The sequence below is a fragment of the Rutidosis leptorrhynchoides genome, chromosome 2 (genome assembly GCF_046630445.1).
Source record: "Rutidosis leptorrhynchoides isolate AG116_Rl617_1_P2 chromosome 2, CSIRO_AGI_Rlap_v1, whole genome shotgun sequence".
Lineage (NCBI taxonomy): Eukaryota > Viridiplantae > Streptophyta > Magnoliopsida > Asterales > Asteraceae > Rutidosis > Rutidosis leptorrhynchoides.
The window spans coordinates 236003651-236075739 of NC_092334.1; the positions used below are offsets into that span (position 1 = coordinate 236003651).

Consider the following 72089-nt stretch of genomic DNA (forward strand, 5'->3'; position numbering starts at 1 on the left):
CAAATGCACAGCGGAAGATTTCTTTTATACCTGAGAATAAACATGCTTTAAAGTGTCAACCAAAAGGTTGGTGAGTTCATTAGTTTATCATAATCATTCATTTCCATCATTTTAATAGACCACAAGAATTTCATTTCCAGTTCTCATAAATATACGTCCCATGCATAGAGACAAAAATAATCATTCATATGGATTGAACACCTGGTAACCGACATTAACAATATGCATATAAGAATATCCCCATCATTCAGGGATTCTCCTTCGGACATGATATAAATTTCGAAGTACTAAAGCATCTGGTACTTTGGATGGGGTTTGTTAGGCCCAATAGATCTATCTTTAGGATTCGCGTCAATTAGGGTGTCTGTTCCCTAATTCTTAGATTACCAGACTTAATAAAAAGGGGCATATTCGATTTCGATAATTCAACCATAGAATGTAGTTTCACGTACTTGTGTCTATTTTGTAAATCATTTATAAAAATTGCGCATGTATTCTCAGCCCAAAAATATAAAGGGTAAAAAGGCAAATGAAACTCACCATACTGTATTTTGTAGTAAAAATACATATAACGTCATTGAACAAGTGCAAGGTTGGCCTCGGATTCACGAACCTAAATTAATTATGTATATATATGTGCTGGTCAATATTTGTCTAACAAATTAGGTCAAGTCATAGTGTACCACAATCCTAATGCTCGAGACTAATATGCAAAGATCAACAAAAGTTAATTTGACTCAAAATGATTTCCAAAATTTATACATGATTATTATATAGTTTAAATATCATCGTTTTATATTTTTAAATATTTTTAAAAGATTTAATAGAGTAAATAATATAATTCATTTATTAATAAATAAAATTTTATATAAAAATATACTTTTATATATCTTAAGTAATAAAATTTATAAAGTTAATTTAAAAAAATATTATGATAAGTTTTATTAAGGTAATTATATTATTTGTATTACATATTTATTTGATAAAATAACATTGATAATAATAATAAGTAAAAGTTGTATTATTTTGCAATAATAATTATTATTATTCTTTTAAAAATATCAATATTTATATTTACTAATAATGATATTATAATAAAACGATAATTCTAATTATGATAACTTTAATATTTATGATACTTTTTAATATTAACTTTAAAATAATAATTCAATTTAAAATGATAATAATAATGATATTTTATAATAACAATGACATTTCTATTAAAATGATATTTTTTATTAAAATGATAGTTTTAATACTAACGATACTTTTAATAATAATAATAATGATAAAAATAATAAGAATGATAATTTTATCTAGATCAATATCTTCTAATATTTTAATTTCATCATGATACTCATACTCATTATTTCCTAATCGTTTCATTTAATAGCTTTTAATCGTCTTTTATATTGTGTTTATAATACTAATAATAATAATACTAAAAAGAATTAGGTGTTACTAATATTAGTTTTAATTACAATAATACTAATAATGATAATTACTATGATATTATTAATAATACTAATAACTATTTTAATGATAATAATAATAATAATAACAATAACAATAACCATTTTTAAATAGTGATATATATAATAATAATAATAATAATAATAATAATAATAATAATAATAATAATAATAATAATAATAATAATAATAATAATAATAATAATACTAATTATAACTTTAACGATGATAACAATAGTAATAATAATAAAAATAACAATTTTTAATGATAATTCCTTTTATTAATAATGATAATAATAAGATAAAACTAGAACGACGATAATAACGACGATAATAATAATCATTTTTATAAAAATTTAATTGACTATAACTTCTAATCCGTTCATCGAACCCATTCGATATCTAAATGAAAAGTTCTCAATTTTTTGCTAGCCTTCCAAGGACATGCATATCTTATACCTTATCTCAACCGCAAGTGTAACTAATTCAGGATTCAACATAACCTATCTAAGGGCAATATCAAAAGTACAAGCATGCATAATCCTATATTCTCGAGCACTAGTCAGGGATACACTATTAATATGTAAAAATAATTTACGAGTACTCACGTATCAATATTGAGATTCAATATTGCAGGAAAGGTACGTAGACGCAACGGAGACGATAAACACTAGATTGACCTTACAAGCATATCCAAGAACCATACCCATCACCTCCATAGCTATAACCCATGTTTTCCTTAGCTCTATCCCACTCGAAAAATCCATTTTGAAATAATACGCTCATGACCTCGTCGTAGTATTTTATGTATACTAATAATATCTTGAAATAATACTGAGTAAATATATATATGTAAGTCGATTGAGAGAGTTTAGAGAAATATATTTCAAGTTTCTATGAAATAATGAAACCTATTAAATTCTATTTATAATATATTTTTGAATTATTAAAGTGAATTATTAAAGTATGAATTATTAAAGTGAATTATTAAAGTATGAATTATTAAAGTGAATTATTAAAGTATGAATTATTAAAGTGAATTTATTAAAGTATGAATTATTAAAGTGAATTATTAAAGTATGAATTATTAAAGTGAATTATTAAAGTTAAAGTAAAGTAAAAGTAAAGTAAAGGTAAAGTTAAAGTATAGTAAAAGTATAAAACTATGTACGTATAATACGCGTATAAATATATATAAAATTAATTTAAATCATTATTTATATTTAATAAAATAAAATATAAATATCGTTATCTTTAACATACTGGTTAAGTAATGAGTTGTCAAAAGTGGTTCTAGATATTTATAAAAGTTATATACGTTTTAATAATAAAGTTCTTTTTAAACTAAAAACGTTTTTGTACGTTTGAAAATAAATCAAATAAATATGATAATTTTGTTTTTCAAAACTAAATATATTTAAGAATCATTTTGTTAAAAGGTTAAAATAATGGAAATCGTTATATCATAAAACGTTTTAGAAAAGTAGAATCATATATATTCATAATAGGTTTCAAGTTTTTAAATTACGGTCTGTTGGTGAAGCATGGGATAAAGTCCAAAGGTTAAATAAACGTATGAAAAATGTCGATTTACTTAACTTGTCGATATCCAACATCTAAGTTATTTACACTCCACGTTCTTACTTATAAATCACTTTACCATTTTCCGAATGTTGTCAAAAAGAATAGATTTCTTAAATCACAGTGGACCTCATAACATAGACCCGTAATCATATCACAATGTATCTGATAAATCAATCATTTGATATTATCTTCTAATTCCATCGATAAACATATTGAAACAAATGCGTTCGTGTAAAGTAATATACGTTTAATACTTTATTAATATTCTCAAGTTATAATACATATATATATATATATATATATATATATATATATATATATACATATCTATTTATATATAACGGTTCATGAATCGTCGGAATTTGGTCGAGGTTATAATGAATGTATGAACACAGTTTAAAATTCTTGAGATTTAACTTAACAAACTTTGCTTATCGTGTCGGAATAATATAAAGATAAAGTTTAAATTTGATTGGAAATTTCCGGGTTGTCACAGTATAATGGATGATTTGCTGAATCAGATTCGAAGAATATAACATATTAATTGTGAATTTATATGTCTCTCGGGTATTACCTACCCGTTAAAAAAAATTTCACAATTAATATTCTGTACAAAGAATTTTTATTACGGTCTTTATGAAAATTTGTATGTGTATATTTCCTTCAGGTGTAACATAGATTTAATGAGTTTAAATTAAACTCATTTGATTTATGGTTGGAACTGGAATTGAATAATCTCTAAAACTTTAGAGATTATATAATTTTTATGGAGTATTTCTTCAATGTCATTGAAATTATGAATCAATACTTCGTTATTTGTTGATGCATGATGTGGGTGTTCATGGAATTCTTGTAAAATTCGCAAGGTATGAATGATGTTATCTACTAAGTTTCGAGTACATCGATGATGAAAGTGCAAAATCAAACATATATTTGAATAATACACTTGATTTACTATGAAATGGAGTTCATTGAGTTAAGACAGAGTTTGTAGTTAACGGTGGTTAAGTGGCTGTTAAAGGATGTACATCAAAGCATATTAGTAATATGAATTAACCGAGTAGTTAAGATTCACACGTAATAACTTAGTACGAAAAAATTTATTTTGGTCTCAAAATTTATATATATATATATATATATATATATATATATATATATATATATATATATATAATATACAAATAAATTCTTTAGAGGGATTGAGTTAATACTTCATAACTCATTGATAACATACGCGTTGTTGATTCGTAATATGTCCACGGTGATTTCTTGAACTGACGGAATTTATGATTTTATAGGTGCTGTTGACTCTGACGATGCTGATGGCACTGACTGTGCTGATGATGCTTTGGTACTGTCGATGTTGTTGGTAAAACAAGTCTAGCTTATAAATCACACATCATTCTTGTCAGTGTTTCTACTCTTCCTTCTATCACTTTGGTTTACACAAGATTTACGGTTAGGGCTAGAATAGATAATCTCTAAGACTTTAGAGATTACATAATTGCCACAGAATGTTTCTCCAATGAAGTTATGAATCAACACTTCATCGTTTGTTGTTGTTGGTATTCCTTGATGTTTACAGAGTGTATGACGTTGATGCTTGAGGTACAGATTGTGATATCGAGGCTTGTGATGCGGATGTGATTGTTGGTGGTGGTAATGATACTGTTGGTGTTGATGATGGTGGTACCGTTGATGCCGGTGATGCTGCTGGTGCTTATGGTATAGGGGCTTGCGATGTGGATGTTACTGGTGGTACTGGTTATGATGCTGGTGCTGCTGATGGTGTTTGTAATCCTTGCACCATGTGTTCCAAAGCCACTACTCGAGCGCGAAGTTCGTTAACTTCTGCTAGTACACTGGGATGATTGTCGGTTTGGACGAGCGGATAAATAAAATCTAAAATTTGATGTAGTATATAATCGTGACGAGATACTCTGGAAATGAGAGAGAAAATGGTGTTTCGGACAGGTTCACCGGTAAGTGCTTCAGGTTCTTCTCCAAGAGGGCAATGTGGTGGATGGAAAGGATCGCCTTCCTCTTGTCTCCAATGATTGAGGAGGCTAAGAACCCATCCCTAATTCATCCAGAATAGGTGATGACTGATTGGTTGATCCATTCCGGTCACACTGCTTTCGGAGCTTGAGTGGGATTCCATTTCGGAATCCGAGGAACTTGAACTAATGACGAATTCCATTTCGTACGATTGAATAAAGGATTTTTCGATATGAAATGATTTTCGAATATTGAATGGTATTCTAATTACATAGAATATCCATATATATAGAACAGAAGATTTCGTAAATCAGGAGGAATTTACGGAGTACGTCAGGCAAAGTATACAGTAACAGATACGCTAAGATACGAATTTTGTCTATACACTATTCATGCAATCAATGCAGTAAGACGTGTCTAGACTAAGAATGATAAGCAGATAATTTCCTAGGGATGATTTTCGACACAAAATGATAAGCAAAACTTTTGACATGCAGACACGGTCGAAGTCCAGACTCACTAATGCATCCTAACGACTTATCAGTTAGACACACTAATGTAGACTTGGTTCACTAAGACCACCGCTTTGATACCAACTGAAGCGCCCGCTCTTAATCCATCAGGACGAAGTCCATATCGATTACAAATGATTCACAATAGTTGATTACATTGCGAGGTATTTGACCTCTATATGATACATTTTACAAACGTTGCATTTGTTTTTAAAGATAAACTTTCTTTACATTGAAAATCGACATTCATGCATACTATTTCTTAATATCCATTATCCAACGTTAATTGACTTAATAATAATCTCGATGAAATCAATGACTCGAATGCAACGTCTTTCGAAATATGCCATGAATGACTCCAAGTAGTATCTTTAAAATGAGCTATTGCACAGCGGAAGATTTCTTTAACACCTGAGAATAAACATGCTTTAAAGTGTCAACCAAAAGGTTGGTGAGTTCATTAGTTTAACATAAATAATCATTTCATAATTTTTAATAGACCACAAGATTTCATATTTCCATTTCTCATAAACATATGTCCCATGCATAGAGACAAAAATATCATTCATATGGATTGAACACCTGGTAATCGACATTCACAATATGCATATAAGAATATCCCCATCATTCCAGGATCCTCCTTCGGACATGATATAAATTTCGAAGTACTAAAGCATCCGGTACTTTGGATGGGGCTTGTTGGGCCCGATAGATCTATCTTTAGAGTTCGCGTCAATTAGGGTGTCTGTTCCCTAATTCTTAGATTACCAGATTTAATAAAAAGGGGCATATTCGATTAGATAATCCAACCATAGAATGTAGTTTCGATCACTTGTGTCCATTTCGTAAAACATTTATAAAAGCAGCGCATGTATTCTCAGTCCCAAAAATATATATTGCAAAAGCACTTAAAAATGGATTAATGAAACTCACCATACTGTATTTTGTAGTAAAAATACATATAACATCATTGAACAAGTGTAAGGTTGGCCTCGGATTCACGAACCTATATTAATTATATATATTTATATGTTGGTCAATATTTGTCTAATAATTTAAGTAAGGTCATAGTGTACCACAATCCTAATGCTCAAATCCGACATATAATATAATAACTTATAATATTAATCATGCTCATTTAAAATTTAAGTAAAAGGTGACATGTGAAACAAAATAACATTAATGGTTTCATATGTAATTGATGTCGTACGAGGTGTATATAAAATAGTTTATATTTTACTAGGAAAAACTATTAAATACGATACAATTTTACACAAGATATTTATTTATTTATAGAATGGATATACTTAAACCTTGCTACAACACTTATAGGCAGTGTACCTAATCGTACAGTAGTGTAGTTTAAAGTAAGTCCGGTTCGTTCCACAGGGAAATCTTTAAACAAAGCTCAACGCTATATTAGTTTACTTTTATTAAAAATACAAATATATATATAAGTAATATTATTATTATAAAGGGGGGTTTTTACCGTTTAATGACCGGTTTGTCGATTTTAAGACTTTAGTCGGAGTTAAAACCTAATGTAAAATATAAAATAAATACAAGACTTAAATTAAAGCGTAAAGTAAATAACGATAATGAAATTGCGAATAATAAAAGTGCGATAAAATAAACTTACGATAATTAAAAAGTACGATAATTAAAAGTGCGATTAAATAACAATAAATAAAGGAAATTAAATACGAAATAAAAGAATTATGCTTATTTAAACTTCCGTAATCATGATGTTTGACGTGTTGATTTTAGTTTTATGCCCATGGGTTAATTGTCCTTTGTCCTGGATTATTTAATATGTCCGTCTGGTTTTTGTCCATAACAGTCCATCAGTCATAAATATAAATTGCGAGTGTCCTCATCAAATTATTCTTATACCCGAAGTTAAATATTCCAACTAATTGGGGATTCGAATTGTAACAAGGTTTTAATACTTTGTTTAATGAATACACCAGGTTATCGACTGCGTGTAAACCAAGGTTTTACTACTTTGTTAACAATTACACCAATTACCCTTGAATGTAATTTCACCCCTGTTTTAATTATTCTAGTGGCTATTAATCCATTCCCGTGTCCGGTTAAATGAACGATTATTCGTACATATAAATACCCCGCCCATCGTGTCCGATCGAGTGTATATGGTAATTTATAGGGACGCCCAATTGTAAATCTTTATATTAACATTAACAAACTTTCATTTAGTTAAACAAATATAAAGCCCATTAATAGCCCATAGTCTAATTTCCACAAGTGTCGTTCTTTTGTCCAAACCCCAATTATGGTACAAAGCCCAATTACCCAATTTTAGTAATTAGCCCAACATCATGATTACTTCGTTTTAAATAAGCATAATAATAACTTAGCTACGAGACATTAATGTAAAAAGGTTGAACATAACTTACAATGATTAAAAATAGCGTAGCGTTACACGGACAGAATTTCGACTTACACCCTTACAACATTCGCTAACATACCCTTATTATTAGAATTATAATTAAAATTAAAATTAAAATATAAATTATATATATATATATATATATCGTATAGATAGAGAGATGAGAGAAAAATAGATATGAAAAATGATCAGAATTCGGTTTGCTTTATAGCCAGAGTTGAAATTTGGGGCTCCGCGACTCGCGGCAAAATCCTCTTCAAACTCCGCGAGTCGCGGAGAATGTATTTACAGCTCACACCCTTGGAGTTTCTCTGCCGACGATTTTATAATATATATATAATATATATATATAATTAATATAATTAATTATATATTATATTATATTTATATACATAGTTAACTTGTAATTTTTAGTCCGTTGCGTCGAGCGTTAAGAGTTGACTCTGGTCCCAGTTCCGGATTTTCGAACGTCCTCGCGTACAATTTAATATCTTGTACTTTGTGTTTTGAATCTTGTACTTTTGTAATTTCGAGACGTTTCTTATCAATAATTGGAACCTTTTTTATTGTCTTTTGTACTTTTGAGCTTTTTGGTCGTTTGCGTCTTCAATTCGTCGAATCTGTCTTTTGTCTTCACCTTTTATTATTTAAACGATTATCACTTGTAAATAGAACAATTGCAACTAAAAGCTTGTCTTTCTTGAGGAATAATGCTATGAAATATATGTTCGTTTTTAGCATTATCAAATATTCCCACACTTGAGCGTTGCTTGTCCTCAAGCAATATTGTCTTGAAATACTAGAATCACTTCTTTATTCTTCACACTTTGTACATCAGTGATTTCTATACGGCGGTATAAACAATGGTAGTAACGATATGGTTTACAGTCCCACATGACTATAAAAATTTAGATCCATTAAGGAAATTGGATCTTTATGAAAACATTTGATCTTTTGAAAATTAAATCTAGTTTTTACCCTAGATAAGTTTTCCGGGATAACCCTTTACCGGTGTTTGCAAAATATTTTTGTGGGTTTGGTGGGTTTCAGATTTGAAAATTTTAGCTCAAAACTTGCTGTTTTGTGTCACCCACTTGCTAACCTTGTATTAGGAAAGCAACGCGTCCAGTTTACTTGTTCCGTATATTACCTTTCGGTAAACTACCGTCCGGTCGTAAAGGAAAGCGTTGAACAAGCAACTGTTAAGGCAATGTCCCGTGACATGCTTTTGATTATGGTCTATAACGTGTCGGACGCAATTACTATCCTTGGTAGGAGCAGTAGTAAAGCTCACCCTTATAATTTTTTCGGTCTGGCACAAGGTCCTGTCTTTGACCACTATGCAACCACCGTTCTTACGGTTGACACCCGATTTGGTTCAGGTGACCTAATGAATTCCAGGTGAATTCCTAGGATTTTACGTTCAATGGTAATGAACGCATTGAAAATAGGGTTTTCAGAAAACAAATCGGTTTATAATTTTGATCAAAATATTTTCTCGTTTAAGCTCGAGTTTAGATATCATCGAATTCCATGAGTTTGTAATTCTCAATCTTTAAGGTCAATCTCTAGGATTGAGTAATATCAGTCTTAAAAGCTGATTTTTAATCTTTAAGGAGATTATCCTTTCTGGGGATCTGATTCATTAGTCTTATCCAGCTAATTTGCATGGTGCCCCCCCATTGTACGAGATAAATCCTTCTCATGGTTAGGATAAATCTGACCACTTGGCGACCCTGTTTAATGCTGAGGTCAGTGGATTTCCTGCTGATTTTAGTGATGACTTTTCTAGATTTTTCGTCAACCTACAGCTGGTCTGGACGACAACTTCATGACCTAAATCAAGAAGCGCGTTTCTTTTTCGGAAGACTTTACTTCCTTTTAATGATGGAATTGATTCATCATGTAGATCCATCTCTTCTTTTCTTTCATCGGGTAAAACAGTTTAGTTTAGTCCAAAGCAAAAGTATTTTCAGTTATTTGTTACAGATATATGTGACATATGTTTAAGATAACTTGGTAAATTTTCCCACACTTGGCTTTTATTTTCCTTTTTATCGTCCTCTATTCCATTTTAAATGAATTTTAACATTTTAGTTTGTTTCTTAATTTATGTCCTTTCCGAGGTAACAATAATTTCGGTGTTAAAACCTAGTTTTATCGTTCATAAATATGTATAAACATGATTTTGAATTCATTTAATTGAAAATTTTGAAAAATTTTACTAGAATTGGGTAGTCAGTATATAAGACTAGGGCTGTTCTTTCTTATCAGAGAGCACTAGATTCTAATACAACTACTGCTTTACTAGTATTTTTAATGGTAACCAAGTGTTTAAGATAAAAATTTTAAAATCCGAAAGAATTTAACCCCTTCCCACACTTAAGATCTTGCAATGCCCTCATTTGCAAGAAATCAGTAACAATTTAAATTATTGAGGGTGATTTGTGTGAAAATGATTAAATTTTACCAAAGTTTCCAAATATATTGGCGTTTGTTTGCTGAATGATAAATGGTGCACATCATTTGTTCATTCCGTCTTGTTGTTATTTCACATATATTTTGCATCTTGTCGTCAAAATTAGTTGCTTTTGCTGAACTTAATGCCAGTCTTTGAAAATGCGTTGTTTTACCCTGTTGTGTACATAAGATAAACTGCAAACATATATACATATTTTTGAAGTTTGGTATATTACCCCACATTCAAAAATTATTAAAATCTAAGAATAAAAGTTAGATAATTATAAAAATGATTACAATATTAACAAAAATATTAAATGTATCAATAATTACAAATTACAAAATAAAAAAAAAATATTAATAAGTAAACTAAGGATGATATTGGTACCAATAGGGGTTCCAGGCATAACCATAAGTGCTATAGAATGCTTCGGCAGGGTCATACGTAGGATATGGTGGCTGCATCTCTATAGACCAAGGAAGGAATATGGGTTTCGGTGTAGGAATATAGTTTCTACCTATATGTTGGCAATGAGCTATGATCTGGTTCTGATGAACTTGCCAATCTTTAAATGCTCTCTGTCTAGCATTTTCGTATTCCTGAGAAGCTATAAACCTATGCATTTCTTGCATCTCATTCCCCCCTCCTACATTACCTTGCTGCTGGTTTCTCTCCACCTGTGGATGTCTACCATGGTATCGTACTGCGGCGTTATTTCGCCTCTTCAAAACTTTCGCACCATGGTATACATTTAAACCTATAGTATCGCGGGGTTCTGGTTCTTCTACTAATAATCCCCCCCGACTTATATCCACACCGAGATATTCACCAATCAAAGTAATAAAAATACCACCTCCTATTATGCTATGTGGTCGCATCCCCCGAACCATAGCTGATAAATAATAACTCACACAATATGGTATACTTACAGCGCTTTGTGGGTCTCGAATACACATATGGTAAAACAAATCCTGTTCATTTACTTTTTCTTTGTTCTTACCCCTTTGTGTAATCGAATTAGCTAAAAACCTATGTATCACTCTTAATTCGGCTCTATCTATATCCAAATAAGAGTAATTTCCCCCTTTGAAACGGTGATGGCTTGTCATTTGACTCCACACACCGTGTGTATCAAAATTTTCATCTATCTTTCTACCGTTTAGTATCAATCCTCTACAATCGGCAGACGCTAACTCCTCAGGCGTATATATACGTAAAGCCTGAGCCATGTCCAGTAAAGACATGTGGCGCATCGAACCGCCTAACAAAAATCTAATAAAAGAACGATCGGTTAAACTAGCTACCCGATCATTCAACTCTATACTACATAACAATTCTTCACACCATACTTTATATACAGTTCTACATATGGTGAATAAACATATCCAGTCATTAAAAGAAGAATTACCATACCTCTATACAAGTAATTCCCTAATTGGCCCGGCCAATTCTACAGCTTCTAAGGGTCCCCATTCTATGACCCTCGGTACCTCAACAACCTTAGAGTGAAGAGTATGCAAACCCCGTTGATATTTTGGATAATCTATCCAAAGTCTGTCAAATCTCAGGTTCGGGTGCAACTCTTCTAAGTGCATATCGGAAAAGGTCATGACTGGATGAGGTACATCCTGCTTGTAGTAGTTATCCACCTCCTGTTGTTCCAAATTCTCAGCAGGAGCATTGCGGGCTTGGGATGAAGATTCACCCCTTTCATTCTGCAAAACACATCAAACACAAATTTTGTGCATCCAAATATGCATTAGTGTCAGCAAAATCATCAATCAAAATAATTACAATGACATTATCAATTTATATCAAACTTAAGATCATTTTCATATTTTCATCAAATCTACACTTTTTCAAATAAGCATATACCAAAATGTTCGCCAAGTTCATAAACATTCAACTCAAATAACATGTCAAAATAATCATTACTAGCAATTAAACAAGTCTCAAATGGCATTATCTTTCAAAAATCAAGTTCATGAATTTTAGACTTGAAAAAGTCCACTTTAATTCTCAAAATCATGTTTAGGCTCAAAGTTTGGATCATTTAACTACCTAAACATGTTACACTACTTAATTTAGCAACAATTCATGACAAAAATCGGCCATAACCTGTTTATATCAAAAAGCCCCAAATTTGCTCAAGAACACAAACCCTAGATTACTCAAAATTTGAAGTTTAAGGCTTCTAATCATGTTAAACAGCATCAATCTAGGTTATACAAGCATAATACATAAACAATTTAAGCCTAATTACACTAAAAAGCATCAAAATCAAATTGGGGAAAAAAATAGCTCAAGAACACCAAATTTCGGATTAAATGGTGTTTAGGTGTAGAAATTTACCGTTTTTCTTGAGTAATTCTTAGATAGCATCCTTCTCAACATGATTTTAGCAAAAAATTTGGTGATTAACGGTTAAAAATTGGGATTTTTGGGGGTGTTTTTCGGGTTTTTCGGGTTTATTTTCGAGCTGTATTTTTGTTGTTTTGGGTTGGAGACTGATCTGTTCTGCAGCTATATTTTTTCCCGGTTTTTAGTCTCTCCGCGACTCGCGGAGATTTAAGCTCCAAACTCCGCGAGTCGCGGAGTTTTTTTTTTTTTTTTTTTTTTTTTTTTGTTTTTTTTTTTTTTTTATAATCATTAACTTATTAAAACAATTAAGTAATTAATTTTAAAATTTTGTTTCCCTTGTTATTTAGGATGAGGTCGTTTCGGATCGATGTCCTAGTCCGTCCTTCGACAAAATTTTAAAATTTGTCTTTTTGTAGCGATTGTTTTAAAAGCTTAGATTTTTTTTTTTTTTTTTAATTTTTTTGGCATACTTTAATTCAATAAGATTAAAAATAATGATAATAAAAGTTCTCGTCCCTCCCTCGGGTAAAGCAATTTCGGTTCAAAGACCTAGTCTTCAACTTACGACGAATTTTAAAAATCATATTCTTAACTTAATGAGATAAAGTAAATTTTTGTTTTTAAATTCACACAACTTAAATATAAAATTCAAAATTAATATTAAAAATTCACACCAAACTTAATTTAAAAATTTATAAATTCATATCAAACTTATATTAATTTTTCAAATATTTACAATTTTAAATATATTGTTTTTACAAAGTTTACAATATTAATTTAAGATTTAAATATTAATTTTAAAAACATGGTAAAAATAAATTTAAAAATCTTTTTGTCTTTTTATCCCACTTTAATCAATCAAATATTATCAAAAATATGCGCCCCTCTTTTCGGTAAAGTAATTTCGGTTCCAAGACCTAATTTGACTCATGACGAATTTTTGAAATATTTTGGGTTGATTGATTAAAGATATTTATACCTTAAGAATAAACGTTAAATTTCGCAGTGATGTAATAAATTTTTGAATGATATCAATAATTTCGGTCGCCAAACCTAATTTTATTCAATACCAATTTAATACTTTTTAGCGAACAAATTAGCGTTTATTATCAAAAGGTTAAAAATAAAAAAAAAATAAAAACTGTACAGACATACCTGTGGAATAGATTTCTTAGTTATAGGATCTATCCCATTCATAAGATAGTCGGTTTAATTGATTTTCCATGGCTACATAGGCGTAACCTCGAGCATTCAGTGTCTTTTCTTCTAAACATATGAACGGTCCGTCTCTGCATAAAGTAACAAATTCGGTATTTGAATAGGTTTGATTATTTGAACATTTACCTCCATGTGACCATTTTCCGCATTTGTGACATCGTTCTAGGTGTCGTGCTCTTCTTTTCGCTGCGGATTTTGATTTTCCTTTACCAAATTGTAACTTATTATCTTCGCATCTGGATTCTTTTCTAACTCCGTCCATTCTTTCTCTGATTACTGATACTAATTCGCTCGGTAGTATGTCATTATTTCTTTTAGTGATCAAAGCGTGTAGCATTAGACCATGGTTTAGTTCACAGGCAGTCTTCATTTCGTAAAAACCTAAAAAAAATAAAAATTCAGAATGGGGGGAGAAGACTAGTTCTTTAGGGTCTGCTAGGGAAAGACCATTCGGGTTCCATTTTCGAGAACTACACGAAAACATACAATCTAACTCTAACAGAAATACATATTATCCTTTAAAGACTTGATTCTCCCCACACTTAGTTAGCTGTGGTGTCGAAATTGTGATTAACTTCGTTGTCGACTTCCATCGGACCATGTATGTAATGTTTAACTCTGTGACCATTAACTTTAAATTCCATCCCATTTGAATTTATTAATTCTATCGTTCTGTATGGGAAAACTCTTTTGACTATGAATGGTCCAGACCATCTTGATTTCAATTTTCCAGGAAATAGCTTGAATCGTGAATTGAAAAGAAGAACTCTGTCTCCTTCTTTAAATTCTTTTGAACTTCTGATTCTTTTATCATGCCATTTCTTCGTTCTTTCCTTATAGATTAATGAATTTTCGTATGCTTCATGTCTTAATTCTTCTAATTCATTTAGTTCACTTAATCGTAGACGTCCGGCTTCATGTAAATCAAGATTACATGTCTTCAAAGCCCAAAATGCTTTGTGTTCAATTTCTACTGGAAGATGACATGCTTTTCCATAAACAAGTCTAAAAGGTGTGGTTCCAATTGGAGTTTTGTAGGCTGTTCTAAAAGCCCAGAGTGCATCCTCCAATTTAATGGACCATTCCTTCGGATTTGATCCTACGGTTTTCTCTAGAATACGTTTTAAAGCTCAGTTGGTATTTTCAACTTGTCCACTTGTTTGTGGATGATATGCGGTGGAGATTTTATGAGTTACTCCATATCTTTTAAGAACTTTCTCAAGTTGATTATTACAGAAATGAGTACCCCGATCACTTATTAAAGCTTTCGGTGTTCCAAACCTTGCAAAAAGACGTTTTAAAAAGTTGACTACAACTCGTGCATCGTTAGTTGGGAGAGCTTGTGCTTCCGCCCATTTAGATACATAATCAATGGCTACGAGTATATATAGATTATTATGAGATTTTGGAAATGGACCCATAAAGTCAATACCCCAAATGTCAAATACTTCACATACTTGGATGACATTTTGTGGCATTTCATCACGTTGACTTATTTTTTCGGCCCTTTGACATGCATCACAGGATTTGCAAAGAAGGTGTGCGTCTTTGTAAATTGTAGGCCAATAGAATCCAGCTTCATAAACTTTTCTTGCTGTTAGTTGAGGCCCATAATGCCCTCCTGTTGGTCCTGTGTGACAATGGTTTAAAATTTTACTAGCTTCATCTCCAAATACACATCGGCGTATTATTCCATCGGGACAACTTTTAAACAGATGTGGATCTTCCCAGAAATAGTGTTTTATATCACTGAAGAATTTCTTTCGTCTTTGGTACGATAATCCTTTTTCAAGGAATCCACAAACTAAGTAGTTTGCATAGTCTGCAAACCATGGGATTTCTTTATAATCTATCTTCAATAGATATTCATCAAGAAAGTTGTCTTGTATGGCCGATTCATTTAGAACTTCTAATTCGGGATTTTCAAGACGAGAAAGATGATCAGCGGCGAGATTTTCTGCTCCTCTTTTATCTCGGATTTCAATATCAAACTCTTGTAAGAGTAAGATCCAACGGATTAATCTTGGTTTAGCATCTTGTTTTGAAAATAGGTATCTAAGAGCAGAATGGTCGGTATAGACCACCGTTTTTGCTAGAACGAGATATGATCGAAATTTGTCAAAAGCAAAGACAATAGCAAGGAGTTCTTTTTCAGTAGTTGTATAGTTCGTTTGTGCTCCTTGTAACGTCTTACTAGCATAATATATAGGTTGAAATCGTTTTTCAATCCTTTGTCCTAAAACGGCTCCCATTGCAAAATCACTTGCATCGCACATTAGTTCAAATGGTAGATTCCAATTTGGTGTTATCATGATCGGTGCATTAGTGAGTTTCTCTTTAAGAATATTAAAAGATTTGATACACTCATCTGAAAAGATGAATGGCGCATCCTTTTCTAGGAGTTTATTCATAGGAGTGGCAATTTTAGAAAAATCTTTTATAAAACGTCGGTAAAAACCGGCATGCCCTAGAAAACTCCTAACTCCTCTAACATTGGTGGGATGTGGAAGTTTAGCAATTACATCTACTTTAGCTCTATCCACTTCAATTCCTTCTTTTGAAATTTTATGTCCAAGAACGATGCCTTCTTTAACCATGAAATGGCATTTCTCCCAATTAAGTACTAGATTTGATTTTTCGCATCTAATTAGCATTCGTTCCAGATTAACTAGACATGATTTAAATGTATCACCGAAGACTGAAAAGTCATCCATGAAAACTTCCATGCATTCTTCTATCATGTCGTGAAAAATCGCCATCATGCACCTTTGAAAGGTTGCAGGGGCGTTGCAAAGTCCAAATGGCATGCGTTTGTAAGCAAAAGTACCATAAGGGCACGTGAATGTGGTTTTCTCTTGGTCCTCGGGTGCTATTGGAATTTGAAAATATTCGGAAAATCCATCTAGAAAACAATAGTAACTATTTCCGGCTAATCTTTCCAACATTTGATCTATGAAAGGTAAGGGAAAGTGATCTTTTCTGGTGGCGTCATTTAATTTTCTATAATCAATACATACACGCCATCCTGTTACAGTCCTAGTAGGAATAAGCTCATTTTTCTCATTTGTAATGACAGTCATGCCACCCTTCTTAGGCACGCATTGAACTGGGCTTACCCGTGGACTATCAGAGATTGGATAAATTAAACCTGCATCTAGCAGTTTAATAATCTCTTTCTTAACTACATCTTGCATATTAGGATTTAGTCTTCGTTGGCGTTGCACATACGTTTTATGACCTTCTTCCATAAGGATTTTATGTGTGCAATACGAAGGACTTATTCCTTTAATATCATGAATCTTCCATGCAATTGCTGGTTTATGAGCTTTCAACACAGAAATGAGTTGTGATTTCTCATTTTCAGTAAGAGAAGACGATATTATTACAGGTAATTCAGATTCACCATGTAAATAAGCGTATTCCAAATGGTTTGGAAGTGGCTTTAACTCTAATTTCGGAGGTTCTTCTATCGATGATTTATATCGATATCTGTCTTCTTCTTTTAGCATTTGAATTTCTTCTGTTGTTGGTTCATATCCATTAGCTATAAGTGTAGCTAACATTTCAGCTTCATCAATTGGTTCATTACCTTCTCCTAAAGAACATTCTCCTGTTCCTTGTAATTCTGGAAATTCTTCTAATAATTCTGCATGTGCATCTATAGTTTGAATATAATAACATGTATCATCTGCAGATTGTGGTTGTTGCATTGCTCTATCAACTGAAAAGGTAACACTCTCATCCTCTATAGTTAGGGTCAGTTTCTTACCGAACACGTCTATCATTGCTTTAGCCGTGTTTAAGAATGGTCTTCCTAATATGAGAGGAACTTGAGAATCTTCTTCCATGTCCAAAACAACAAAATCTACTGGAAATACTAAAGTACCAACTTTAACTAGCATGTTCTCCATTATCCCTCTAGGATATTTTATTGATCTATCGGCTAGTTGTATGCTTATTCTGGTTGGTTTCAATTCTCCAAGGTCTAGTTTAGCGTATAGTGAATACGGCATTAGATTTATACTAGCACCTAAGTCTGCCAATGCTTCTATTAAACTAAGACTACCCAGAAAACATGGAATTGTGAAACTTCCTGGATCAGATAATTTTTCTGGTATCTTATTCAACAGCACTGCTGAACAATTTGCATTCATAGTGACAGCCGAGAGTTCTTCCATTTTCTTTCTATTCGTGATTAGATCTTTCAAGAATTTAGCATATCTTGGCATTCCTGAAATCACATCAATGAAAGGAAGATTTACATTTATCTGTTTAAACATATCCAAGAATTTGGATTGCTCGGCTTCAAGTTTTTCTTTCTTCATTTTACTCGGGTAAGGAAGTGGTGGTTGGTATGGTTTAACATAAGGTTTATCCTTAACTGTGTTATCTTCATTAACCTTTTCAACTACCGGTTCTTTTTCCTTATCTTGATCAGGTTGTGGTTCTTGTGGAGTAGGAATAGTTTCATCAGAAGTTACAGGTATTTCAGGTGGTTTAAGTGTTATACCACTTCTTGTGGTAATAGCTTTAGCTGTTTCATTCCGGGGGTTAGCATTTGTATCACTAGGTAGACTTCCCGGTTTTCTTTCACCTATTAACCTTGCTAGGTTACTTACTTCTTGTTCCAGATTTTGAATAGAAGCTTGTTGATTTCTAAATGCTTGAGCATTTTGTTCATTAGTTTGTTTCTGAGATGTGAAAAACTGTGTTTGAGTTTCAACTAGCTTCGTCATCATATCTTCTAAATTCGGCTTTTTATCATCGGTTTGTTGTGGTGGTTTGTTTTGAAAATTAGGTCTTTGCTGATTGTAAGTATTATTTGATACTTGTTGATTGCTGGGACCTTGTTGGTTGTTGTATGGAATATTTCGGTTATAATTCTGGTTTTGATTGTAAATCGGTCTTGGCGGTTGATAATTATTCTGATAATTATTTCCAGGCCTTTGGTTTATGTATGAAATATTCTCTCTTTGTTCCATTGTTAATTCAATACTGAGACAATCTTTTGTCAAATGTGGTCCTCCACACTGCTCACAACTAATTCGTATTGAGTGAATATCCTTAGTCATCTTTTCCATTCGTCTCTCCACAGCATCTATCTTTGGGGAAATGGAATCTAAGTCATGACTAGAATCGGCTCTAGCTGCTTTAGATGATCTAACGATATCTTTTTCTTGGTGCCACTCATGTGAGTGGGAAGCAGTGTTATCAATAATTTTGTAAGCATCAGTTTCGGTTTTCTTCATAATAGAACCACCAGCTGCTATATCTATGTCTTTCCTTGTAGTGATGTCGCATCCTTGGTAGAATATTTGTACTATTTGACAGGTGTCTAAACCATGTTGCGGACATCCTCTTAATAACTTTCCATATCTTGTCCACGCCTCATATAGAGTTTCATTTGGATTCTGTGTGAACGTAACAATTTCTGCTTGAAGTCTTACGGCTTTAGATGCAGGAAAGAATTGTTTAAGAAATTTGTCAACTAAAACGTCCCATGTATCGATCGCCCCTTCAGGTAACGATTCCAACCAATCTTTGGCTTCTCCCTTTAAAGTCCAGGGAAATAACATGAGATATATCTGTTCATCCTCCACTTCTCGGATTTTAAATAGTGTGCAGATCCTATTAAAGGTACGTAGATGTTCATTTGGATCTTCCTTCGGCGCACCACTAAATTGGCATTGATTAGTCACCATATGTAAAATTTGTCCTTTGATTTCATAATCTGGCGCATTAATGTCTGGATGAGTAATTGCGTGACCTTGGCCAGTGCGTTTAGCTCTCATTCGGTCTTCCATACTTAAAGGTTCCAGATTCTCCATAATTGAATTTGTTGAATCGGTATCACTAGATGATTCTGATTTAATGGTTCGTTCCTCAACAATCTCTGTTTGAATGATTGGTGGCTCCGGAGGAAAGTTTAATGGTTCAGGATCTATGAACCGTTCCTGAATATTCTCCGGATTCTCAATTGTGAGGTCGGGTTCAAAAAATGGATTATCGGAAATTTGAACTGAAGTACTTGGTCTACTGGATGACGATTCTAAAGAAAAATCAACGGCGGTTATATTTGTTAAACGATGTCTTGATCGAGTTACAGGTGGTGAACGTACAAAAGGTGATGAACTTCTTGCTCGGTGCATTCACTGAATATCCTATTAGTTTTTAAAAAGGAAAGAAAAATTATAATAAGTTATCCAATCAATAGACTTTTCTGATTTTGCCCACGTTTCGAATAGCCAAAAGATGCAGCAGAGGGGCAGGATTCGTTTGGTCTCAATATAATTGAGGACTGTTTGGCTCCAATAACCCGGTCCACGTACAAATCCAACTATTACTACGAACCAGAAAATTTTTATGTCTATTAATTTAACCACTTAAAATAAATTTTCGTAATTTTAAGAAATTTAGAGAAGAAGTAGAAAAAAATCTAAGTCCTAAAACTAGAATAGCGAGAAATAAGAGAGAAAAAGAGTTCGTCGAAAAAGGTCGAAAAAGAAAAAAAATGGTTGAAAAAAAAATAAAAGGTGACGGAAAAATAAAGAAACTTATAAAAACTTAAAAATACTTGACTAACCTAACCTTATTACTACAACTAACTTAAAATTATAATCGCAAATTGAAATTACTAATTGGAATGATAATTGATACATAGTAAAAGGTGTCTAAAAATATTAAAGCTTACAGGAAAAACTAAATCCCAAATGGAAATAACTTAAAAAGAAACTAAAACTTCAAAAGGCGTCGCAAAATTCTAAAGCACCTAAATTTTAGTCTAAAGAAAAAGCACTTAAGGAATTCTACGGCAAAGCCTAAAAATCTAGGAGTAAAAATAACTATAGCAAAAACTAAGTTTAAAATTAAAAATGAGCTAAAAATACAAATATTACGCTGCAACGATTAAAAAGGGACAAAATATAAAAATATACAAAAAGTTGTAAAAAGTACAATTTTTATAAAAATATTATTTTTATATTATTTATTTAATAAAACTACTAATTTTACAATTTTAATAAACTAATTAATACTAAATAAAACAAATTAAATAAAAAGTAAATCTTAAAATAAAACTAATAATAATAATAATAATAATTAGGTTTAAATAATAATAATAATTAATTAAAACCCGTAATTAATGCAGGATTAGGGCTTCCTGTCGCCTGTCAGATACCCTCCGCGAGTTGCGGTAATTAATGAAGAAAACCCTGCGAGTCGCGGGGTTCTAGAATTCAGCTGACAGGTTTGAATTTTTACGCGTTTTTCTTTATTTATTTTTTTTTTTATTTTCTGTTTTCTGTTTTTAAATAAATAAAAGATTTTAAAATAAAACTTATATTTTTATAAACTAAAATAAAAATAAAGAAACTTATAAAACTTAAATATTTAACAAAATCTTAAAAATACATATATTTTTGTTTTTCTTTTTATATTTTTGAATAATTAAAACGTATTTTTACAAAAACGAATTTTTAATAAAAGTAACTAAAAATCTTTTTTTTTTATATTAGCGTTGCGCTTCCGGCTTTTAAGATAAGTTTCCCCGGCAGCGGCGCCAAAAATACTTGATGTTTTTGCGAGGTGTATATAAAATAGTTTATATTTTACTAGGAAAAACTATTAAATACGATACAATTTTACACAAGATATTTATTTATTTATAGAATGGATATACTTAAACCTTGCTACAACACTTATAGGCAGTGTACCTAATCGTACAGTAGTGTAGTTTTTAGTAAGTCCGGTTCGTTCCACAGGGAAATCTTTAAACAAAGCTCAACGCTATATTAGTTTACTTTTATTAAAAATACAAATATATATATAAGTAATATTATTATTATAAAGGGCGGTTTTTACCGTTTAATGACCGGTTTGTCGATTTTAAGACTTTAGTCGCAGTTAAAACCTAATGTAAAATATAAAATAAATACAAGACTTAAATTAAAGCGTAAAGTAAATAACGATAATGAAATTGCGAATAATAAAAGTGCGATAAAATAAACTTACGATAATTAAAAAGTACGATAATTAAAAGTGCGATTAAATAACAATAAATAAAGGAAATTAAATATGAAATAAAAGAATTATGCTTATTTAAACTTCCGTAATCATGATGTTTGACGTGTTGATTTTAGTTTTATGCCCATGGGTTAATTGTCCTTTGTCCTGGATTATTTAATATGTCCGTCTGGTTTTTGTCCATAACAGTCCATCAGTCATAAATATAAAGTGCGAGTGTCCTCATCAAATTATTCTTATACCCGAAGTTAAATATTCCAACTAATTGGGGATTCGAATTGTAACAAGGTTTTAATACTTTGTTTAATGAATACACCAGGTTATCGACTGCGTGTAAACCAAGGTTTTACTACTTTGTTAACAATTACACCAATTACCCTTGAATGTAATTTCACCCCTGTTTTAATTATTCTAGTGGCTATTAATCCATTCCCGTGTCCGGTTAAATGAACGATTATTCGTACATATAAATACCCCGCCCATCGTGTCCGATCGAGTGTATATGGTAATTTATAGGGACGCCCAATTGTAAATCTTTATATTAACATTAACAAACTTTCATTTAGTTAAACAAATATAAAGCCCATTAATAGCCCATAGTCTAATTTCCACAAGTGTCGTTCTTTTGTCCAAACCCCAATTATGGTACAAAGCCCAATTACCCAATTTTAGTAATTAGCCCAACATCATGATTACTTCGTTTTAAATAAGCATAATAATAACTTAGCTACGAGACATTAATGTAAAAAGGTTGAACATAACTTACAATGATTAAAAATAGCGTAGCGTTACACGGACAGAATTTCGACTTACACCCTTACAACATTCGCTAACATACCCTTATTATTAGAATTATAATTAAAATTAAAATTAAAATTAAAATATAAATTATATATATATATATATCGTATAGATAGAGAGATGAGAGAAAAATAGATATGAAAAATGATCAGAATTCGGTTTGCTTTATAGCCAGAGTTGAAATTTGGGGCTCCGCGACTCGCGGCAAAATCCTCTTCAAACTCCGCGAGTCGCGGAGAATGTATTTACAGCTCACACCCTTGGAGTTTCTCTGCCAACGGTTTTATAATATATATATAATATATATATATATAATTAATATAATTAATTATATATTATATTATATTTATATACATAGTTAACTTGTAATTTTTAGTCCGTTGCGTCGAGCGTTAAGAGTTGACTCTGGTCCCGGTTCCGGATTTTCGAACGTCCTCGCGTACAATTTAATATCTTGTACTTTGTGTTTTGAATCTTGTACTTTTGTAATTTCGAGACGTTTCTTATCAATAATTGGAACCTTTTTGATTGTCTTTTGTACTTTTGAGCTTTTTGGTCGTTTGCGTCTTCAATTCGTCGAATCTGTCTTTTGTCTTCACCTTTTATTATTTAAACGATTATCACTTGTAAATAGAACAATTGCAACTAAAAGCTTGTCTTTCTTGAGGAATAATGCTATGAAATATATGTTCGTTTTTAGCATTATCAGTAATTGCACATTATAATCATTTGTTGGCAGTAGGATTATAGTGCACTAAGTTTAATCATGCATGATTGCATTTTATTTGATCCATATCTCCTAGTACAACACAAATTATTGATCGAATTAAAATTTAATAATAATGGTGCGAACTAATGTTAATCAGCGAATATTAAATCTTATATATGTTTGAAAAGTAGGCCGTCGCAAGAAATCTGTACATTGAGGTGATGGTGAATAAAATAACAAGAGGGCCACATACTAGTCACGTTCACTAAAACTGACCACAATTATTTTTGGACCAACTCATTATATTTAATACATTACATAAATTTAAAAGAAATAAATAGTTATTAAAAGAGTAGTAATTTTTAAATTTAAAATTTTAGAATGAAAATCAAACAAATAAGAAAAAAAAAAAATAATAAATAAAATAATAATAATAAAACGAGACATGCAGTTTTCTTAAAAATGGAACAAATTTAATTGAATTTTTTTTTTAAATACAAGTAAACAAGTTTTACTCTGTAGTGTCTATTTATATTGGACCCGTCACAAATTTTCAATATAAATCCTAAGGCTGTCGTTAGAAATTTCCTATAACAACAAAAAAAAAAAATATTTAACCAAAAACTAACCCGCTTAAAGGTCAAATAAAGGTAAATATAATACATTATACCTATATAGTGTTCGATCATAATAATTACACTAAATAACAACCGTAACTATTAAGGATAAAAAGAAGTATAATAATAACAATAACAATAGCAATTTAGCAATAAGTAATTACAACATATTTAAAATTTAGTATTAACGATTTCAGGATCTATAAGTTATTTACTTTGTGTTTATGTTGTATTATAAGTCACATATTTACATGTGATGATTACGTAAAAAAAAATCACAATAAGCTACCATCAATTGAAATCGGTATATAGATAGATACAAACATTTCATAAGCATGAAAATAACAAGTTCGTTTTTGTAGCATACATATAAAATTTGGGATTCAACAACAAAACCTTAAACGGACAAATTAGAGATTAAAACCAAGCATACACATAAAGACTCGAGCACTAGACATGGATACACTATTGATATGTAAAAAATAATTTACGAGTACTCACGTATCAATATTGAGATTCAATATTGCAGGAAAGTATGTAGACGCAACGGAGATGATAAACAATAGTTTGACCTCACAAGCATACCCATGAACCATACCCATCACTTCTATAGCTATAACCCATAATTTTCTTATCCCTATCCTACTCGCAACCCAGTTTTGAAATCACTCGCTCATGACCTTGTCGTAGTATTTTATGTATAATAAAATAATAATACTACTAACTATAATATTAATCTTAATATTAATAATAATAATAATAATAATAATATGTAGTAATATGTTGATTTTGGTGTGTGTGTGACACTCGATTAAACTAACACATATATATATAAATATATATATATATATATATATATATATATATATATATATATATATATATATATATATATATATATATATATATATAACAATACCATTTAACACTCATCTCAATTCTTATCATTTAGACCCCACAATTGCAAGTTGGATGTCAAAAATCAATATATATATAAGAAAAATTTCACGTACAAAAAGCAAATCAACAAGTTGGCCATGTCTTGACAAATCTCTTTTTTTTTTTTTTTTTTTTTTTGATGTGCCGACACCAAGTTTCAAACAAAAGTCACAAATTAGTGTAAAGACAAATAAATCGTAGATAATTACTACAAGTTCACATGAGTATACAGGATGAGTACACATTTTCTTGTTTCGTATTATTTACCAAATTTAATTTAATAAAAAGCTATTATTTCGCACTCCGTTGTTTACCCAGTGGCGAATAAAAGTGTCCAGAAAAATTCCATATTTTTAAATTAGCTATTTTTTTATTTATTTTGTTCATTAGGGTAAAAAATTCGATCATTAATTTATTAAATAAAAATTACATCAACTGTCCCTCTCATTTATGGGTAAAATATAAAAAATGTTAAAATTAAATAACTAGATCCTAAATACATTTTTAGTAAGCCTAAAATTTATAGAACTCATTTTTGGATCACCGTTTATTTTAAAATCATATAAGTTCGAATTAAACTTCTCTAAATAATAATCGGAACGTCCAACAAGTATTACAATTATTAAATAGTTATTTTAATATACTTTATTTATATATATAGATATATTTTAAATAATAATTATTATAATATCTTATTTTTTATTTATTTACATAATTAAATTTTAATAGCAATAACATATAATATTTCAAATTATATTTTCAATTACCATTTTTATATATATACACACTTATCTATTTACAATTAATTGTTCGTGAATCGTCGAGAGCAGTCGAAGGTCAATTGAATATATGAAACAGTTCAAACTTTTTGAGACACGATATTATAGACTTTGCTTATCGTGTCGATATTATATAAAGATTTAAGTTTAAATTTGGTCGGAAATTCCCGGGTCATCACAATTTTGTCCCGAAATTTAGTTGGAAGTAGTAGTCGATGTCCCTTCCTCGAGACCTTGCGTTGTCAAATCTACGAATAAGTGAAGGTACGTCCTTGGGCATTACCACGAACTTTGACAGTCGGGATTTTACGTTGTCTTAAGGTTTGGTTTTACGATCCATAATTTCAACCGGTTCTCCTATGAAGTAGAGTTTGTGGTCAATGGTAAGCTCATCTAAAAGAATAACAAGTTCCTGTTCCGCAGGACACTTCTCAAAGTTTGATACCTGGAATTTAGGATAAACGGGAATTTAATTGAGTTGGATGATCTAAACGATATGCGGCGGGTCCAATACGCTCCAAGATTTCAAAGGATCAATATCGCGGATTTTACTTTCCCAGATCCCGAAATGAATTACACCTTTCCAAGGTGCGACTTTTCAATATTACATGGTCACTCACTTGGAGTTCGAGAGGTTTACGTCTAACGTTGGCATAGTCCTTTTGGCGACTACGGGTCGTCTTGAGCCCTTCTCGGACTTGAACGATCTTAACGGTTATTTCGTGAATAAGTTCGGGTCCGGTGATTTGCTTGTCACCTACTTCGGCCTAACAAAAAGGGGAATGACATTTGCAGCCATATAAAGTTTCAAAAAGGTGCGGCGCTAATACTAGAATGATAATTATCATTGTAAAAGGGATCGGCTAAAGGCAACAATACAAGTTTGTAACATGTCCTTCCAAAGTTTGAATTGTATGTTTGATTGGTCCGTCGGGTTGTGGATGGTACTCGGTACTCATGTCTAAACGTGTTCCCAAGGCTTCTTGTGAAACTAGAAGTGAAACGAGTATTTCAATCCAAGATAATTGACAATGGTACACCGTGTTGGAATAGAATTCTTTAAGATGTGTTTGAACAAGTTAGTTAGGGCTCGAAAAATTTTGCTGGAATAAGTTTCTTATCGGCTACTGAAAACGTTCGTCGGGGCTACTCACCCTCGTGGTGAATACTAGTAATACGTGAAGAGTCTCTCTATCCATTGAGAATTTAGATACAAGGTTTCCTTATACGGAAGTATGAGCGAAAAAGATAGGAGTGAAATGAGGATTTAGAATAGGATGAGTTTTCACCTCTATGTATCCATATCGCGCATCTTGTGGCCAAATGTTGAGACTTGGTGGGAACGAGATAGTACACGTAGTTGTATAGTTCGGAGTTGAGTAGTAGTTGGCCGTATATTAGAAGCGTAAGGATGATAAGTCAAAGAAGAAAGAGGTATCCTTGGATTTTGTGTTATCTTGGGTCCCAGTAATATCATACTGTAATAGTGGAATAACAGAGTTATGTATCGTGGTACGTGGTGATGAGAAGATTGATCGAATCCATAATTAAGTATTCAAATTCTTCGTGTAAAATAATAAATTTCAGTTTCCTTGATTTCGAGTCGAGAGAGTATGCCTTTCAGGCGTTCACGTAGAAATATTTCCATATTTGAGTTCCATCTGGTGCTACACGAATTTAGCTAGTAAGGTTGGTGTGGATAATCACGTTCGAGGTTCAGACACGGAGAGATTAAGGGACGAGCGATACGGGAAGAGTTGGAAATGAATCTTCGGTAATAACCGGCGATATCCAAGATTTTACGAATACAAGTCGGAGTCGTGAGGGTTTCCCGATTACGTATGACTTCGATCTTTGTGAGATATACTTTAATACCTTGACCACTAATAACATGGTTTAGAAAATGGACTTCGTTTAATCGAAAATCCCACTTAGAGAGTTTGGCATAGAGCTGTTCTTTTCTCAAGAGTTCGAGCGTAAGACGAAGAAGTTGTTCGTTTTTCTTCTTCACTTGAATTGAATAGGTTAGGACATCACCTATGGATATGATGACGGATTTTTCTAGATAAGTTTACATACGCGGTTTATAAGGCCCATGGATACGGACGGAGCCTTAGTTAAACTGAATGACACTAAAAGAAATTCATAACTATCGTAATGAGTTTGGAAAGTGGTTTTGGAGACATCTTCTCCCTTAACCCTCAATTGATGATAACCAGAATGGAGGTCGATTTTGGAATACACACGGAATCCTTGTAATTGATCAAGAGGTCATCGATACGGGGAAGAGGATATCGGTTCTTAACTGGAAGTTATTTAGTTCACGATAATCCGTACACATTCGTAGGGAAACAGTTTTCTTCTTAACGAATAGGTTTTGAGCTCCCTAATTCTATAGGTATCAAGTAAATTTCATATTCTTTACCCAAAAAGTTTAACGTACACCCTCTAATAAAATTTGTCGGCATGCAATAGTTTTCCGTTGGTCACTTGAATGGCATAAGTAGTATTTAAGGAAAATGGTGGAGTGTAAGGAGTAGGAGTCAAAGCCTTGGATATAAAACATTCATCGGCACCCGAATTGAATAAACAAGAAATATAAGAGTTGTTGAGAAGAAACGTACCCGTGACTAGTTCATTGTCATCCCGGGCATCCTTGGCGTTATTGTTGAAAGCTCAACGGCGTGCGTTCATTTTAGCTTTATTCTTTGGGCATGCATTTCTAAAATGACCCGGTTGGCCACATTTATAACAAACACCTATTTTCGGTACATTGGGTCCTTTTTAGCGACGGGGGAGGCACTTCTACAATCATTGGCCATATGACCACTTCCTTGGCACCGGTGGCAAATTAGCTTGCCACATTTGGCAAAGTGATGCTTGTGGCATTTGTTGCAAAAAGGTAGGTATCCGGCATATCCTTTCTTGTCGTCGGAGGTGAAGGGCTTCTTCGTGAAGTTATTGTTGTAGTTGCTCGATTGGGGGGCTTCCCACTTCCTTTTGTTGTCACCCGATTGATCCTCTGCCGTTGGTGTCGGCGCTTCAAATTCATCCACCGTTTCTATAAATTGGTGGGCCATCGTTAAAGCCTCTTGTAGGTTTGTGGGTCATGATGACATTACCCCGTGTTGAATGCTCTTCGGGAGGCCCTCTATGTAAAGTTCTACCCTTAGGGACTCGGGAGTCATGAGATTTGGACACATTAAGGCTAGTTCAGCAAACCGTTGATTATAAGCTTCGAGATCATTCCCGACCGTTTTTAAATTTCTTAGCCCCTGTTCGAGCCTTCGAGTCTCTTCGCGCGGGAAGTATTCGGTGATCATTCTTTCTCTTAATTCGGTCCAAGAGAGTGTGTGTTCTTCATCGGTACCCACCGATTGTACATGCGTGTTCCACCATGAGAGAGCAATACCAGTGAAAGTGAGGGTGGAAAACTTTACCTTATCTTGGCCCCGACAACCGCTTATGCTAAAAACGGCTTCCGTTTGTTCATACCATCGGGTGAGAGCAACCGGTTCCCCGGTTCCATCGAAAGTGGGAGGTTTGCACCTCATGAAGTCCTTGTAGGAGCACCCCTCGTTTGAATTACCGGCTCCATGATTGTTGTTGTTGTTGGAGGAGTGACCGGCCATGGCCGCATCCACGACGGTGGCTATCATTCGTTGAAGAGCTTGTTCGAGAGTTTCGGGAGGAGTGTTGTGTTGACCTCGGTGAACCATTGTTCCTTCATGACACAAGAATATCGTTGATTAGTATTTTCAATAATACTAACTGTGATATGGAATGAGGATAAAGAGAAAATTTTCCTTGACTCGCCTTAAATTCTTTATGTCATAATGTCGGAACGTTATATGAGTCACCGTAATATAATCCCGAAAATTATATTACCCTAATTCATATGTGCATTCGACATTATTTCATATAGTCAAGGTGGCGTGTCAATCAAATTAAACAACGTGAGATTAAGATGGAATATAAGTTAGATATGAATAGAAGAGTTCGAGTATAAATGCACAAGTAGTCAAGTAATTCCTACTTCAAGTCTATATGCCGGTTGTAGTCTAGACTCACTAATGTACCCTACGACTCGGGGTTGACACCAATGAACTCTAAATCCCTACAACCAACGCTCTGATACCATCTGTAGCGACCCGACAAAATCGTCATTGACGGCGCCATCTACTTAGGTCCCTTTACGTGGTCATAAGTCTTTAAAATGACGTTTGACCGAAAATATGTCGCATTCATTTCAAATGTAAAGATGTTTCAAAGTTTACATGGTAGTTCAACAACTAGTTACGTTACATGTTTTAAGTACAAATGAAACCTATGCGACACGATTTAAAGTAAAGTCAAAAGACGCTCCATGTATGCATGTATACTCGACATCCAAGCAAGTATCAAAATAGAGTGTGGAATCATGTATCACATAGCGTTCAAGGACCTGAGAAAAACATATAGAAAACTGTCACCAAAAATGTTGGTGAAATCATAGGTGTTGTAATAAACGTTGTTTTTGAACCACAAGATTTTGTATTTCCATAACGTTGATTATCTGAATCGTTTGCATTCCAAAAAATACGTTTGCGAGCACCTAATTACCAAGACTTTACTGTTTGGTACCCTGTTACGTAGTGTTAGAACATACACTGAAATCGAAAATATATTTCATCCCTGACGGTAGCGAACCGTCTGAATGAGGGCACGTCTAGCCCGCATGGATCCACACAACATAAGTTCACGCTCACACTTACACCCTGCAAGTATAACTAATGATAATTGAATTGAGGATTTTTGTTCAAACTCGCTGTGGAATATTTGTTTTTGTACTTGTGTTCAAAGCATAAAAGTAAGTTGTACAAGATGTAACAAAGTATATGTTTCTCAGCCCACGATTTAAAAGTATAAATTTTGTTGAAAAGGTGGGACTATGATCTCACCTTGAGTGCACAAATATAAATGTACTTCACAAGTAACCGTGTGCAAGAACAGATGCTAGTCTTGACCTAAACAATTCGGTTGTATCAATATCGGTAAACACGGTCGGTCAAAGTTTTCAATTAGTCCTATGGCTCGTTACGACTCGATTATATATAACATGTGAATCACGTTGTCGAGTTTCATGCAAGATATAAGTATAAAAGCATGTTAGAACGATTGCATAAGTGTTTGGTTAAGTTTGAATAAAAGTCAACTTTGTTCAAGTCAAAGTCAACGAAAAAGTCAACACGTTCGGGTCGGGTCCCGAACTATTTTTCTGAGGTTTTTAATCATATATAAGCATGTTGGCCAAGTTTCATGTTAATCGGAGGTGCGTAGCATAGTTAGAATTAAACGAAAAAGTGAAATTTTGGACAGCCGGGTTTGGAGCGCTGCTCCATGTATCTGTTCAGCAAGTCTGGCAGTTTTGAACACTTAAACGAATCCAACTTCAAACAACCATAACTTATGAATCGTAAACATTCAAAACACGTATCTTATATCGTTGGAAAGGTAATTTAACAAGGAATACAACTAAACACTTTTCATCAAATAAAAACATCATTTACAATAATCAAATTCTCGTCGATTGATCATTTAAAGCTCGTTATCAAGGTTTCAAGTTCGTAAAACATATGAGATGATTCGGGAACTTACTACACACATATAATACGCTGTTTTGTAGGTAATTACACATACAATACTACTAAACACTTACAAACAACATTGCAAGGCTTTTAATGCATCAAAAATCATATTTAAGGCTACCAAACCCTAACCAATAATCATAAAATCCTTAATCATGTTAAGGAGGCTTTTCCAAGTCAACTTACATACCAAATTGAAGCTAGTGATGCTAGTAACACATTTAATACATGCACTTTTAACATCTAACAACATTTAAGCAACCAAATCTCAAGATCAAACACACCCATTTTCAAGTTCATGTTAGTTACTCAAAATAACGAGATCGAATATATAAATCATATATTCATGTTAGACTTGAGCCATAGACACTAATTAATACTTTTATAAGTTAAAAACATCAAGAACAAAGAATCTAGTGATTTTAGAAAGTTATCCAAACTAGATGAAATCGGTATGGAATCGAAGAGGAAGTTGCAAGGATTCCAAATATGTAATTTGTTTTGAAGAACACTTGCTAGATTGAGAATAGATGATGATTCTTTGATTTGGTATTTGAGAGAAAAAGTTGAAAGTAGTAGAATTGGGGAAGATGAAATGAATGGAGGAGGGTGAAGGTTGACTAGTTGACCTAGTCAATTCTTTGCCCACTTGGCAAGATTAGTCCCTCAAGTTTTAAAGTGGGTGCGTGAATTAACCGAACGAATTATTTTGAAATACACGAGAGTAAACGGAAGATGTTATAATCCAATAACAAAAATATTAAGAACGTTAGCTAATGGAGGATACGAATCTAGATACGAACGATATTATCAAAATAAAAAGACGGGAGTTAAAATAATTTAACGGAAAAATGCGGGATGTTACAGAAAATCCCTTGTTCTATTTAAAAATAAAGAGGGGCATTTTGGTATTTTTCCCATGGTGAACGGATTTAAGGCCACAAGATCAGTTCAAAGGTGTCATTTACTCCTCTCACACCAACCTTATCCCCTCCACTTCAATTTTAGAGAGAGAACCCATTTAAGAGAGAGAAAGCTCAAATAAAGAAGGAAGAAGCTTGTTTCGAGTTAAAGTGCAAGTGTTTAAGTTATTCCCTACGTCTCTAGCTACGTTGTGATAGTGTTGGTAAGTCTTAACTCCGTGTTTTGAGTTTAATTTGATTTATGGCTAGGGTTTGTTCATTTAAGGCTTGTAAGACCCATTTGGGGGTTAAATGTGTGAATATGGGTTAAATTTGTGTATGAAAACTTAAGGTTTGTAATCTAGGGTTTGGTCTTGTGATTTGGTGTTTGTAAGTGTTAATTGTGTTGTTAAATCGCTAATACACTTGTGGGTTGGCGAAAGATTGTTAATGGGTTCAAGTTTGACCAAATTATAAGTCTTGATGTTAAAATGGGTCAAATGGGTAATAATTGACCTAGTTGGGTAAGATGGGTATGAAATACCCTAAGTTTGTGTTAGTTGGTGATATGTGACTTTAATCACTAGCCTTTAGTGATTTATGATAAGTCTTGATCTTAATTGGGCGGTTTTGGTGTAATTGGGTCATTTAATGCAAATGAGTCATTAAATGCTCAAGTGGTAAATGTTGGTGTCTAGTCCAATTAGTATGGTGTATTGAATGTGTACTTAATGTATTAGGTACTTCACTTTGAAGCTTGCGGATTTGCATAATCATCACCTAGGCGTTAAGGTGAGTGGGATATTTATGCATGTATGTATATAGTATATTTATTTGTATGCTATGGCATGATCCATGGAGCCGAAAGTGACATAGTGTGAGAGAGTATGCTATGATGTGAACCACGGAGCTGGTGGCATCATGGTACGTGTATGGTGATGTGAACCACGGAGCCGGTAACATCAAAGTGTGAACCATGGAGCCGGTAGCACTATAAAATGAGGTGTGAACCACGGAGCCGGTAACACCAAAGTGTGAACCAAGGAGCCAGTAGAACTATAAAAGAGTATGACTCAAATGCATAGTGGTGTGAACCAAGGAGCCGGTAGCGTCATAGCATTACGTATGGTGTGAACCACGGACCCGGTAGCACCATGACGCGAGTATGGTTAACCATATAGTTTGTGCATGTATTGTAGTGTATCGTATTATATTTTGAAGTATATGCTATCGTTTATGCTAGCTGCGGTAATGGAGGTTATTAGCTTTATACTTGGAGTTCGTATGCTAATATTATATTGCTAGCATGTTTGTGGTATGTGAGTAGGTGGTAGCAAATAGGTATATTATATATGCATATGTATACTTATTGCACTCACTAAGCGTTTTGCTTACCCCTCTCGTTGTTTACATTTTTAGGCTCCGGCGTGGATAAAGGCAAGGGTATTTGCTTGGACTAGTGGGCTCCTTAATGTTATGCTAGTGTATTGCTTTTGAAGTTCGACCTAGGTTTGGGTAGTTTAACCCCAAATACCATGCTCGGGTTTTTATTTGGTAATTAAACTTGTCGGTCGAAACTTATATTTGATGTGTAAGTGAGCGTATGGAGCTCGGTGGTCAAATACTCGAATTGTGGTTGTTAAAACACGTAAACTTTATTTATTTACACGGCGGAAAGTCTTGTGTTGATGTTTGTCGATTACCACGAAATATGGTGTTGTATAATTTTTAACAAGTCAGAATCAGGTCCAGGGTTGTGCCGCGCCGCGATCCCTTTGGGGCGTGCCCCAAGTTTGAGTGCATTCTGGTAACAACTTTTTGATGGTCCCTGACCTCCAACTCCCAGCGTGGGCCGTGCCGCGGCCAGATGAACCGCGCCGCGGAAATTGCCTGACAGGCTTGGCGTGTCCCTTTTTTAAAAAAAAAATTGTTTTGTGATGTATAACGGGTTGGGTCGTTACATAAATAAATCAGAAAAAAGAAAAATAAAATGTCACCTCAGCATTCCACTAAAAAGAAACACAAAAAAGAAACACCACTCAAAAAATAAACATGTCATACTCATCAAAAAAGTGCAAAAAGGCAAGAAACACGAGGAAGAAACGCCCCCACCACTACAAATGGTCTAATAGCATCCAATTAACCTTACCGCGTGATAAACACATGAAGGTTTTTTTTTTTTTTTTTTTTTTTTTTTTTTGTCATTTTGCTTACATTCTTTTTAACCCTAATTTTTTATTTTTTTTGAAAAGCAAGCTATTTTTATTGATAAGGAAATGATACAAAGAGGATTACAATACGAGTAACACTAATTTGAGTGAAATTCGAGGACCTATACTAGACATAAAGTAGGAAACTAACAAGATGAATACCCTAATTTCGGAGCATTATTTTCAAACTTAACATCAATCACCAATAACCATGCCATCTTTATCAAAGTCACCAAAACCAGCAGCAATCCATTGAGTCCTAAAATACTTGAACTCATGCGGTTGCCATTGATCGATTACTTCTTTTCCTGGAGGATTATGTTTATTCAAATAACTTTTTAGTTTCTTTTTTTCTGAATTCCGTAAGTTCCACCAGTCATCAAATTTATCATTTATAGATTCTTCAATTATAATCTCATCAGTATTACCATCAGTATTACCCTCATCATCTACTAAAACATAAAAAGGATTATTTGTTTCAATTCTATCTTTGGAATATGTCTTATTATTACCTTCACCATCAATGTCCTTCCCTTTATCTCCTTTCCTCAAAACATTATGATTTTGACTTTTCTGGGACTCCACATTCCAATCTGTTTCCTCCACCTCAATATTGTCTTTAATATCATAATTATTCTTAACTGCATTTTGCTTGATACATTTTGCTTCGGTTGAATGCCTTTGACTTTTATTATTATCAAAATTCAACTTCTGAAATACCCTTCCTTTCGTACCAACAACTTTAAAGCCGTCCTCAACACACTGATTATTTAAATCAGCTGTTTCACCATCATTGTTGATTTTCAAAGCGTCTTTTAACACTTATGCAGATACTTCATCTTCTGTTATAGGCCTAATTTTACAAGTATTAAAAGAGTGGCCAAACACTTTGCAATGAGTGCATGAAGGCGGTTTCCATTGATAGGTCACTTCAAGTTTACCCACCTTGGCTGGAAAAGAACCAATCACAGGATAGGAAAATTCGACAAAGCTAGGAAGGTCATCATTTGCATTGACTTCAGTCAAAACTCTAGCAAACCCTAGTCTTCCACTTTTACTCAAACATCTCTCTGAAGTAACTTTGTCCATCAACATAGGCCTACCAATACCACTAATAAGTTTACCTATACTTCTGCCACTCCATAGTTCAATGGGAATATTGTGAATACAAATCCAAATTGGAACTTTTTCAGGTTCAATTTTTTCAAGCCAAATCCCAGGTTCCCACTGATTCACAAAAAAAAGAACATTATTAACTAACCAAGGACCACTCTCAAGCACCTCCTTCATACCCTTTTCACTTTTAAATTTGCATAAATAAAATCATGCAGCTGTTTTGACGATTTCTTTAAGGTCATACCTCCACCACATTCTCCTTAGATGGGCATTAACAACCCTATAATCCATAGGAGTTCCAATAAAATACCCATATAATTGAAGAGAAAAAGCACTACCGCCCTTCTTAACTTCCTCAGCGGAGAAAACAACTCTCTTTTGACCATTAGACATTAAAACAGGTGGAATGAATTCCATTTTTAATTCCTCTTCATTTTTGTTTTGTTTTAAGAAGTCAGCAAAAGTGACGTTTGGATTTACCCATGCTCTTGGGGTTTTAGTATCTGTATTGCCTTGCCCATCACTAGTCTCAACTCCCTCCTTTGTTACAGATTTAATCCCAGGAACAACAATATCATTATCACCACTATTATTATCCTGCATATTCATTAATGTTACATTGCCACCCAATGTAAATTGGGAGAAATCATCAGGAACAACAATTGACTCTCTAAAACCATCATTCTTAAATAACTTAACAGCATTCTCAGCAGCAGCCACTAGGTTTACATCAACCTCATTATAACTACCATCTTTTGAACTCTTAAAGAAAACAACAGGACTAGCAGAAACAGTCAGCTTAGCAACATCAATTGTTTCACCGATAGATTTAGCAATAATATCATCATTATTAACTACAGTATCATCAATAGAATGATTAGTTACAGCAGAATTCTTACCATACCCACCTTTCTTCCTGTTACCCTTGCGTTTTTTAATTACTTCAGGGAGTATTTTTTCATTAACAGGAATAGAAGAATCACCAGCATAAGGAACAAATTGAGCACTCTTTTTTTCTTTAGAAGGACCATCCCCAACATCAATCAGCTGGTTCACTTTACCCTTTCTCTTTCTAGTACTATAGGTTTTCAGAACCATCCCCTCTGAATCATGATTATCATTTGAGCCACCAGTAGTAATTAAGTATGATCTCTGCTTGGTTGGATCCTGCATAGATCCATCACTTGTTACTTTAGTCCCAACAGCAGCCAATTTACCAGTCACGCCTTCATCCTCCTTGCTAGAAGATTTTGATGACGCGTGTATGCTCATCTGATCGTCCATATGACACGAAGAATTACCGTCTTCATGTGCAACCGTATCCACTCTAGGCGATTGATTAGATCCAGTAGATTGATCGAAGGATCTTCCTTCATGTTCATCATCTAACCCTATTTGCCTATTCCTCAAAACCCAAGGAAAAGTTTGCACCTTCTTTTTCTTCTTCCCTCCTGACGTTTTCCCCATCTGATGGAACTGTTGTAACGGAAGAAAAACCCTAAATTCGTGTGTATCAGCAGCGTATCTGATGAAATTGTTGTAATTATTTCTGCCTTTTTTGATTCGGATCTGTGATTCAACAAAGTATGTATGTGTAATTATATGTACTCCGTATGAATTTGGGAATTGGGAGTTTGATGAATTTGGGAATTAGGAGTTTGATGAAAGATAGAGAGAAAATACAGAAAAAAATTCCACCTTTTAATCTTAACTTGTTTATGTACAACCCGATAGGAAAAATTCCAAATCGATTTTTAACCCTAATTTTTTGTCCCTTTACCCATGAATTTCATCAAAGAGTGTCTTCCGCACATCGAGTTGCGGAGGCAATGAGGGAGGGGGTTCTACCGCCCATGCCTTTGGATTGGGCCGGGTTTTCTCCTAGGCAGTAGTTGAGAGCGGGTTATGAAACTGCAGTAGATGAACACGTGAGGAGTTAAATTTCTAGGTAATTCCGTACTACTGCTCAAAAGAAAAAAAAATATAGTGATAGAGATAACATAGAAAATGAAAGTAGAAAATAGGTATTGCAAAACAATGTTAAAATATATGTAGCTTAGATACGTCTTACATATAGCATTTATGTAAAGTATAAGTTATTTATATAACCTTATCTGTAATGGAAAGTATGGCGGATGATGTAACGCCAACCAAACCCACCAAACCATGAGGATCGCCTCATGGAATACCCGCGGCCTCGGTAATAAGTCTAGAGGTTCCCTGGCGAGTTCACTAGTCAATCGGTTTCAAATCCACTTTTTAAAAGCTATTCAAGAAACAATGGTAAACAACGTTGTTCAACCCATCCTCAATGGTAATAAGTCGACGGACGTATTTTGAAAAACGAGTTCCCATCTTTGTTCATCCTGTGTGAACATCATCTTCAAGTGGTCAATTTTTTTCGGTTTCCCTCTGTTTACTCACGACATCAGACAGGGTGGGATCTCCACCTTACATGACAACTTTCACTTTTCAATCTAAAGAAGGCCAAAGATCTTCACCTACTGTTGGGCCGGTTCACGTTAAATGAGGCTCAAGAAGACCAAGTTATTTGGGCCGCTGGGATGTTAACCCTTGAGCTACACAATGACGGACCAAGTTATTAGAAATGTTTGGGATGTTAACCCTTTGCTTCTTTTGTCAATAGGCTTGTATGGCTTTACTTTGTGTAGCAATGTTATGACCGATTTCGATCCGTCATTGTAATGGCTTTTCGTTATATTTTATCATTTTGATGAAGTTAACGGTTATTCTAATATATTTTCTCCTTTTTTGCCAAAAAAAAAAAAAATATAACCTTATCTGTAATTTTAATAATTATGTTTGACATAAATATTGTAAAAAAAATATAATATTCCCCAATTAATAAGTGTTATTTAAAATTTGCAAACTTACCCCACTAAATCGGAAATTGCAAAGAAAGAGAAAAGAATGGTTTGTGTTTTGAAAAAAAAATTTAAAACGTAAATAAAGAGAAATATAATAATCACACATTTTACAAAAATATGTTTTTTTGGTTGAAATGCAAACTCACACACCCACCTAATACTAACACGAGTATATACACCACTAAATGTTCTAAGCAGGACTCGAACCTCAAAGTTGTAAAGGTGACCTCGATACCGTTAAACCATTGGCTCTTTGTTTTTTACAAAAATGTTTACACACGTGAAATAAACCATAAATCACTAGTAAAAATAGAAAGAAAAAAACTTAAGTTGTGTGAACTACTCATTATTTATAAATCCAAGTGAGTATAGCATTTTTAATGCATAAATTCGTCGCATTATGATGCATGATAGGATAATATATTTAGAAGAGACATGAATTTTGCCTTATTAAACTATAAACTTCATCCATTCAGTGAGGGCACGATCAGTGGTGACGTCCTAATTTCAAAGTTAATGAGAGAGAAAAAGTGAAATCGTCAAAGTGATTTAGTGAAAGAGTGATTTGGTGTCCTGAATGAGAGTTGTGAAGAGAGAACGAGTATATTTATTAATATTAATATTTTTTAGTTATAATTTAATTTAATTTAATTAATTAAAAAACATAATAAACATAAACATTAAAAATAAAATTAAAATTGAATTAATAAAGGAAATTACGATCATTAACAATTAAAATGCATGAAAAATATAATCACTGAGTTTCACGAAGCGATCAAAAATATTCTACCAGATCAAATCGCAGTCTCTCGTGCACATATATCTATCTTGAAGTTCTTGTTTCCTTCTTTTATACGTTTCACACCTCTAAATCCATAATCTTGCATATTTTCTACCGGCACATAATACTCTTCATATTCTGCAATGTTATAACATCTGTTTTCATAAATCATTTTTTTTTATATTATGCATACATACGTGATTCTTCCTATCGGGTTTCTGCTATAGACTCTTGCCGCTTACCGTAATATATGCCAACGACCGTATAAAACCCCAAAGTCCTCTCAACGTCTTTGCAAACAACAGCTTGTTTTCTTTACAAATACGACCATTTTGGATTAACTACACTTGAAAACCCCTTAACGAATGATGCCCCATGACGAGTAAATCTTTTCAATTGAATTAACTCTGGTAATCTACACTCGCTACAGTATTCAGGGTGGGGTCTTAATTAGCTTTGCGTTGAATAAATGACTCGTGTATAAGACATTTAAATCATTGTTTGCAACCACAACCCCAAAGTACACATTTCTAATTCACATGTCATATCAGGCAACAACTTTAAGAATAATCGTTGGATAGCCTTGATCACATTGAGTGAATTGACCTCTCTATGCATTTGAGCATTTGGCTTTTCGCCCCAAAATAGTTGCTCATTAGCCTTTCATGAGCATCGACTCTATCTCGATTTATGTAACATCTTGAATGTCGATGACGTTACGAACTTTCATATTCATTATAAGATTTCTGTATAAGATCTAACATATGCTCATTGTCAGAAGAAGAAGTTATAGACATTTTTTAATATGGAGAAATATGTGGGTAGAAATATGAAGAAATATTGGAGAAAGATAATTGCCGCGTGTGCGGAAATATGTGAAACATATATGATATTTATAGGGTGGGGAAAAAAATTATTAAAATTCAATATTTCTACCATTAAATATATGATATTTATAGGGTGGAAAAAAGAAAAAAAATTATTAAAAATTCAATATTTCAACCATTGGGTTGGACTCTTTTTTACAAATAATGGTCGAAACGCATGGAACCAACATCGTCTGAGAGACGTAGTTTCGGAACATCGGACCAGAACGTGGTCCAGAGTGGTGGAATCCGACGTTCCAGAAGGGTGACAACATAAAACGCAACCACTCTTGGTTGTCGATGCTCTGACAAATAATAATGCCATATGACATTAAGGTTTTTATCATTTTATCATCTTAACAAATAATTTCAAAACTCCATACCTTTACAAACGTCAAAACTTAAATTTGTTACCATGAAAAGGATCCATGATGCGTAGGACCAACTTTTAGAGGATATATGATTACTCAAAATACTTCCTAAAATCTTAACTCTACAGGGTTTAATAAAAACATTTATTCCAGACTCCAATTTTGTTTACAAGAAATGAGATACTTTTAATGATTCTTTAATATACAAAAATAAATAAATAGATAGACAAAAAAAATACACACAACCAGTTGAAGACCAAACAATCCATCAGTTCAAACCAGCAAACAACCGACATGATCGATCGAGTCAACATCTTTCACCCACTCCTGATACATACTAAAAGATAGCAATTTATTGTTGCAAAAACTTGAATTCAGTAACACACCCAATAGTGCTTACATTTACTTCGAGATAATGACAACTTCATGTTAAAGCAAGTGATTATTCATGAGTTATTTTTTCTATTTAACGCCTGTCACCAGCAACAGATTCAGTATTGAACAGGTACTTGACACGCGAAAGAACAGAATCATGTGATGGATCATATGGATGGTCCTTTGAAGGAATCTCCAAAATAGCTGGAACTGGTTTATTGTAGCTATCCACTAAGAACCTTATCATATTTGCAACCTACATGATAAAAAAAAATATATGAACTTGCAGCAATAGAAAACTGGAAATAGATAGTACACCACTTTCCAAATTAGTACTTTTGGCTTCGTTTTTCTTTATTTGAAACAGGCATTAATGTTGCAAAAAAATGATCTCACGCATATGTCCACGGATCAAAGTTAAAAATTAATTTCACACGGATTGAGATCCTTCCAAGGTCATAAAACTACATGATAGGTCATGCTGTTCAATTAAACAATTATCCTCGATAGATTGTCGGAGTAAACAATAACAGCTTTATACTAAACTACTTTTTGTGAATTGTGACATAAGTGTACCATATGATTAAGGAACTTGTTAGGTATACAATTCTAAGTCACAAAACACTTGTGCATCGTTTGAGTACCAAACTTGAGCGTAGTTTCATGACTGCTTTACTTCTTCTGCTTAATAACTAAACTACTCATAAAATCAAGGTTGCATAAATCGGAACCCGGGGAGAACTCGGCCGGAAAATTTTTGGGAGAACTCGGGGAGAAATCAGTTGTTGACTAACCTTGACTTTTTAATATAAATATAAATTTGCTACATTAAATAGGAAAATTGATAGTGAAAAGTATTTTCTCTCTCTTAAAAGGGCGATCCGGTTTTCACTTGTTCACCATCGAATATTAAGTTTTTTCTTTTGATTTTTGCATCTCACCACCCCCACCAATCGATTCAGACATACTCGAATTGCATAACCTGAAATTTTCATTCAGATCCGACCACCACTGCCACCACACGCGCCGACTAGCTCCGGCGCCGGTAATCCACGCGCCGGCGCGTGAGCCACTGTTCCGACGCCATTCGCTGCTGTTCTTCTTCCAGTACGCCTGTATTGGATCGCCGAACAAAACCCTGGTGAGTTTTGGACTGAATTGTTGCTTTCAAATTTCAGTTATAATTTTGAGATACCTGCTATCTCTGCTATTGCTATCTGCTGTGTATCATGGTGTCCAAGAAGAAGAAAAAGTTCCAAGATTTAACGGCGACTGCTACTAGGGTTTTGCAAAACCGATCGGCTAGTCGTGGAACAGCGGATGCGGCCTTTAAAAGTGGAGAAGTGTCTTCATCTGATTCTGATGGGGATCGTTCATCTCAGATTATGGATGATGTCGTACGTTCCGACCTGATGGGAGATGAAGTTGATCAGCAAAATAAGAACGAAGGAGATGTGCCAATTGATCAACCTGGGAAGGATAGTCGTGATTCAGAGGGGATGATTCTAAAAACCTATAGTTCTAGAAAGAGGAAGGGTAAAGTGAACCTGCTGATTGATGTTGGGGATGGTCCGTCTAAAGAAAAGAGGAGTGCTCAATTTGTTCCATATGTTGGTGATTCTTCTATTCCTGCTAATGAAAAAATACTCCCTGAAGTAATTAAAAAACGCAAGGGTAACAGGAAGAAAGGTGGACATGGTAAGAATTCTGCTGAAACTGATCATTCTATTGATGATATTGTAGCTAGTAATGATGATATTATTGCTAAATCTATTGGTGAAACAATTGCTGTTGCTAAACCGAATGTTTCTGCTAGTCCTGTTGTATTCTTTAAGAGTTCAAAAGATGGTAGTTATAATGAGGTTGATGTAAACCTAGTGGCTGCTGCTGAGAATGCTGTTAAGTTATTTAAGAGTGATGGTATTAGAGAGTCAATTGTTGTTCCTGATGATTTCTCCCAATTTACACTGGGTGGCAATGTGCCTTTAATGAATACGCAGGATAATAATACCGGTGATAAAGATAATGTTGACTCTGGGATTAAATCTACAACAATGGAAGGGGTTGAGACTAGTGATGGGCAAGGCAATACAAATACTAAAACCCCAAGAGCATGGGTAAATCCAAACATCACTTTTGCTGACTTCTTAAAACAAAATAAAGATGAAGAAGAATTAAAAATGGAGTTCATTCTTCCTGTTTTAATGTCTAATGGTCAAAAGAGAGTAGTTTTCTCAGCTGAGGAGGTTAAGAAGGGCGGTAGTGCATTTTCTCTTCAATTATATGGGTATTTTATTGGAACTTCTATGGACTATAGGGTTGTTAATGCCCATCTAAGGAGAATGTGGCGGAGGTTTGACCTTAAAGAAATCGTCAAAACAGCTGCAGGATTTTATTTATGCAAATTTAATAATGAAAAGGGTATGAAGGAGGTTCTTGAGAGTGGTCCATGGTTAGTTAATAATGTTCCTTTTTTCGTGAATCAGTGGGAACCTGGGGTTTGGCTTGAAAAAATTGAACCTGAAAAAGTTCCAATTTGGATTTGCATTCACAATATACCCATTGAATTATGGAGTGGCAGAAGTATAGGTAAACTTGTTAGTGGTATTGGTAGGCCTATATTGATGGACAAAGTTACTTCGGAGAGATGTTTAAGTAAAAGTGGAAGACTAGGCTTTGCTAGAGTTTTGACTGAAGTCAATGCAGCTGATGACCTTCCTAGCTTTGTCGAATTTTCCTATCCTGTGATTGGTTCTTTTCCAGCCAAAGTGGGTAAACTTGAGGTGACTTATCAATGGAAACCGCCTTTATGCACTCATTGCAAAGTGTTTGGGCACTCTTTTAATACTTGTAAAATTAGGCCTAAAACAGAAGATGAAGTATCTGCACAAGTGTTAAAAGACGCTTTGAAAATCAACAATGATGGTGAAACAGTTGATTTAAATAACCAGTGTGTTGACGATGGCTCTAAAGTTGTTGGTAAGAATGGAAGGATATTTCATAAGCTGAATTTTGATAATAATAAAAGTCAATGGCAGTCAATAGAAGCAAAAGGTATCAAGCAAAATGCAGTTAAGAATAATTATGGTATTAAAGACAATATTGCTGTGGAGGAAACAAATTGGAATGTGGAGACCCAGAAAAATCGAAATCATAATGTTTTAAGGAAAAGAGATAAAGGGAAGGGCATTGATGGTGAAGGTAATAATAAGACACATTCCAAAGATAGAATTGAAGCAAACAATCCTTTTTATGTATTAGTAGATGATGAGGGTAATGGTGATTGATGTTAGGTTTGATAATACTGCTCCGAAATCAGGGTATTCTACATCTTGTTAGTTTCTTACTTTATATCTAGTATAGGTCCTCGAGTTTCGCTCAAATTAGTGTTTCTCATGTTGTAATCCTCGTTGTATCATTTCCTTATCAATAAAATTATCTTGCTTTTCAAAAAAAAAAAAAAAAAATATAAATATAAATTTTTGAATATATATATATATATATATATATATATATATATATATATATATATATATATATATATATAGGGGCAGGATCAATGGGGAAGTAACCAATCGGGGGGAAGCAAAATTTTTTATTTTTTTTTCCCGTTTTTTTTAAAAAAAAATTTTTCCGGCATCAAGATCACACGAAAATATGAACATTTATAAGAGACTTCGTGATGAATGTTATTATTTAGGCGGGAAAACGATCGACAAAAATAACATTCAAGATAATATTGTTCGTGAAGAATATGAACGTTTTTTTTTTCTTCATGTTTTGTGAAGTAAAATTTAGCCCGATTTAGAGTTTAGGGTTTAGGGTTTGGTGTTTTGGATTTATTCCATAAACCCAAAACACCAAACCCTAAACCCTAAACTCTAAACCCTAATATCTAAACCCTAATATCTAAACCCTAATATCTAAAACCTCAAAATACGCTCGAAAAACACGATAATTGTTATATATTACTTCTTCAAGCGTTTTCCCGCCAAAATAAAAACATTTATCACAAAGTGTCTCTACTAAATGTTCATATTTTCATCTCATCTATAATGTTCGTGAACAAAGTTTTTTCAAAAAACGAAAAAAAATAAAATAAAATTTGCTTCCCCCCGCTTCCCCCGATTGGTTACTTCCCCATTGATCCTCATATATATATATATAAGATTTAGACTTTTGAGATAGTTTTTATGATACGTAATATAATATATAGCTACAAACAAGCATTTATATAATTTATTATGATACATAATATAATATATAGCTACAAAAAGTATGTTGAACGGAAAATTGACCGAGAAATTCGATAAATCGGATATTGACAGAGAAATTGGCCGTTTACCGAGAACTCGACAACCTGATGAATCCGAGTTATCGCCGAGAACTCCCGATTTTTTCCGATTTTTGCAACCTTGCATAAAATCCAGTAACAGTATTTCATAAGTTATAAAACATTGAGTACTTACATATTGACTGATCAACACTATTGCCACATCATCTCTCGTTGTAAATTCTTTAAAAGCATCCTCAATTTGTTTGACAGTTGTCTCTGAAACAAATGGAAAATTTTCATATTTCATAACCAGTAAAAAGAAACTTAAGCATCATCGGAAAGAAAACAACACAGGGACTAGAAATGAAAAAAAAAAAAATAATAATAATAAAAAAAAATAAAAAAAAAAAATCTTGATGCTTATTAGTATTACACAATATTTTACTAGTCAACAAAACTCCAACTCTAGGTTATAGCGTATAGCTCACAATAATCTTTTATAAACAAGTAACTAGTTTGACATAGAATATGGTTGTAAAAAACATCATGTCGTGAACTAAATTAGGAGCAGTGCAAGTAATGTTATCCATCCCATCAGAATTTAACGACTTCCATTGTGGTATTTTGTAATGAAAAATTAACAAATGAAATTTAAGAGTTTACCCACTTTTAGCATTCTAAAAGTTAATGATTGGACCTATATCATTCTATTAGTTACTAGGAAGAGTATACACTTGACAAACGACCTAATACTTTCCTAAAATTATTTTCCTGGTAACATTGCAAGTTCATGATATAAAGTAATATCTTTGGCATGCTCCAATCTTTTAGACTAAAAATATTATATATCGTATAGACAAAAGCACAAAGCATCATCATGGATACATAATTTCATATATCTTTTAAAATGGTCAATATACATAGACACTACGTTAGCAAGCAATTTCAAACCAACCACCTATGGGACTAGATTTATATTAATCAATAGAGCAATGTCTAAGGAGCTTATGACTAGTATATACTTAAGGCTAGCATAAGTCTGCAAACGCCTTTTGTTACAGCCAGTTTGCCCTACTAACTTTCTTGTGTATGTTATTCATGATTTCACAATACAAAATTGGAAATAGCAATCACTGTAAATATATAGTGGTACTGTTCCAGCATGCATTTTTTGCTGCTCGCACCACTTAATACACATTCTTAATAGACCACTTAAGTTAAAAGTTCTACGGTTTTCCTATTCGGGTTACCGGGATGGCTAGTACTCCAACCCCATACTCTACTATACGCAGCCCATCAGGATTAAATTATTAATAGACCATTTAAATATTCACTAAATAAGTTACTGCTGCTAATGATGTCATTATCCCTTATATACTAACAGGGGTGTGGATCCTTGTCGTTTGGAACCCACCCCTCTCACAAAAATTGGTCAAAACTACATTGACCCAAACCTCATCCCCAAAATTGCAAAATACCCCCTCAACTACAAGCTACTTACAAAAATTACCCTGAACTACAGGGGAAAAAACGTAAATTATCCCGCTTAAAATAAAAACTGCACCCACAAACTTCGACAGCACGTATCTTTCTCCTCGCCCCGAGTTAAATTTCACCGACCACACCGTTAAACTCGAAATACTTTTATGAACAAAGCGAAACTAACTGCATTCGAAACAGACACCTTTTAAAAAACGCTAAACACAACGACATCCCGTATCTTCCCGCTTGCCGCGAGTTAAATTTTTTCGAAAACAGCGTCAGACCCGAAATAATTTTACGAACAAAACGAAAATAAGGACGTTCGAAATGGACACTTTTTAAAAAACGCAAAACACAACGACAGCCCGTATCTTCGTACTCGCCGGGAGTTAAATTTTTTCAACATCACTGTTAGACTTGAAATAATTTTATCAACAAACGAAACTAACTACGTTCGAACTGGACAATTTTTAAAAAACACGAAAGACGACGACACCTACAACGACGCTTAACACATGGGCCGTTTTCCCTTCTGAAAATACATAAAGCTAAGTTAAATATGAATATGCAGACCGAAAGCCCCCGCCGCAACGCGCGGGACGAGTTATCATGCTATAAGATGCATGATATGGAACCTTATTCACACGACTACCCAAGTATGCACAATGATAATTGTGTAACACTGTATGAAAGATGGATCAGACAATTTGATAGAAAAAATACTACTTACTTGAATCCACAATGAGGTAATTTGTCTTCCTCCTTAAGTCAACATTGCCGACTCCAGCAAGTAAAAATCCAGTTATCGTGTCCTACATCAGATATAAACAATTATGAATTAATTAAAAAGAACAGCATAGCAGTTAGATTTACCCAAAGAACATAATTACTGTAGTCAAGGCATAACTGTCAAAAGTTATCCACCATCCATTTTAAAAATAATGCACAAAATGTTGACAGCTAAAATTTGTGAAGCTGTGAGAAGACATAGATCAACTAAAATTTGAAACTTTCATTTCTCAATTCTAGGTTTTGAGCTAGATCACATAAAAATGATTTTCATGTATAAAAGTTGTCGATCAAAGTTACCAATCTAAAGCCTCAATAGCTTCTCACAACACAGAAAAACCCTTCTCATTTTATCCTTATTCGGGATTCGGGATGTTACCAGAGGCGAAACTAGGATTTTTTTCACCGGGGGCAAAAAAAAAAAATTTAAACCGTAGCAATTTTTTTGGACAAAATTTGAAGATTTTGGGGCAAAATATGTAGGTTTGGGGGGCAAAAAAAAAATCCACCGGGGGCAAAGTCGAAAAACCCAAAAATTTTACACTGAAAAAAATAAAAATTCACTGGGGCGGCCGCCCCCCTACCCCCACACACTTTCGCCCCTGGATGTTACAACCGTAGGCTCATAACATAGCCCTAGTCCATTGCATTTTTCTCAAACTATTATTGAAATAGGCTTCAAATCTATCATATATAAAGTAAGTCATAGTGGATGACACAGCAATCAACAATGGATGGACCATCACCATATGAAAACACCTTTATATCGACCCATCTCGATATCAGTAAGAAGCAGAATTATAAAACAACTCAAGTTACTATATTAATTTAATTTGATATAGTCCTATCCATCTATATTGGAGAACTTCGTTGCCACTCACGCACATAAATAAGCAAATCACAAAGTGCACACGTGTAGAATGTAAAATAGTGTATCAAAATACTGATACAGATTTTGTAAAAGCAGAATACACACACACACACACATCAATTAGAAAATAGTAAACACCTCATCGGCAATCATAGCAATAAGTGCTGAGTTGTTGCTAGGAATTTGACCTCGGTTCGCCATTTGATCCACAAGATAAAACTGCACAAAAGATATGTGTTAGCTCCACGGATGATAAACACATCGTCAATTTTGCACATAAATGTAACATTTAGAATTTAGCAAGATATGATAAATATAATTTTAGTGATTCTATAAAAGAAGATTAGTGTGATCCAATTACTATAATTCTATGAATGAATTCAATCGCGACTAAATGCACAAGTGAAGGTTACGGGTATAGATTCAGAAAACTAGATCGTAATTCTGAATCTTAAGGTTTATATGCTGAACTTGAACCATGTAACCTAGTTACCTAGAACTAATTGAGGTGGTAAATTAAGATTAAGATCGAGATAAAAACAAAATCCAGATCCGAATTAAATTCATATATCTACTGTTGGAATATATGTGTACATACATACGTGTAATTTATGGAGAAAGAGATGAAGATTGTATACCTGTAAGCTGTAATCGATTGAGAAACACAGAATATGGACTGCCACGGGGAGTATAGCAAAAACAAATATCCAAATATCGATATCAATATCAATATGTACAGTCTGAGTGTCTGACACAGTATACACGGTCGTGACCAATAAAAATTCGGGTTTACGTCTTCAAATTAATTTGGGTTGCGACTTGAACTTTATCGGTCATTACTCATTACCAATAAATAACACTTCCCAAGATCGCAAATCACTTTGCGATTTGCGTGTTGAAAATGTTTTATTCAAGTGTGTAGCGTTATAAGACCATTCACATCGGGGCACGGTTGGGGCGCCGTACCCCCGCCGTTGGAAGACGCCAATGTTACTGGCCGCCGTACCGGTGCCGTGGGTAGACCGTGGTTCATTTTGCGGTGTATTGACATTCATCAACACGCTGCTGGTGAGGCCAATAGGGAATATATCCGTTTGAAAAGAGCCGTTGCCTTTTTTTTTTTTTTTTTGCTTCAAACTTGCACTATAAATACTAATACCCATTTCATACATTCTATGTACTTCAACTATCAATACAAAAAACACTTATAAAAAATATATTCGTTAATGGATCGAGATAACGAAAATTATGAAGAGGCGTTAGCACTTGCAAGTGCATATAATCCAATGTAAGTACTCGATGTTATTAATATTTTAGAAGAAGAATATGAAGCCGAAGGTGAAGTTGTACCGATACCTAGAGCTCCTACAAGACACTTTCCTAGAGACCGAGAAGTAAAAGCTAGACAACTATTCAACGATTATTTTTCCGACACCCCTACTTTCTCGCTCGATAGGTTCCAGCGACGCTTTCATATGAGTAAGTCTTTCTTCATCCGTATATGTCGAGGTATAATTAATTTTATTCAAGAACCTATACCCGATTATAGTACTTATTGTAAACAAAGACGAGATGCAACCGGTTTATACGGTTTTAACGTTTTTCAAAAATGTATGTCCGCTATAAAACAGTTAGCGTACGGTGTTGCACCCGATACTTTTGATGAATACTTACACATGGGTGAATCAACTTCTTATTTATATTTGAAAAACTTTTGCAAGAGTGTTTTACACTTATATTCGGCCGAGTACATGAGAAGGCCAAATGCACATGATGTGCAACGTTTAATTTCTAAACATGACGAAATACATGGTTTTCTGGGTATGTTGGGCAGCATCGATTGTATGCATTGGGGTTGGAAAAATTGTCCAGTTGATTGGAAAGGGCAATTTACACGAGGTGATCATGATTACCCAACAATTATGTTAGAGGCAGTTGCCTCGTATGATACATGGATTTGGCATTCTTTTTTTGGCCGGCTGGTTCAAACAACGACATAAACGTTCTAAATCAATCGGATTTATTTAACGAATTATTAAAAGATATGTAACCTCCATGTGACTATACTGTTAATGGGTTGCATTTTACTAGAGGTTATTATTTGGCGGATGGGATTTATCCGGAATGGACAACTCTCGTGCATTTTGTGGTCTCGAAGAAGATTATCCGCCAACGCGTCGTCCTTGACATTTTGACTTCCAAGAACGGGTTGAACTACATATGCGAATGGATAAAGAACTAAGGGATAAGGGCAGTCATCATTTTCTTCGAGATAATCTTATTGAACACATTTGAAATCTTCCACTAAAGCACCGTATTCGCTATGATCCTAGTTCGAGACCTTCAAACATTCCCGAACATGTGACTGATCCACAACTAGATGAGGAAGAAGCCGATGAAGAAGATATGATGACCCGGGAATTTCCGACCAAATTTAAACTTGATCTTTATAAAATTCTGACACGATAAGCAAAGTCTATTAAACTAAGTTCCAAAATGTTGAAACTATTTTTCATGAGTGCATTTGATCTTTGACCAGTCTCGACGATTCACGAACAATTGTTTGTAAATAAAGATGTATATATAAATGTAAGTATATGTATATTAACTTGAAATTATAAAATATAATTAAACTATTAAAAATAAATATAAAAAAATATAAAAATATAAGATACATGTTATTATATTTCTATTAATAAGTATTATCTTAAGTTTACATAATATCAATTATAAACGATAATAAATAATATTAAAAATTAATATAACAATAATATTACTCTCATTACTATATGAAGCATTAGTGGCAATACATATATATATATGAAGTGTGATAAATTTAAATTATTATAATATTATCATTATTATTAATAATATTATTGTTATAAAACTTATAGATATTATTATTATGAATAATATATTATCATTATTATTACATTATTATAAAGTGTTATTATTACTATTTATAATATTAAGAAATATTATTATAGTAACTAACGAGACTAAATATAATACATATATGTACACAGATATATATATATATATATATATATATATATATATATATATATATATATATATATATATAACAGATATAATTTAAATACAGTGTATATATATATATATACAAATATACATATAGAATTACAAGTTATAATATAATTGACATGACATTATTATTACTTTCATTATTATCAGTAATATTATAGTTAGTATTAACATTAATAGTAACATTAACATTTGTATTATTAATAAATGTTAATAAGTTTATATCTAATAGAAACTATATATGTATATATATATATATATATATATATATATATATATATATATATATATATATATATATAAGAGATAATGTTATTATTAAAGGTGAATTGAAATCTATTTCATGTTTTAAATTTTTGTTAAAACGATCTAAATTTCGAATTCTGGTTTTGAGTTCATATCGGGTTCATAAGACTGTCACAGTTTTTATTTTAATTCATTCGTTCGATTTAATTACCTTAATCAACCACTTATCATTCGGTTTCATCTATATATTCAAACCCAAATGTGTTTTAGCTGTTATAAATTCGAATTATACTCATTGAATTAATTCTGCTGATGAAGAAGGAGAGGGATAGAAGAATACGGGTTATATATAAAATTTAGATTTAGTTATAACACAAATAAAACAGATTTGGATGGGTGGTCGAGAGTGTTGTGTGTTAGGATGTGGTCACGAGATCGAATCCAGAGGATGTCTATTTTTTTTGGAACACATTTCATGTGAGGTAGTATTCATAATTTTATTATTATTATTATTATTATTATTATTATTATTATTATTATTATTATTATTATTATTATTATTATTATTATTATTATTATTATTATTATTGTTGTTGTTGTTGTTGTTATTGATATGGTTATTATTATTATTATTGTTGTTATTATTATTATTACTAGTGTTATAATTATTATTATTATTATTAACATTTTTTTAAACTAATATCCTTAAGTATTAATACAATTATTATTAATATTAACATTATTATGATCATTAGAAATATTATTAAGTGTTATAAATATATAGATTAAAGATTTTGGAATAATATTATTTTTGTCATTATTATTATATGTAAAATCATATTTATTATTAACATAAGTACTATTATTATTAATGTTATCATTATCATTATTAGTAATGTATTATTGAAAATTATTATTTTTACAACTATATTATTATTATTACTATTATTTTTACTACTATTATCATTATTATTATTATTATTATTATTATAACTATGTTATTATTAAAAGATCATTAATAATAAAACTATCATTTTATCATTTTTATATCCAGATATTAGTATTATTATCTTTACTTTAGTAGTATTACAATTATTAATTTTATAAACAAAAGAGTTTTATACATCAAAAGTATATTACATACTATATTTTCTTATGAAATATTATTAATTATAATAAAACTAAATTACATATAGGGTATAAAAATATTTTAAAAGTATTATAAGTAAACACATATATAAATATAAATATTAAATTTAATATGTTATATATACATAACAATAAGTAACCATTTAAAAATATTATAATATATATATATATATATATATATATATATATATATATATATATATATATATATATATATATATATATATATATATATATATATATATATATATATATATATATATATATATATAACTTTATTCGATTTCAATTATGTGTATTAATAAATATACAAATGATATAGGTTCGTGAATCCTAGACCAACCCTTCATTCTTCAGTTGTTCAATATAGTCATATGTATTTTTACTACGAGATACATTAGGTGAGTTTCATTTGCCTTTTTACCCTTTATATTTTTGGGCTGAGAATACATGCGCAATTTTTATAAATGTTTTACGAAATAGACACAAGTAATCGAAATTACATTATATAGTTGAATGATCGAAGCCGAATATGCCCCTTTTGCTTGGTAACCTAAGAATTAGTAAACTGATCTACTAATTGACGCGAATCCTAAAGATAGATCTATTGGGCCTAACGAACCCCATCCAAAGTACCGGATGCTTTAGTACTTCGATGTTGTTTTTGTTAGACGGATTAAATTATAATAAGGCCCGAGTCCGTATGTGGTTTTAGGTTTATTTGACGGGGTGATATTGAAACGTCGGCTCATGGTGGCCAAGGTCTCGGGATCATACCCTAAGCTCTTGATACCATGTTATAGAATGAAACCCCGTGGGTTTAACTTTATTATAGCACGGTATATATAGGGATACAAGATAAATATAACCCTAAAAACCCTAACGGACCCAAGCCCACGTATTGGACTTGGGCCTAATCCTATTATCTAACACTCCCCCGCAGTCCGAACGGCGAAATCGCGAAAGTTCGGACTGGAGCAAAACAATAAACATAAACATTAAATAAATAGATGAAATAAACTTTTTTTTCTTTTCATTTGTTGCATCAAATAGCCTGATATTCGTTGATAGGGTTGCAGATTTCTTGACGGCTTCTCCTTTTCCGTAGCGTTTTTTTTACGCCGTGGCTTGCTGTGCCTAAGGATCAAGTACCGCTTTGATATGCTACTTTTGGCGACGATAACGGTATTCAACGCTGCAAAGGATGTTTTTATCATGTCCGAAGGATTTCCCGAAATGATAGGGGATATTCTTATATGCATCTTGTTAATGTCGGTTACCAGGTGTTCAATCCATATGAATGATATTTTTGTCTGTATGCATGGGACGTATATTTATGAGAACTGAATATGGAAATCTTGTGGTCTATTAAAATGATGGAAATGATTATTTATGTTAAACTAATGAACTCACCAACCTTTTGGTTGACACTTTAAAGCATGTTTATTCTCAGGTACGAAAGAAATCTTCCGCTGTACATTTACTCATCTTAGAGATATTATTTGGAGTCATTCATGACATATTTCAAAAGATGTTGCATTCGAGTCGTTGAGTTCATCAAGATTATTATTAAATCAATTATAGTTGGATATATTATAAAATGGTATGCCTGTCATCAACTTTCGATGTAATGAAAGATTGTCTTTTTAAAAACGAATGCAATGTTTGTAAAATGTATCATATAGAGGTCAAGTACCTCGCGTGAAATGTCCCGTTCTTATTGATTAAAAACGTTCCATATTAATTGATTTCGTTGCGAGGTTTTGACCTCTATATGAGACGTTTTTCAAAGACTGCATTCATTTTTAAAACAAACCATAACCTTTATTTCATAAATAAAGGTTTAAAAAGCTTTACGTAGATTATCAAATAATGATAATCTAAAAATATCCTGTTTACACACGACCATTACATAATGGTTTACAATACAAATATGTTACATCGAAATCAGTTTCTTGAATGCAGTTTTTACACAATATCATACAAACATGGACTCCAAATCTTGTCCTTATTTTAGTATGCAACAGCGGAAGCTCTTAATATTCACCTGAGAATAAACATGCTTTAAACATCAACAAAAATGTTGGTGAGTTATAGGTTTAACCTATATATATCAAATCGTAACAATAGACCACAAGATTTCATATTTCAATACACATCCCATACATAGAGATAAAAATCATTCATATGGTGAACACCTGGTAACCGACATTAACAAGATGCATATATAAGAATATCCCCATCATTCCGGGACACCCTTCGGATATGATATAAATTTCGAAGTACTAAAGCATCCGGTACTTTGGATGGGGTTTGTTAGGCCAAATAGATCTATCTTTAGGATTCGCGTCAATTAGAGTGTCTGTTCCCTAATTCTTAGATTACCAGACTTAATAAAAAAGGGCATATTCGATTTCGATAATTCAACCATAGAATGTAGTTTCACGTACTTGTGTCTATTTTGTAAATCATTTATAAAACCTGCATGTATTCTCATCCCAAAAATATTAGATTTTAAAAGTGGGACTATAACTCACTTTCACAGATTTTTACTTCGTCGGGAAGTAAGACTTGGCCACTGGTTGATTCACGAACCTATAACAATATACACATATATATCAAAGTATGTTCAAAATATATTTACAACACTTTTAATATATTTTGATGTTTTAAGTTTATTAAGTCAGCTGTCCTCGTTAGTAACCTACAACTAGTTGTCCACAGTTAGATGTACAGAAATAAATCGATAAATATTATCTTGAATCAATCCACGACCCAGTGTATACGTATCTCAGTATTGATCACAACTCAAACTATATATATTTTGGAATCAACCTCAACCCTATATAGCTAACTCCAACATTCACATATAGAGTGTCTACGGTTGTTCCGAAATATATATAGATGTGTCGACATGATAGGTCGAAACATTGTATACGTGTCTATGGTATCTCAAGATTACATAATATACAATACAAGTTGATTAAGTTATGGTTGGAATAGATTTGTTACCAATTTTCACGTAGCTAAAATGAGAAAAATTATCCAATCTTGTTTTACCCATAACTTCTTCATTTTAAATCCGTTTTGAGTGAATCAAATTGCTATGGTTTCATATTGAACTCTATTTTATGAATCTAAACAGATAAATTATAGGTTTATAGTCGGAAAAATAAGTTACAAGTCATTTTTGTAAAGGTAGTCATTTCAGTCGAAAGAACGACGTCTAGATGACCATTTTAGAAAACATACTTCCACTTTGAGTTTAACCATAATTTTTGGATATAGTTTCATGTTCATAATAAAAATCATTTTCCCAGAATAACAACTTTTAAATCAAAGTTTATCATAGTTTTTAATTAACTAACCCAAAACAGCCTGCGGTGTTACTACGACGGCGTAAATCCGATTTTACGGTGTTTTTCGTGTTTCCAGGTTTTAAATCATTAAGTTAGCATATCATATAGATATATAACATGTGTTTAGTTGATTTTAAAAGTCAAGTTAGAAGGATTAACTTTTATTTGCGAACAAGTTTAGAATTAACTAAACTATGTTCTAGTGATTACAAGTTTAAACCTTCGAATAAGATAGCTTTATATGTATGAATCGAATGATGTTATGAACATAATTACTACCTCAAGTTCCTTGGATAAACCTACTGGAAATGAGAAAAATAGATCTAGCTTCAAAGGATCCTTGGATGGCTTGAAAGTTCTTGAAGCAGAATCATGACACGAAAACAATTTCAAGTAAGATTTCCACTCGAAATAAGATTGTTATAGTTATAGAAATTGAATTAAAGTTTGAATATGATTATTACCTTGTATTAGAAAGATAACCTACTGTAAGTAACAAAGGTTTCTTGATCTTGGATGATTACTTGGAATGGATTTAGAAAACTTGAAAGTAAACTTGCAATCTTGGAAGTATTCTTGATTTTATGAAACTAGAACTTTTGGAATTTATGAAGAACACTTAGAACTTGAAGATAGAACTTGAGAGAGATCAATTAGATGAAGAAAATTGAAGAATGAAAGTGTTTGTAGGTGTTTTTGGTCGTTGGTGTATGGATTAGATATAAAGGATATGTAATTTTGTTTTCATGTAAATAAGTCATGAATGATTACTCATATTTTTGTAATTTTATGAGATATTTCATGCTAGTTGACAAATGATGGTTCTCACATGTGTTAGGTGACTCACATGGGCTGCTAAGAGCTGATCATTGGAGTGTATATACCAATAGTACATACATCTAAAAGCTGTGTATTGTACGAGTACGAATACGGGTGCATACGAGTAGAATTGTTGATGAAACTGAACGAGGATGTAATTGTAAGCATTTTTGTTAAGTAGAAGTATTTTGATAAGTGTCTTGAAGTCTTTCAAAAGTGTATGAATACATATTAAAACACTACATGTATATACATTTTAACTGAGTCGTTAAGTCATCGTTAGTCGTTACATGTAAATGTTGTTTTGAAACCTTTAGGTTAACGATCTTGTTGAATGTTGTTAACCCATTGTTTATTATAACAAATGAGATGTTAAATTGTTATATTATCATGATATTATGATATATAATATATCTTAGTATGATATATATACAGTTAAATGCCGTTACAACGATAATCGTTACATATATGTCTCGTTTCGAAATCATTAAGTTAGTAGTCTTATTTTTTACATATGTATTTCATTGTTAATACACTTAATAATATATTTACTTATCATTTAACATAATTAACCAAGTGTATCAATATCTTAATATGATTCATATGTACCTAGTAAGACGTTGTTATAACGATAATCGTTATATATATCGTTTTCGAGTTTCTTAAATTAATAGTCTCATTTTTATGTATATAACTCATTGTTAAAATACCTAATGAGATACATACTTATAATAAAATCATGTTAACTATATATATAACCATATATATGTCATCGTATAGTTTTTACAAGTTTTAACGTTCGTGAATCACCGGTCAACTTGGGTGGTCAATTGTCTATATGAAACCTGTTTCAATTAATCAAGTCTTAACAAGTTTGATTGCTTAACATGTTGGAAACACTTAATCATGTAAATAACAATTTCATTTAATATATATATAAACATGAAAAAGTTCGGGTCACTACATCGCGATGAAACCAATTGTTGTGAATCGTTTATAATTGATATGGACTTCGTCCGGATGGATTAGGACGGGTCGCTTCAGAAGATGAAGATGACGAGGTCGAAGAAGAGTATGAAGATGAAGACGAAGACTAGTTTATGCTTATTGTATTTTTTTTTTAATTTTCATGTACTTTTATTTAATGTTTATTGTAATGTAATGTAATGTTTAACTTTAATGCAATGTTTCTTTTTTAAACAACACTTTTATTCAAACCACAAATTCAAACGGTTATATTTTTTGAAATACAACATAATTAAACTAAAGTTAAAAGACAACCACAAACACAAACGTTTACATGATACTTAATCTTCTTGGGATTCAGGAACGTCCGACCAGAATTAACCATCACTGTAGTAACCGGAACAACATGGCGGAGAGTAGTCTTTATAAATCAAATACAGAGATATTACATTTGAACGCCATGAGAGCTTCTTTGATCGAGTCCCAAACTTTTTCGGTCCGAAGACTCATCGCCGACAATTCGGGAAGACAATCGTCTTCAAAGTATAGAACATCCGTGTGTTCGAAGGGTACGTTTTGCTTCAAGAAAGCTAATAAACTTTCTAAGCCGAAGTCACGAATGTCGATTTTCGGCAAACGTGACTTTTTTACCACTAGTGTAATCATACACTTTGTACTCTGTATCGAAACCACCACCGTAGTAAACGTTGAACGAAGCAATCATGGGGGGGAGTAGTCAACATTTTTTGTTTAAGTTTGTAGTTTGATTTTGAGAAAATAGATGATGAAGTCTGTGTTTAATGAGTTGTGAAAGCTTGTTTATATAGAGGTGGGTAAAAGTAGCAGTTTTTTCAAAAAAAAAAAAAGAAAAAGAAAAAAAAGACGGTTCATTTTATAGCCGTTGGGTTTTGAATTTTTTTTTTAATTTTAAAATTTTAAATAATTATAATAATAATAATAATAATAATAATTATAATAATTATAATATTAATAAAATATTAATTATTAGACGTGGGGTCAATGTGGTGGGTGTGATGGATGTTAGTGAATGTAGTTGGAAGAAGCTGCTGAGGTGGCGCTGATGTGGCAGCAGTGTGGTTCCATGACAGGTGTCATGGATAAGAGTGATCTAATTTGTTTTGAAAATAAACGTTTTCAATAAGGGATGTGATTCTCACACACCACTTTTTGATCCATTTACATTTTTATGTCATAAACTTATAGTTATGCTCCTAAAGAGTTGAACTTATATTATTATTATAAGTATAATTAAGGATAAAATAGGTAATTAGGTGTACATAAATAAAAAAATAATGTGTGAGGATCACCTCCCTTTCAATAATAACTCTTGTTACTGTTGCGTTTTTTACACTAATAACACGAATAAGAATACAAGAGATAATTGTAACATTTGTTTAATATTTAGTGTATAAAGGGTGATATGTCTCATATTGATAATACTCTATAGTATTGATCAAGCGTATTTCGGCTTGAGTGCAAAGAATGGGAGAATATTTGGGGATTGATTGATGCTTTTCGATAAAGGTACAGACTCGGTTTCGGGATTTGCATCCGTGAGGGGGCTTAACAATCAATATATGAGGATTCGACTCTATAGTGAACTCAGGTGAGTAGTTTATAGAGTCAGTAGCGAGAGAAAGTACTATGTGAGAAAGAATGTACTAGTCTCAGTGAGTGTTATAGTTTGTGTAAGAAATGGACAGCGCGGGTCTATTTGTAGTCAGGTACTAGGATTTGTAATTGTATAGTTTTGATCATTTTAATGTGTCATAATATGATGGGCTGATCAACATTGGAGTTGTGCCCGAACTTTATAGAGCTGACATGTGGGGTTTACATGGCACATCTATGATGTATTCACACTATTAAATGCAGCGCTTACGTGTTACCATAGCTTAAAGGGCTTACGCATTGCTTGCAGCCTGATAGCATCTTCCATACACCGCTATCCAGTTATAAGCTCTTGCTCTTGCTGGTTTTGACCTTTCTAATAAATATAAGCGTATTCAAAAACTTTGATACGCTTAGGAAGCATAATGATGTAGTTACATGCAAACAGGCACATGCATTTAAAATACGATTCTTATTTTTAGATTACTTTCATCCATCACTAAATTTCTTTTCAAAACTCTCTCAATGACAAAATGGGAACTAAATTAGTGTCATCCATAACATAGTTTCTCAAAAAAAAAAAAAAAAAAAAAAAACAAGGCTTAATATATAATTTGATTAAATCAATTTACAATTGTTAATGCTAATCCAACTTCTCGTTTTCGCATGGGTCGAATCATCACAAACTACATCACGAAATGAGGAGATTGTGGCAAATAATCACGAACTACAACACGAATGAGGAGGGTGGATGAAGATAAGTGAGAGCACACTTGGTGCCACTAATTTTCTCAAGGACATTTTGAGGGCGGAGCCGAGAAAGCGAGTAATGGTCTTAGAAGAGAAAATTGCACATAAGTATTATCGTGTGTTTTATAAGATTGACTAGATTTTAAGAGCTCGTGCGTTGCACGACAGCTCTAAAAAATAGTTTTCGTAATCATCACTATTTGTACAGGATTGTTGTTCATATCAACTTAATGACAAAACTCTTTAAGAGCCCGTGAGTTGCACAACAGCTCTACATTCAAAGCCCTCCCGATATACATAATTTATAAACGTGCCTATTAGTTTTAGTATATAATTTGACAACCATTGAATAAATAATACAATTTTAGAGAAATTTTGATATGTACAGAGTAATTGTTTAGAAACATGAGAATTTGAGTTTCATGATTATATACTAAATAAATATTTGAAATGCTTACGAATAAAATGTTACAAACAAACGGGAGTCACACCAAGTTTTCAAGTCACACCAATATGAAAATTGAAATTCCCATATGACCAAGGGTATTATATCCTCTGTGCTTTCTAGAATACTGCCTATACAGCAACAGTTCGCTCAGTTAAATGACAAGTTTCAAGGCTTTGGTTGCTATTGTATTAGTATCAGCAACTGCATTCCAATCATGCCTTGTCCATGCAAATTTTTACCGGGACACGTATTTCAACTATAAGCTGGTACTCGATAACACTGCAGGCACATAAATCTCAACTATAAATTGTAGCTTTTAATTTGAGTTTTCACAAATTTTGACTCATAAAAGTCAAACATGAATTGTAGCTTTTAAAGTACCAATCCAATTCTAACTGCATGATCTGGTGTTCTATCGTACAAATCGTTCCTCTTCGGAAGCATTGAACTACTACTTAAGTTGGTTCCAGGAAACTCTGCAGGAACTGTAACAGCATATTACGCAAGTGCAATAGAGACTCTAGCAAAAGTAAATTAGTCACTGTAGAGTTAATAATGCTATTTAATAACTTCATTGAGATTACACTTAAAAGTGAAAACACCAAAAGACCCACCTTAAATAGGCCTTCAAATCCACCCATCTAAGAAATCAAGAAATTCGTTTACATGTTCTGTAACTGAGAAAATGAACATAAGAAATCAAAAAACGCATAATAAGCTGGTTGTTCAAGTCAACAACCTCACGAAATAAATCTTTTATGTGCTTGAATTTTAGTACTAGTACCTTTGTAAGAAATGATCCATAGACAACATATGTATACAAAGAGATTCCCAACATAATGAAGTCCGATGATTAAGCAAAAAAGGTATAATTCTATTAACCTGTAAATAAAGACATTTATATATTTATATAACTATATAATAGTGAAAAATAAATGAATAGTAAGTGAAGTGATGAGCGTTCAATCTCGTAACCTCGGTTGCCTAGGTTTATCAAAATAACACTGGTAGTATATTTGAGCTTCACACTTATGTCAATTTCAACCACTTACTACTAACACATCAACATGGGTTATGTATTATCCAAAAGAGAACTGTTTAAAAGTTGACGTAAGTGTTATTACAATGCATAGGCTCTAAAACTACCCATTTGGCCAATGAAAAACTAACAAAAACAAAAAACAAATTTTACTGATTTAGCAAGCTTCCCAACATGCTCAACCCATTCATGTTGACACCTACAATCAATGTTGTAAAAAATCCGATTACTACTCGATTGATCCCCGATTAATCATTTTTATGAGTAATCTGTTCCGTTTTTTCAAAATTCGTTTAATTAATCGGTCAACGTCAATTGATGGGTCAAAAGTAAATTTGGTGATCAAAGTCGGTCAAAGTCAAAATTGGTCAACATTATAACATGATTTAAAATAGAACTTCATAGTATTTGATTAAAATGAACAATTTTAGACAATTATGTTAAAGTTTATGTTTATGTTTATAGTTTTCTTCTATATTTACACATATAATTTTTGAAATCTTATATTTAAATGTATAAAGTACAATCCGATAAATTCCCGTTAAATCCCCGAATTACCGATTACTCCTTCGGAAGTCCCGACCGATTAATCCCCGAATAGTGAATATTGCAACCTTGCCTACAATACAATAGAGGTAATAGCATAAACACTTACGTAAAATGCTTACTTATTTAATATTGCTCTTTCCCTTGTTAGTAGTGCATGTCGATGCTTGAACCCCGTCCTCTAATTCATAGTTTTTTGTTGAAGTTACTAACGGGGTCTAACGAAAGGGTCCAGAAATCTGTTGGTGAAAATGGCACCTTAGTTATGCATACCATATAAAATCAAGTACTCAAATCAATAATGCATATTATAGTCAAATATATACTAAAATGAATACATTCACGAGCGTAAAGGAGTAGTTATAAGGGGAGTATTACTATCTTGCGAAGTATCAAGAAAAAAATGATGAATATGTTTAAAAGATTAAATTAAGAACTTGTAAAAGTGTATGAGGCATATTCAACGACAGCTTACTAATAATGCATGTTGCTAACAGAGCATAATCAAGTGAGCCAGACATGCTAGTAAAAGTAAATGTACAAAATGCCATTATACAATGCTGATAAGGCTAAAAAGGAACATATATTTCATAGCAAAATCCCCCAAGAAAGACAAGATTTTAGTTGCAATTGTTCCATTTTCAAGTAATATTCGTTTATTTTAAATAAGTGCGAAGACAAAAGGCGAAAACGACGAATTGAAGACACAAAGGTCCAAAAAGCTCAAAAGTACAAGATACAATCAAAAAGGTTCAAATTATTGATGAGGAACGTCTAAAAATGACAAGAGTACAAGTTACAAAACGCAAAGTACAAAATATAAAATTGTACGCAAGGACGTTCGAAAATCCGGAACCGGGACCAGAGTCAACTCTCAACGCTCGACGCAACGGTGTAAAAATTACGAGTCAACTATGCACAAGAATAAAATATAATATTTAAATAATTCATAATAAGAATAATATTAAATAATAAAAAGTTGTTAATTGAGCATAGTTCAGGGGTCATAAGTGAAAATTCAATTTGCTTTGTAATCGTAATGTAAAAACACACCTTTTTCTATCTTTTTCTTATTTATCAATATCAATTATCAATATCTATATTCTAAATCTCTATCATAATGTTAATGTAATAAGATATAACAATAATCTTAATTTTAATTTTAAATTATGATAATAATAAGATTTATGATAGAGATCGTTTGAGTGTGTAAGTCGAAATTCTGTCCGTGTAACGCTACGCTATTTTTAATCATTGTAAGTTATGTTCAACCTTTTTATATTAATGTCTCGTAGCTAAGTTATTATTATGCTTATTTAAAACGAAGTAATCATGATGTTGGGCTAATTACTAAAATTGGGTAATTGGGCTTTGTACCATAATTAAGGTTTGGGCAAAAGACCGACACTTGTGGAAATTGGACTATTGACTATTAATAGATGGGGGGTATTGTCTAATTGAGTGACAACTCATTGGAGTCTGTCGAACCTATCTTCAAATTAATTATCCTAATAATTAATAATGATTATGGTTGTCCTATTTAGTGACGTTCATATGGAATCTATTATAATCATTTAATTAATTATTCGGGTTGGGTAATTGATTATTCAAACTGATCAGGTGGGTAAATTAATATTCATATCTAATCAAAACAGGGGTAGATTACATACAGTGATAACTGGTGTAATTGTTGACAGAAGTGATAACTGCGTCACAGTTTAAATCCTTAATTAGTTGGAATATTTGACTTCGGGTATAAGGGTAATTTGACGAGGACACTCGCACTTTATATTTATGATCGATGGACTATTATGGATAAAAACCAGATAGGTATCAAATAAACCAGGACAAAGGACAATTAACCCATGGTAATAAATTAAAATCAACACGTCAAACATCATGATTACGGAAGTTTAAATAAGCATAATTCTTTTATTATATTTCTCATCGTATCTTTATTTACTGTCATTTTATTACTCGCAATTTTATTTACTGTCATTTTATTTATTGTCATTATTTTACGCACTTTAATTATCGTCATTTATCTTTACGCTTAAAATATAGAATCGACAAACCGGTCATTAAACGGTAAAACCCCCCTTTTATAATAATATTACTACTTATATAATTATATATATTTTATATAAATATAGTTAAAAATATAGTAAGTATCACCAGCTCCCTGTGGAACGAACCGGACTTACTAAAAACTACACTACTCTACGATTAGGTACACTGCCTATAGTGTTGTAGCAAGGTTTAGGTATATCCCATCCGTAAATTAATAAAACTTGTGTCATATTTTGTAGTATTTTGTATTAAAAATAATACTATTTCGTACCCTCACGCTACATCATCAAGTTTTTGGCGCCGCTGCCGGGGAGCGCTAAAACGCTATATTTTTAATTATAATAATATTGAAATAAAATATAATAATATAATAATATTGAAATAGAATATAATAATATAATAATATTGAAATAGAATATAATAATATAATAATATTTTAGAATATATTTTGAATAAAAGTCGTATTTATTAAATACTTCAGGGGTATATTATGTAAATTGTAATTAATAATTTCTATCATGTCGCTTTCATGTGAATAGTAAATTAATTAATTTCTTTTCATTTACTATTCATGAATAGTAAATGAATTAAAAAAAAAGTTTTGAAAAAAAAATAATAATTATAAAAAAAAGTATTAATTTGTAAAAAAAAATCATTTTTTTTTAAAAAAAAAAAAAAAATTGTAAAAAAAAAAAAACGTTTTTTTTTAGAAAAAAAAAATTCGTTTTAAAAAAAAAACTTAAAAAAAAAAAAAAAACTTAAAAAAAAAAAAAACGTAAAAAAAAACAAAAACGTAAAAAAAAACAAAAAAAAAAAATTATTAAAAAAAAATATATATTTTTTTAAGATTTTGTCTATAAAAAAAAAATTGTTTTTTTTTAGTTTTATTACATTTAGATTTTTAGACTTTAGTCGCAACTTTTAGTATTAAGTTTAGTTTTGCCATAGTTATTTTTACTTCTAGAATTTTTAGGCTTTGCCGTAAAATCCCTTAAGTGCTTATTCCTTAGATTAAGTTTTAGGTGCTTTAGAATTTTACGACGCCGTATTTCGCACTACTTTCTTATTTTTATTTTTCGACGCCTATTTTTCGACCTTTTTATTTTTCGACCTTTTTCGACGCGCAATCTTTTTCTTTCTTATTTCTCGCCATTCTAGTTTTTAGGACTTAGATTTTTTTCTACTTCTTCTCTAAATTTCTTAAAATTACGAAAATTTATTTTAAGTGGTTAAATTGATAGACATCAAAATTTTCTGGTTCGTAGTAATAGTTGGATTTGTACGTGGACCGGGTTATTGGAGCCAAACAGTACTCAATTATATTGAGACCAAACGAATCCTGCCCCTCTGCTGCATCTTTTGGCTATTCGAAACGTGGGCAAAATCAGAAAAGTCTATTGATTGGACAACTTATATAAGTTTTTCTTATTTTTATAACTAATAGGATATTCTGTGAATGCACCGAGCAAAACGTTCACCACCTTTCATACGTTCACCACCTGTAACTCGATCAAGACATCTAGCAAATATTGTCGCCGTTGATTTTTCTTTAGAATCGTCATCTAGTCGAACAAGAACTCCAACTCAAATTTCCGATAATCCATCTTTTGAACCCGACTTCACAATTAAGAACCCGGAGCATATTCAAGGACAATTCCAAGATCCTGAACCACTAATTATTCCTCCTGAGCCACAAACCATTAAATCAGAATCCTCTAGTGATTCGTATTCAACAAATTCAATTATGGAAGTAACGGAACCTCTAAGTATGGAAGATCGAATGAGAGCCACACGCACGGGCCAAGGTCACGCCATTATTAAGCCAGAAGTTAATGCGCCAGATTATGAAATCAAAGGACAAATTCTACACATGGTAACTAACCAATGCCAATTCAGTGGTGCACCGAATGAAGATCCTAACGAACACCTTCGTACGTTTAAAAGAATTTGTACACTATTCAAAATCCGAGAAGTGGAAGATGAGCAGATCTATCTCATGTTGTTTCCCTGGACTTTAAAGGGAGAAGCCAAAGATTGGTTAGAATCGTTACCTGAAGGGGCGATTGACACATGAGATGTTTTAGTTGAAAAATTTCTTAAACAATTCTTTCCGGCATCCAAAGCCGTGAGACTTCAAGGAGAAATTGTTACGTTCGCGCAAAAGCCAAATGAAACTCTATATGAGGCGTGGACAAGATTTGGAAAGTTGTTGAGAGGATGTCCTCAACACGGTTTAGATACTTACCAAATAGTACAAATATTCTACCAAGGTGTCAACGTTGCTACACGAAAAGACATCGACATAACAGCTGGTGGTTCCATTATGAAGAAAACCGCAACTGAAGCTTACAAAATTATTGATAACACAGCCTCCCACTCTCATGAGTGGCACCAAGAGAAAGATATATATCGTTCATCTAAAGCGGCTAGAGCCGATTCTAGCCATAACTTTGATTCCGTTTCCGCAAAAATAGATGCTTTCGAGAGACGAATGGAAAAGATGAATAAAGATATTCACGCAATACGAATTAGTTGTGAGCAATGCGGTGGACCACACTTAATGAAAGACTGTCACATTGAACAAACGATGGAACAACGTGAGAATGTTGTCTACATGAACCAAAGGCTGGAAAATAGTTATCAGAATAATTATCAACCGCCAAGGCCAAACTTCAATCGAAATCAAAACATTCTTTACAATCCAAAAGGACCCGACAATAACTCGTATAACCAACAAGGTCCGAATAACCAACCAACTCAAAACAACACTTTCAATCAACAAAGACCTGGCTTGTATAAACCATCACAACAAACCGAAGAGAAAAATCGAAATCTAGAAGAAATGATGGCAAAGCTAATGGAATCTCAAACACAATTTATTACATCTCAAACCCAAACGAATGAGAGGTTTGAGCAGTCATTTAGAACTCAACAAGCTTCCATTTTGAATCTAGAAAAACAAGTAGGTACTCTTGTTAGATTGATGAGTGAAAGGGAACAAGGAAAGCTACCGAGTAATAATGAAGTAAATCCTCGGAATGAAAATGTTAACATGATATCAACAAATTCTGAAAAACCAATACCAGAAGATGTGAAAGTTTTAGATGTAAGTAACAATGAAGAAGTTACACCACCACCACCACCACCCGAGTATGTAAAGCCAGTGGTGGCACCATACAGACCACCCATCCCGTTTCCAAGAAAAGGAGTTGAGTATGAGCAAGTAATAGGTAATAAAGTTTGTGATACCTCTGGAAAGAAGAAGAAGAAGAATAAAAAAGTGCAAGAAACAAAAACAGTAGAAGTAAACCCGGTGAAGACAGTTCCACCAAATCCTCCACCTAGGGTAGGTGATCCGGGTGAATTTATTGTTCCTTGTCTACTTAGTGACTGTGTCATGTATGATGCACTAGCAGATTTAGGTTCAAGTGTGAGTGTTATGCCTCTTTCATTATATAAGAGATTAGGTGTAGGTGAGTTAACTCCAACGGATATGAGTGTTCGACTCCTTGATCAAACCATTAAGCACCCAGTTGGAATTGCTGACAACCTACCCGTTCAAGTAGGTAATTTAACCTTTCTAGTCGAATTCATTGTCATTGACATAGAAGAGGACTCAAACGTTCCTCTAATTTTAGGTCGACCATTCTTAGCGTCCACCGGGGCGTTATTTGATGTAGGAAATGGAAGAATGACACTTAAAAGTGGTGACAAATCGATCACCTTTATGATTCGAAAATCTAAACCTCCACCAACCAAAACCGTTGAACCAATAAAAACGATTGGTAATAACCATGTTGTTTTACCAACTCCAACGGCAGTGCTTAGCAATAATGAAACACCTAAGTGTGGGAAAAATGAAGTAACACCTAATGATAACCCAATAACAAAGGACCCCGTTGTTGATACGAAATTAGATGACCCCGTTATTAACAGTTCAATGAAGAAACTTTTTAAACGGGCTATTGATGCTAGAAGTAAGGGGAACTTTAAGTTATGTAACCGGTTAGTATCCAATCTGTCGCCTAAAGAAAGGGCGAAGCTAGTTGAATTATGGGATATTACGGAAGAAGCCGGGCACTGGCTTAAAGAAAAAGTCACAGATAGGCAAGTTGATTATGGACCAAGAGAAATTGACAATGAAGTTAATCACAATTTCAACACCACAGCTACCTAAGTGTGGGGAGATTCGAATGTTCTAAAAAGATAATGCTGTCTAAAGTTATTTGTTCTGTTCTCGTGTAGTTCCGAGAATGGAATCCGATTGGTCTTTTCCGCTAGCAGACACTAAAGAACTAGTTTTCTCCCTCCATTCTGAATTTTTATTTTTTTAGGTTTTATATGAAATTAATATGCTTTTAAGTTTTGTGTGATATTTAAAAACAAAATTTACTTTAATTCATTAAGTTGAAAAAATGATTTCTAAAATTCGTCGTGAGTTGAAGACTAGGTCATTAAGCCGAAATTGCTTTACCCGAGGGTGGGACGGCAAATTTTGTTATCATTATTTTTAATTTTATTGATCTAAAGTATGCCAAAAAGATATTAGACTTTATAAATTTTTGAACGTGGGGTAATATACCCAACTTCAAAAATATGTATATATATGTTTGTATTTTATATTATGTACAAAACAGGGTAGAACAACGCACTTTCAAAGACTAACATTAAGTTCAGCAATAGCTACTGATTTTGACGACAAGAAGCAAAATATCAAATGTGATGTAAAATAATATGCTTACAAACTGGGTATTTTTAATCACTTTTCTACACTAATCACCCTCATGAATTTATAATTATAGTCTGATTTCATGCAAATGAGGGCATTGCATGATCTCAAGTGTGGGGAAGGGTTATAAATTCTCTCAGGTTTATACTTGGTTTATTTGCCAAATTTTGTGAAAATTTGAAAAATTTTCAACTAAATGAACTCAAAATCATGTTTATACATATTTATGAACGATGAAAACTAGGTGTTAATACCGAAATTATCGTTACCTCGGAAAGGACATAAATTGAGAAACAACCTAAAATGCTTGAATTCATTTAAAATGGAATAAAGGAGAATAAAAAGGCAAAGAAAGAAACTAAGTGTGGGGAGAATGTACCAAGTTATTCAATTAAAAATTATCTATCACATATCTTTGTACAAGATTATTGCAGGTACTTTTGTTTTGGATGATACTAATCAGTTTTACCCGGTTTACTGTAATATATTTGAAAGAAAGATGGATCTACACGATGAATCAATTCCATCATTAAAAGGAAGTAAAGTCTTCCGAAAAAGACACGCGCTTCTTGATTTAGGTCAAGAAGTTGTCGTCCAGACCAGCTGTAGGTTGACGAAAAATCTAGAAAAGTCATCTCTAAAATCAGCAGGAAATCCACGGACCTCAGCATCAAACAGGGTCGCCAGGTGGTCAGATTTATCCTAACCATTAGAAGGATTTATCTCGTACAATGGGGGGGGGGGCACCGTGCAAATTAGCTTGATAAGACTAATGAATCAGATCCCTAGAAAGGATAATCTCCTTAAAGATTAAAAATCAGCTTTTAAGACTGATATTACTCAATCCTTGAGATTGACCTTAAAGATTGAGAATTCAAACTCATGGAATTCAATGATATCTAAACTCGAGCTTGAACGAGAAAATATTTTGATCAAAAATACAAACCGATTTGTTTTCTGAAAACCCATTTTCAATGCGTTCATTACCATTGAACGTAAAATCCTAGGAATTCACCTGGAATTCATTAGGTCACCTGAACCAAATCGGGTGTCAACCGTAAGAACGGTGGTTGCATAGCATGGTCGGAGACAGGACCTTGTGCCAGACCGAAAAATCATAGGATGATCTTTACTATCGCTCCTACCAAGGATAGTTCTAGCATCCGACACGTTAAAAGACCATAATCATCTGCATGTCACGGGACATTGCCTTAACAGTTTCTTGTTCATCGCTTTCCTTTACAACCGGACGGTAGTTTACCGAAAGATAATATACGGAACAAGTAAACTGGATGTGTACTTTCCGATACCGGGATAGCAGTGGATTACACGAACCTAAAATTTTTAGCCAAAATATTGATCCACAAATATATTTTGCAACACCGATGATGGATCAAATCAGAAAACTTGTCTAGGGTAAAATCTAGCTTGAATTTTCAAAAGATCAAATGTTTTCATAAAGATCCAATTTCCTTAAAGGATCTAAATTTTTATAGTCATGTGGGACTGTAAACCGCCTTTCAAATGTGCACTTTGCTTTGGAAACCGAAAGTAAATCGGCTATTTGATTGCAAGTGTCGTTGTCCTAAACCCAAGGCAACTGTGGATGACACACCCACCTTTAACCATATCGTTACTATCATTGTTTATACCGCTCTATCAAAATCACTGATGTAAAAAGTGTGAAGAATAAAGAAGTGATTCGTGTGATGTATTATATTATTTCAAGACTGTATTGCTTGAGGACAAGCAACGCTCAAGTGTGGGGATATTGATAAGGCTAAAAAGGAACATATATTTCATAGCAAAATCCCCCAAGAAAGACAAGATTTTAGTTGCAATTGTTTCATTTTCAAGTAATATTCGTTTATTTTAAATAAGTGCGAAGACAAAAGGCGAAAACGACGAATTGAAGACACAAAGGTCCAAAAAGCTCAAAAGTACAAGATACAATCAAAAAGGTTCAAATTATTGATGAGGAACGTCTAAAAATGACAAGAGTACAAGTTACAAAACGCAAAGTACAAAATATAAAATTGTACGCAAGGACGTTCGAAAATCCGGAACCGGGACCAGAGTCAACTCTCAACGCTCGACGCAACGGTGTAAAAATTACGAGTCAACTATGCACAAGAATAAAATATAATATTTAAATAATTCATAATAAGAATAATATTAAATAATAAAAAGTTGTTAATTGAGCATAGTTCAGGGGTCATAAGTGAAAATTCAATTTCTAAATTCGCCTATAAAAGGCTTTGTAATCGTAATGTAAAAACACACCTTTTTCTATCTTTTTCTTATTTATCAATATCAATTATCAATATCTATATTCTAAATCTCTATCATAATGTTAATGTAATAAGATATAACAATAATCTTAATTTTAATTTTAAATTATGATAATAATAAGATTTATGATAGAGATCGTTTGAGTGTGTAAGTCGAAATTCTGTCCGTGTAACGCTACGCTATTTTTAATCATTGTAAGTTATGTTCAACCTTTTTATATTAATGTCTCGTAGCTAAGTTATTATTATGCTTATTTAAAACGAAGTAATCATGATGTTGGGCTAATTACTAAAATTGGGTAATTGGGCTTTGTACCATAATTAAGGTTTGGGCAAAAGACCGACACTTGTGGAAATTGGACTATTGACTATTAATAGATGGGGGGCATTGTCTAATTGAGTGACAACTCATTGGAGTCTGTCGAACCTATCTTCAAATTAATTATCCTAATAATTAATAATGATTATGGTTGTCCTATTTAGTGACGTTCATATGGAATCTATTATAATCATTTAATTAATTATTCGGGTTGGGTAATTGATTATTCAAACTGATCAGGTGG

At 32.7% G+C, this 72089-nt stretch overlaps 2 protein-coding genes across 2 annotated transcripts; one reads left to right on the plus strand and one right to left on the minus strand.

The window, feature by feature from the left end:
- Window positions 1-40733: 40733 nt before the first annotated feature.
- LOC139891712 (V-type proton ATPase subunit F-like) lies at window positions 40734-49185 on the minus strand. Its single transcript, XM_071874690.1, has 5 exons — window positions 49076-49185; window positions 48576-48656; window positions 47508-47589; window positions 45489-45571; window positions 40734-41275 (listed from the first exon to the last, which is right to left on the minus strand). The coding sequence occupies exons 2-5, from the start codon at window positions 48636-48638 to the stop codon at window positions 41111-41113; spliced, it is 393 nt and encodes a 130-aa protein (XP_071730791.1). The 5' UTR covers window positions 48639-48656; window positions 49076-49185; the 3' UTR covers window positions 40734-41110.
- A 478-nt stretch (window positions 49186-49663) lies between these two features.
- On the plus strand, window positions 49664-50624 carry LOC139888606 (uncharacterized). The gene is made up of 3 exons (XM_071871606.1): window positions 49664-49709; window positions 49755-50419; window positions 50529-50624. Exons 1-3 carry the CDS (start codon window positions 49664-49666, stop codon window positions 50622-50624), a joined length of 807 nt encoding a protein of 268 aa, XP_071727707.1.
- The last annotated feature ends 21465 nt before the right edge of the window (window positions 50625-72089 follow it).

Bases quoted from the DNA above. Each gene is read 5' to 3' on its own strand.
- LOC139888606 (XM_071871606.1), top strand. From the start codon at position 49,664: ATGGATCGAGATAACGAAAATTATGAAGAGGCGTTAGCACTTGCAA. The intron at 49,710-49,754 runs GTGCATATAATC...TTAATATTTTAG, and splicing joins AGAGGCGTTAGCACTTGCAA to AAGAAGAATATGAAGCCGAA. The intron at 50,420-50,528 runs GTTCAAACAACG...GCATTTTACTAG, and splicing joins ATTCTTTTTTTGGCCGGCTG to AGGTTATTATTTGGCGGATG.
- LOC139891712 (XM_071874690.1), bottom strand. From the start codon at position 48,638: ATGGCGAACCGAGGTCAAATTCCTAGCAACAACTCAGCACTTATTGCT. The intron at 45,572-47,507 runs GTAAGTAGTATT...CATTTGTTTCAG, and splicing joins TTACCTCATTGTGGATTCAA to AGACAACTGTCAAACAAATT. The intron at 41,276-45,488 runs GTAAGTACTCAA...TTTATCATGTAG, and splicing joins TAGTGTTGATCAGTCAATAT to GTTGCAAATATGATAAGGTT.